Here is a 72,089-nt window from a genome sequence, read left to right on the forward strand (position 1 = left end):
CCTGATGCTAGGAAAGATTCAGGACAGGAGAAGAAGGGGATGACAAAGGATGAGATGGTTGAATGCCATCACTGACCCAATGGACATGAGTTTGAGTAAACTCCGGGAGGTGTTGACGGATAGGGAGGCTTGGCATGCTGCAGTCCATGGGGTTGCAGAGTCAGGCACAACTGAGTGACTAAACAACAACAAATCCTTCAAAAGAGGAGACATACTTTCATAGACAAATATTGAAGGAATTTATGGCCAGTAGACTTACCTTACTAGAAATGTTAAGAGAAATTCTTCAGAGAGAAGGAAAATTACATAGCATAAGTACATAGCATACACATTGGATATACACAAAGAGGAAGTACCTCAAAGAATAAGCAAAGGTGAATAAAACATGTTTTTTTTCTCATTTTTATTAACCTAATAGAAAAAAAAATAAGTGTTCAAAGTAACAATAGCAACAATGTACTGAGTGATTAAGAAATAATAAATACTAAATAAAATAAATGACAACACTGTTACAAAAGATGAATGTGTGTGCTAAGTCGCTTGTTATAATAGATAGGAGGGAAGAATTGGAAATAATCTGTCATAAATTAGTGCTACTCTCCATGTAATATGTTAGAGTGCTATTTGAAAGTGGATTTAAATTAGTTGTAAAGGTCTATTGCAAATCTAGGGTAACTACTAAAGACAATAAAATGAAAGTAAAATTAGCATGCTAAGAGGGGATAAAATGGAATCATATATAATGCCCACTTGCAATAAAAATATTAAGTTTTTATTAAAATTAAAAGCTCCTATGTGAAAGACTAAGATGTTAAGAGCATTGTGATAAATTACTTAATGGGAGAAAATATTTAAGAAACAAAGATGTGATAAAGGACTAGTAACTAAAATATACAAATAACCCTCAAAAAGCAAAAAGAAAAGAAAGAAATAAACAATTTAATTCAAAAATGAGCAAAATAAATAAGGAGACTTCATATCAAAGAAGATAAATTAGTGAAAATTAGCATATAAAGTGATGCACAACTTCATGGCATTAGGAAGTTGCAAAAATGAGATAACATTGTACACCTATTTGAACATCTTATATAGGAAAACCTGACAATATAAGGTGCTGGAGAGTATATCATGGAATTCCATTATGCCTTCGATGCTGGTAGAAATTCAAAATGATGCAGTTGTTTTGCAAGTGTTCAACAGTCTCTAAAAATCTAGACATAGTCTTACCATATGATCTAGCAAATCTCCTCTTAGGTATTTACCCAATTCTGTTGATAACTACACAAAAATCTCAGGCTTCCTTGGTGGGGTTCAGCAGTAGAAAAATCCACTTGCCAATGCAAGAGATGCAGGCTCAATTCCTGGGTCAGGAAGATCCCTGGAGAAGAAACTGACAACCCACTACAATATTCTCACCTGGGATATCTCACACAAAAGTGGGTCACGAAGAGCAGGACATGACTTAGCAACTAAACAACAACATACAAAAACTTACACACAGACATTTACGGCAGTTTTATTTATAATTGCCAACTAGAAGCAACCAAGCTACTCATCAATAGGTAAATAGATAAACTCTGGTATATTGTATGTATGAAAAATGAAATATTATTCAGCAATAAAAAGAAATAAGCCACGAAAAGCCATGAAAAGCAGAATTAAACACTCAAATGCTCAGTCCCACAGTCATGCCTGACTCTTTTCCAATCCCATTGATTGTAGCCTGCCAGGCTCTTTTGTCTATTGAGTTTTCCAGGCAAAAATGCTGGAGCGGGGTGCCATTTCCTTCTCCAGGGATCTCCCTGACCCAGGGGTTGAACCCATGTCTCTTGTGTGTCCTGCATTGGCAGGCGGGTTCTTTACCACTAGCGCCACCTGGGAACCCAGACACTCATGTGTACATTGCTAACTGAAACAAGCTAGTCTGACAAGGCCATCAACTGTGTGATTCCAGCTGTATGTATCACATTCTGGAAAGGAGAAAACTGTGAAGACAGTACAAATATCCATGATTACTAAGGGGTTGGGTTGAAGGAGGAAGGAGAGAGAATAGATAAAGAGGAAATGTTTAGATTATACAGAATTGTAAAACTATTCTGTATCACACTGTAATGATGTGTATATAACAGTATGCAGTTATCAAGACCTATCAGATCAGATCAGATCAGTCGCTCAGTCGTGTCCGACTCTTTGCGACCCCATGAATTGCAGCACGCCAGGCCTCCCTGTCCATCACCAACTCCCAGAGTTCACTGAGACTCACGTTCATCAAGTCAGTGATGCCATCCAGCCATCTCATCCTCTGTCATCCCCTTCTCCTCTTGCCCCCAATCCCTCCCAGCATCAGAGTCTTTTCCAATGAGTCAACTCTTCCCATGAGGTGGCCAAAGTACTGGAGTTTCAGCTTCAGCATCATTCATTCCAAAGAAATCCCAGGGTTGATCTCCTTCAGAATGGACTGGTTGGATCTCCTTGCAGTCCAAGGGACTCTCAAGAGTCTTCTCCAACACCACACTTCAAAAGCATCAATTCTTTGGCGCTCAGCCTTCTTCACAGTGCAACTCTCACATCCATACATGACCACAGGAAAAACCATAGCTTTGACTAGACGGACCTTTGTTTGCAAAGTAATGTCTCTGCTTTTGAATATGCTATCTAGGTTGGTCATAACTTTCCTTCTAAGGAGTAAGCGTCTTTTAATTTCATGGCTGCAGTCACCATCTGCAGTGATTTTGGAGCCCAAAAAAATAAAGTCTGACACTGTTTCCACTGTTTCCCCATCTATTTCCCATGAAGCGATGGGACCGGATGCCATGATCTTCGTTTTCTGAATGTTGAGCTTTAAGCCAACTTTTGCACTCTCCTCTTTCACTTTCATCAAGAGGCTTTTGAGTTCCTCTTCACTTTCTGCCATAAGGGTGGTGTCATCTGCATATCTGAGGTTATTGATATTTATCCTGGCAATCTTGATTCCAGCTTGTGTTTCTTCTAGTCCAGCATTTCTCATGATGTACTCTGCATAGAAGTTAAATAAGCAGGGTGACGATATACAGCCTTGACGTACTCCTTTTCCTATTTGGAACCAGTTTCTTGTTCCATGTCCAGTTCTAACTGTTGCTTCCTGACCTGCATACAAATTTCTCAAGAGGCAGATCAAACAGAGTGAAACAATGTAAATTATATACTTTAGTTACTCTTAATTTCCAATATTCATTAATCCATTTTAACAAGTTATATTACTTCTAGATATTAATAATTGGGGAAACAAGGTGTGAAAATGGGAGATGAGGTGTATGGGAACTTTGTGTACTATCTTCTTAGTTTTTCATTAAATTTTAAAAATAAAATGTCTAAAAATAAAACAAGTAACAAATCAAGCTTGTTATCTATAAAGAAATGGTCAATGGGCATAAAATAACTTTTTTAAAAAGAAATGAAAATTCTTATAATAAGAATGACCAATGATTTCATTTTATGAAAAGATAAAATTCAATTTTAAGGATTATTTCTGCCATGAACCTTTTCCAGATTTTTAACAACTTTTATTTTCCTTCTGTCTGACCCTAGATCTTGGTGGCTGTGACTTCCTTACAGTCTAGTACATCAGGGTTGATAATCTGTATACTTGCATGAGTTGAATACTATTCTTTACATTTGGATGTACGTATTCTATGTTTCTAATTTATACTCCACAAAATTGGAAGCTGTTAGTAAGACTGTGTCTTTACCACCTCAGTAATGTCAACTATTGCTGAAATAATGCCTTTGGTTAATTGGCTGTCTCTTCATTGATCAGTTATTGTAATGTTTGGGTCATCCTTTCCTGAGGAAATTATGACTTGTAGATCCCTATCATTCACTTCCATAAGAGGGAGTTTCATACATCAAAGGGAAGTTATCAGTATAGTAGTGAGGAGTACAGGTTTTGGAACCAGACCATCTGCTTTACCTCTTGCTCCCACTGGTTTTATATGTGGGACTTTGAACAAGGAACTGCATTCCTCCAAGCGTATCTGTGTCATCTGAGGATAAGAATTAGTGATAGACAAGGCAATATTATTGTGTACTGATGTCCACCATAGTATACCCTGCTAACACCTCCGTCTCTCTAGGTGTCATTTCCTTTGATAAAGGAAATATTATATTTTTACATTTAAAATATAATGAGCACTTCTTAAATTAGATTAACTCTTAGATGAGATATGCCTTACTATTTTTGAAAGTTCTCATAAGTTCATACACTCGTTCAAAGTAAAATCTGTTGATATTAATTTCCATGCCCTATTTAAAAAATAATAAATTAGGATTATATTTTTACATATTCATTAAATTTCTTCATTTTATATCTTAGAGTTTTAAAGCATCATCATTTAAAACTCTCACATAGCAAATAAAAATATAAGGTTTAATTATAAAAATAATAATCCTCAATTCCTATTACAATCTATAGATAATTAACACTTCAATGCCTATTGTCTGTATAATTTTTAACAAAGGGTTATTAAGATAAGATGGAAAATTGAACAGTTTATTCTAGAAAATGAAACTCTTAAAAATGCCTTTTTATTATTAATTATTTCATAGTAACAAGAGACATTTTTACCTTTTAGTTTATAAGAATAAAGAGAAAGTGGAGATGCCACAAAAATTATTTGTGTTTTCACTAAAATGAGAAATCATATCAAATTTTGAAACACTTATCTCAAGTAAAATATGGAAAGCTACAAGAGATAATGAATAGTAAGAGTAGTATAAATCATTTATGCCCCAAAGTAGTATAAAACCTAAAAATATACTGCAATGATTTTGTCTGGAACATTATATTTATATAGTTTTCAGTTTATTTTATGCATAATATTAAATATTTTCTTCAAAGGTAAAGAAGAATAAAAAGAGTAATCATGATTTTTGTGAAATAAATAATAAAGCATTATTAAAAACTAAAGTTATTGTGAATTATGTCTTAACTTATAAAATGTATTACTTTGCTAATAATGACATTATTTAAGAATAACAGAGCTGATAATTTTGAGGGATGGAGTGTGAATATGTTTTCACTAAAATTAAAGAGATTTTCAATATATAAATACAAATTAAGACTTTTCCTGTTTGCAGTATTTGAATTTAGACATATGTAGGTTTTTAATTCTAGTTATTTTAATCTAGCAAGAGATATTCACAGTATATATGAAATGTTCAATCCTTTCCAAGTGACATAAATTCATAAGAGAAATACACACACATATCAATTAAAGGTTTATTATACACTAGAATCTACATCCACTGATTCTCCATCCAGAAGTATAAAGAAAATGTAACATATTTTTTTCCATAATCAACTGTAGTCCTTTTGAGGTTCTCATCTTATTTATTAGTATCGAACTAAAATGCTAAATTGAGATCAATCCAGTAATCACATTTCAATTTTAATAATCTCTTCTCCTTGAGTAATCCAGTTTCATTTATTTAAATCTCCAGGCTTTCCGGCATCCTCCCCTTTCTCTTTCTTCCTGACAATGATATATGTGGAAGGAGGGCTTGCACAACGTCCAAGGTGGGGTGGTGGCAAAAAAGTGACTATCATTTTAGATTTCACATTGGGTGTTAGCATTGTCTTTCAATTCCTGTGGTATCTGCAGCAATAGTCTTTTCACCTGCTACTGCTCATTCTCCTGAAATTGATGGTTTAGAACAGGGGCCAACCCCTGAGCCATGGACAGGTACTGGTCTATGGCCTGTTCAGAGCCAGGCCACACAGGAGAAGGTGAGAGGCAGGCAAGTGAACAAAGCTTCATCTGTATTTGCAGCTGCTCCCCATTGCTCTCATCACCACTTAAACTTCTCCTCCTGACAGATCAATGTGGCGTTAGATTTTCAGAGGAGCATGAACCCTACTATGAACTGCACATGCAAGGGATCTAGAATCTAATGCCTGCTGATCTGAGATGAAACTGAGATGGTGATGTTAACACTTGGAAGCTTCTGCAAATACAGATTATCATTAGCAAAGAGGTTTGACTGCACAGAGACCATAATTAATCAATTGCTTGCGTACTCATCTTAAAAGATTATCAGTGAGTGACATGTGACAATAAAGGGGCATCTGGTGGCAGGTTTTAAATCAGAATCCAGCACTTAATTTAGTCTGAGAGTGGCCTACACGTTATTTTATTTACCACTTTCATACATGGCTCATTCTCAAACTATGCACTTCTTGCAGTCACAGTTTTGGTAGGCTCTCAAGCTAACCCTAGCTAAAATGAGTAAAAAATAAATATCATTAGAGAGCTTCTTTGAAAAAGGGGAAAGACCAAAGGATAAGACATTGGAAAAAAAGTTGCATTTAAAAGAAAATACCAAAGACCTACCTAAATTATGGGTTCATTGCAACAAGTGAGTCACATTCTCCAAGCCTGCTTTGTATAATATAAGACAACTATTTGTGGGTATCCAACAAAGCCATGTAAGCTTCAAAACTGTTTTGCCATGTGAGGACCAAGCATCCTGCATTAAAAGACAAGCCTTTGGAATTTTCCAGAAGAATAAATGTGAACAAGGAGAACAGAAGCAATTTTGGGGCTCCAAAATCACTGCAGATGGTGACTGCAGCCATGAAATTAAAAGATGCATGCTCCTTGGAAGAAAAGTTATGACCAACCTAGATAGTATATTAAAAAACAGAGACATTACTTTGCCGACAAAGGTCCGTTTAGTCAAAGATATGGGTTTTTTTTGTCGTCATTTATGGGTGTGAGTGTTGGACCATTTACAAAGCTGAGCACCAAAGAATTGATGACGCTTTTGAACTGTGGTGTTGGAGAAGACTCCTGAGAGTCCCTTGGATTGATTGGGCCAGTCAATCCTAAAGGAAATCAGTCCTGAATATTCACTGGAAGGACTGATGTTGAAGATGAAACTTCAATACTTTGGCCACCTGATATGAAGAACTGAGTCATTGGGAGAGATTGAAAGCAGGAGGAGAAGGGGACGACAGAGGATGAGATGGCCGGATGGCATCACTGACTCAATGGACATGAGTTTGAGTAAGCTCCTGGAGTTGGTGATGGACAGGAAGCATGGTGTGCTGCAGTTTATGGGGTAGCAAAGAGTCAGACACGACTGAGTGACTGAACTGAACTGAACGGAACCACTTTTATCAGATGTGTCTGTACTGAGAGCATCATTCTTAGTGACTAACAAAAAGCACTCAATATGCCAGCAAATTTGGAAAACTCAGCAGTGGCCAGAGGACTGGAAAAGGTCAGTTTTCATTCCAAATGCTCAAACTACCGCACAATTGCACTCATCTCACATGCTAGTAAAGTAATGCTCAAAATTCTCCAAGCCAGGCTTCAGTAATACGTGAAGTGTGAATTTCCTGATGTTCAAGCTGGTTTTAGAAAAGGCAGAGGAACCAGAGATCAAATTGCATACATCCATTGGATCATAGAAAAAGCAGGAGAGTTCCAGAAAAACATCTATTTCTGCTTTATTGACTATGCTAAAGCCTTTGACTGTGTGGATCACAATAAACTGTGGAAAACTCTGAAAGAGATGCGAATACCAGACCACCAGACCTGCCTCTTGAGAAATCTGTATGCAGGTCAGGAAGCAGCAGCTAGAACTGGACATGGAACAACAGACTGGTTCCAAATAGGAAAAGAAGTACATCAAGGCTGTGTATCGTCACCCTGCTTATATAATTTCTATGCAGAGTACATCATGAGAAACGCTGGACTGGAAGAAACACAAGCTGTAATCAAGATTGCCGGGACAAATATCATTAACCTCAGATATGCAGATGACACCACCCTTATGGCAGAAAGTGAAGAGGAACTCAAAAGCCTCTTGATGAAAGTGAAAGAGGAGAGTGAAAAAGTTGGCTTAAAGCTCAACATTCAGAAAAGGAAGATCATGGCATCCGGTCTCATCACTTCATGGGAAATAGATGGGGGAACAGTGGAAACAGTGTCAGACTTTATTTTTGGGGGCTCCAAAATCACTGCAGATGGTGACTGCAGCCATGAAATTAAAAGACGCTTACTCCTTGCAAGGAAAGTTATGACCAACCTAGACAGCATATTCAAAAGCAGAGACATTACTTTGCCAACAAAGGTCCGTCTAGTCAAGGCTATGGTTTTTCCAGTGATCATGTATGGATGTGAGAGTTGGACTGTGAAGAAGGCTGAGCACAGAAGAATTGATGCTTTTGAACTGTGGTGTTGGAGAAGACTCTTGAGAGTCCCTTGGACTGCAAGGAGATCCAACCCCATTCTGAAGGAGATCAGCCCTGGGATTTCTTTGGAAGGAATGATGCTAAAGCTGAAACTCCAGTCCTTTGGCCACCTGATGCGAAGAGTTGACTCATTGGAAAAGACTCTGATGCTGGGAGGGATTGGGGGCAGGAGGAGAAGGGGACGACAGAGGGTGAGATGGCTGGATGGCATCACTGACTCGATGGATATGAGTTTGAGTGAACTCCGGGAGTTGGTGATGGACAGGGAGGCCTGGCGTGTTGTGATTCATGGGGTCGCAAAGAGTCGGACATGACTGAGTGACTGAACTGAACTGAACTGAACCACAGTGCTAAAGCTAAGAATCCCTTTACACTCAGTGATGTATAGCTGACTGCTGCTAATGACATTCATCATAAATTTGTAGGAGTAGGAGAGGCTACGGTTGAAAAGGTGGCATGAGTTCCTCTTTTGATTAGCACCATAATTAGTCAAATTGATTAAATAACAGAGGATACTGAGCCACAATTATTAGACAGGATTAATGAGTTACCGTGGTCTGCACTCCAGGTTGACAAGTGTACGGATGTTGACAACAAGGAAACAATGCTTATTTTTGTGAGATATATTTTTCAGGAAGATGTGCTTGAGGGTATGTTATGTGCACTCTTGTTAACCAACACCACAGCTGCCGAACCGTGTAAGCCTGTGAATGATTACATACCAGGAAAATGAGACTGGTCATTTTGTGGCAGTGTATGTATAGACAGAGCAGCTGCCACGACTGGATGGCTTTCTGGTGTCCCTGCTTGGGTAGAAGAGGAAGCTTCTGAATGTGAGTCTATGCACTGTTATCCATAGAGAAATGCTGGCTAGCCTAAAAATGTCACCTGAATTTAACAGTGTTTTGAAGGATATGATTGATTAAAATTGTTGTGGGGAAGAGTCAATTCTGACTCAATATTGAGTCTATTTGTTTAACTTTAACCTTTCTTTCCCACTGCTTTTGTTTACTAAAAGAATACCGTTTATACATAAAGGCCTGCCTCAGGGAACTCTGACCCTTTGTCAGAGTATTAAACTGAAGTGTCTTTATTCAGAACCCTATCCACCTGTGGATGGCAGGAAGGAAGAAATTAACACTTCCCCTTCCCAAGGTTTGCTATTTTTTATTTGTTTTGTTTTACTTCCTTACCTCTCCCCATCTTTGTTCTGTAAAAGAACCTGACATCCAGAGACCCAGGTAAGATTATTATTTTGAGACATTTGTCTGTCATCTTCTTGGTCAGCTGGCTTTCTGAATAAAGTTATATTCCTTGCCTCAACAGCTCATTCCTCAGATTTATTGGCCTGTCATGCAGCAAGCAGGACAAGTTTGGACTTGGTAACAAAATGATCAACCATATTAAAGTACCTATCCTTAACTCAAGTCTGTTTGTGCAACTTTGTGAGGAGACAGATGCAGAGCACACATATGTTCTCTTATACATGGAAATGAGACGGTTTTCTAAATGTAGGTCACTGGCCAGAGTTTTTGAGTTACAAGGGATGCTCCAGAGATTTCTTAAAAAAAAAAAAAAGTCACCACTAGCAGGGCATTTCAGACACATAGAATGAGTTGCAAAACTTTGTTACTGTTACTTGCAACAAACTCAATCTGTCACTTCAGGAAAGAATAACAACTGTGTTCAAGTCAGTGGATGAAGTCCCTGCATTAAAGTCAAATTGGAATTATGGGGATGATGAGTGAACACTTGGATTTTTGGCATGTTTTAAACATTAGCAGGGGTTTGAAAGATACTGATCCAGGGCCTACTTTCTCCTAGCTGGTGCATAATCATCTATCTCAGCTTTCAAAAGAGTTTGAGCATTACTTCTTAACTACAAAAGGCACCCAAACTGGGAAGCAAGGGATTCTTGAGACATTTGTGAATAAGCGAGGTGAATCCACTTTTAACTGTGCTAGAATGGGATCAATTACTTGAGATGACAAGTGATGGTGGCCTTAAAAGTGTATTTGAGACAGCTCCAAATCTCCACATATTCTGGATTAAAATAAAAGCTGAATATCCTGAGACTGTCACAAAATCACTGAAAAGCCCACTTCCATTTCCAACATCCTATATTTGTGAAGCAGGGTTTTCTGCAGTGACAGCAACCAAAACAAGATTATGGAGTCGACTGGACACAAGCAACATAGTTTGTGTGTCAGTGTCTCCCATCACTCCCAGATGGGACTGTCTAGTTGCAAGAAAACAAGTTCAGGGCTCCCACTGATTCTGCACTGTGGTGAGTTGTGTAATTATTTCATTATGTATCACAATGTACTCTTAATAAAATAAAGCACACAATAAATGTAATACATTTGGGTCACCCCCAAACCATCCCTGGTTTGTGGAAAAAGTGTCTTCCACAAACCCAGGCCCTGGTGCCAAAAAGTTTGGGGACTGTTGGTTTAGAAGTTCTGGATGGCTGGTTTTATGTTGGCTCTATTCCCCCTCAACTCAGTTGGGTCAAATTATTTTCCCTGAGACTCCACTGGAGCTATTGTTGGAGTTTCTACAGCTTGGAAATATAAATCACATTTTTCTACTCCTTCTCATTTTCCTGGCTTGCCCTGAATACTGTGACTACTTCACCACTTTGATACCCACTGGAATGGTCCTCAGCAACCAACTGTCACATAACCTCCTTGAGAGCAGATGGCAATTCTGGATTCTAGTTGTTTGCTGCATACCCCACTGGACTGTTACCAACAACAATTAAATGTGTGCCCTCCTTTCATGTGTGAACTAGAACATATTCAGGTATTCTGGGATTTTACAGCATCAGTATTATCTGTTATATGAACCCAAGCTTTCTTGTTGTCTTCTCTTGTTAAGAAATGTAAATATGCTTGGCTCTAATGAAGCTATTTTCATCAAGAGCAATTTTGGGCCTGTTCAGGAGTGAATTTATTTGGGGAGCAAAAGGATGGGAAGCCTTCTGCAATCAACTTGGGAACTTAGGTAAGGCTTCCTGGAAGAGGTGGTTCTTGAGTTTTCTGAAAGTTGAAAGAAAATTAGCCAAGTGAAGAGGAGGGGAGAAGTTTTCCAGAAGAGAACAAAACTAGTGAAGTTGAAAAATTAAAGGCGCAATTAGAAGAGGCATGAGAGCCACAAACTTCAATGTTTGGAATGATTAAATGGGTGCCATGACATGGTGGGAAGGGAAATAGACAGACCACTATTCTGAGTTTCCTATCCAGGAAAAGGGAGTTGAAATCTATCCTTGAAGGTAATACAGAGACACTCATGAGTTCTAAGCAACAAGGTGACATAGCCAGATTCCTGATGTCCTTTATAATATGAACATGGTGGGCTGTTAATAAGGCACCTTATCATACTGGCACTCCCTGTACCTGTCTCAATGTTAGAAAACAGAAGAATAAAGATAGCCTTATCCCACAGAATTGTAGAATAAAGTTCCTACCTACATTGGAAAGTCCATGCTGTGTATGATACAAAACCAGAAGCCAAGAGTTGCCAGCTAGAGGTAAATTCAGACCATAAATATTCTCTTCTACTGAATTTATTCTCATCCCAAACTTATTTTTATACATTTCTTAAGATCTTACACTTTTTTGCCTAGAATCACTCTCAACATTTTAACCACTTCTCTCCAGAAAGTATACAGAATGAGAGGATCGCAAACCATATCTGAACATGGTACCATCTGTTTCTGTTTTCCTAAAGCATTCCATAATAGGCTGGATCAGAAAGGACAGATACTTGGCAGAGCCTATGACATGAACTTTCACTAAGTGATTTTGTCTATTTCTGCTGAACTAATGTTAAAGCCAAAGCTTTTCTAGTGATTGGACAAAATGGCATCATAAGCAGTAGAACATTATGCCACAAAGACAGTTACACTAACAAATCAGGACTTTAAAGCTGTACAGTTGCACTGTTTTTAAATGCCATATCTATTGTTGATTCTACCACAGAAGAAAAAGACATTTTTCTATAGAAAAGATGTTTTCTATAGAAGAAAAGACATTGTATAAGCTATTTTTAAAATGATATGATCAAGTACACCAGACTTATTTACTATATTTTCACTGACATTCAAGGAAATATAAAATTTAGGAAATAATTATCTTTCTCAGGAAACGTGGGTTAAAACTCTGATCTCAATGTAAAAATTAAAATTAGTCTTTAAAATACAAATGTTTAACTTCTGCTATACCTATCTTTCCACTTTTCACATCCTCAGCATCACAGATGTCTTAAGATGTCCAAAAAGGTAACACTTCCTGGGAAAATCTAAGAAAAAAGAGAGAAAAATAAATCATAATCACATATTTTAAAAAATATTACCCTATGAAAATTTCAAACTATTTTGTTATTAAATTCCTTATGTACTGATATTTGTCTACATTTTAAATGTATAGCTAACAAATGGAATTAGTATAATAGCAAATGAAACAATCATTGCTAAAATCACTTAAAGCTTGAATCTAAAAATTGTACTTTATTTTACGCATCTGTTGCTTCAGAATAAGAATGAAACTAAATTAAAGTATTTATATACTGAGCATTTTTCAAAATTAAGCTGAAATATTACTATTTATAATAGAATTAGTACTCAAAAAGAACTAAAATTGCTTCTAAATATAACTGTATTGTTCTATAAATATCTACTACTGTTCACTTCTTACTGATTGATTGATTCCCTGTAATATATACAAAAGTTTTTGGTTAGGTATAAGAAAAAAATTTGAATCTCTAGGGAAAGACAGCAAAAAGAGATTGAATTTAAACCCTACAATAAAAATACAGAGTTTTATGTGACATAATAAAGGCAGGCATTATTTCATCAAGAATAGAAAATTATTCTTATAATTGAGCTATCATCTAAACATTTGCTTTCACAAATATGCAATATCACACACATATGCACAAGTACACACAAACACAAAAGTTTATTTCTATGATTATTTGTCTATATAATTGTTAAAACTTAGAACAGTCTTCCCCTTAACTAAAGCTCAACATTCAGAAAACGAAGATCATGGCATCCCGTCCCAACTTCATGGGAAATAGATGCGGAAACAGTGTCAGACTTTATTTTTCTGGGCTCCAAAATCACTCCAGATGGTGACTGCAGCCGTGAAATTAAAAGACGCTTACTCCTTGGAAGGAAAGTTATGACCAACCTAGATAGCATATTCAAAAGCAGAGACATCACTTGGCCAACAAAGGTTCGTCTAGTCAAGGCTATGGTTTTTCCTGTGGTCATGTATGGATGTGAGAGTTGGACTGTGAAGAAGGCTGAGCGCTGAAGAATTGATACTTTTGAACTATGGTGTTGGAGAAGACTCTTGAGAGTCCCTTGGACTGCAAGAAGATCCAACCAGTCCATTCTGAAGGAGATCAGCCCTGAGATTTCTTTGGAAGGAATGACGCTAAAGCTGAAACTCCAGTCCTTTGGCCACCTCATGCAAAGAGTTGACTCATTGGAAAAGACTCTGATGCTGGGAGGGATTGGGGGCAGGAGGAGAAGGGGACGACAGAGGATGAGATGGCTGGATGGCATCACTGACTCGATGGACATGAGTCTCAGTGAACTCCGGGAGTTGGTGATGGACAGGGAGGCCTGGCGTGCTGCAATTCATGGAGTCGCAAGGAGTCGGACACGACTGAGCGACTGATCTGATCTGATCTGATCTGATACATTTTCCTTTCCTTCAAATTTCTAAAATGTTATAATACATAATCTTTTAACATGTATAATACAAATAACCCCAAAGTACTTAAATTGCTCTCTTATGTGTGTATATTCTCAATAAATACTAAGATTTTTGTAGTCAGTTGCTCAGTCATGTCCAACTTTTTGTGACCCCATGAACTGCAGCATGCCAGGCTTCCCTATTCTTCATTATTTCCCAGAGTTTGCTCAAATGCATATCCATTGAGCCGATGATACCATCCAACCATCTCATCCTCTGTCGCTCCCTTCTGCTTCTGCCCTCAATCTTTTCCAGCATCAGGGTCTTTTCTAATTAGTTGGCTTTTCTCATCAGGTGGCCAAAGTATTGGAGCTTCATCTTCAGCATCAGTTGTTCCAATGAATATTCAGGGTTAATTTTCTAGAAGATTGACTGGTTTGATCTCTTTGCTGTCCAAGGGACTCTCAAGAGTCTTCTCAAGCACCAAAGGTCAAAGCATCAATTCTTTGGTGCTCAGCCTTCTTTACGGTCCAACTCTCACACCCCTACCTACTGAAAAAACAAGTACTACTGGATAAACCATGACTTGGACTATATATGGACCTTTGTTGATAAGATATTAAAAACAATATAATATAATTTGATGGAAAGCAATATCATATAATACAAAGATTTATAAAATAACATTTAGGTCATAAATCTATTCAGTATGTTTTGTTTATTTTTACATTTATTCTCATTCTAAATTCATGTTTGCTCAGGCTTAATCTTTATTTTCAAATTCTTGGAGGATATGATATTGGGGGAAGGGGGCAACAGAGGATGAGATGGTTGGATGGCATCACCAACTCAATGAACATGAGTTTTAGCAGACTCTGGGAAATGTTGAAGGACAGGGAAGCCTGGCCTGCTGCAGTCCATGGGGTTGCAAAAAGTCAGACACAACTGAGCAACTGAATAAAAACAATGGTATTGTCCATGTAGTAATAACACCTTTTATTTAAAGCATTAAACTAAGAAGATAAATCAAGATCATACTTTAAGTTCTTGAAATTGTTAAATGGCAGTGGAGGGGGAAGAAAAGAGCTCAATAGAAGGAACATACATGGGAAAAATCTTAACTGTTAAGTATACACGAGAATTATAGGTGTTTTTAAAGCAGGAAAAACATAATAGAGACTACATTCTTAGAAACAGAAGAGTAAACATTTAAAAGAAAAGTATTAAATTAAAAATATTAAAAGTATTAATAGTATACTCAGCAACAGATATTTCATAGCAGTTAAACATACTTGTCTAATCCAGTGTTTCTAAAAGCAAGAATTACATCTGTCACCAAAGAACCTAGACATGAACATTTCTTGTCTTAGATCAAACCAATAAACAGAAATCTTTTAGTATTAGACTTGATGATATGCCACCTAAACACTGTAGGTTATCATAACACATATTAAACTTAGAGATTTCTTGGGATTGTATACTTAGAAGTTATTTCAGGAACACTTAAGTATTGGATACCTATTATATCTGTGACAGGCATTGTTGCTGGGACATATGAATGGAAAACACAAGTGCATTCATACATACACACACACCTATGTCCTAGTGAAGCTTACATTTTAGAAGAAAAGAATCATATACAGAAAGAAGATAGATAAAGCCATGGTGTGTTTGAGATCATCAAGACAGAATCAAATTAGATAGGCAAGATGCTGGACAAGAGAAACCATGGAAACACTGTGTGTAGTGTGATGTAATAAAAGACACTGAACAAGATAGAAGAGGTAATCAGAGAGCAAGAGGAAATAAAAAAGACGGCCATGCCATAAGATTAAAAGGAGGAAAAGTTCAGACAAAAATGTGATATACTGGTCAATCTTACCAAAAGCTGTAGTTAGGTCAAAGTAGACAAAGACTGAAAAAGATCATTGATAATAGCAGAATATGAGAGATAGGGAATGATAATGCAGGCTAATGAGGAATTTATTTTTCCTAGAATCTTGATAGCAAGTCATTCTACACGAGAGAAGCAAATTATACTTGAATGATGATAAGCACAGGTATGTTACAAAACTGGATCATCGTATGGGGAAAATGAGTAAATACATGAATCAGATATTACCCTAAAGAATACATTTAAAAAGCTCAGTCAGTCAGTTCAGTCACTCAGTACTATCTGAATATTTGTGACCATATTGACTGCAAACATCAGGCTTCCTTGTCCATCACCAACTCCTGGAGCTTACACAAACTCATGTTCATCAAGTCAGTGATACCATCCAACCATCTCATCCTCTGCCCTTCCCTTCTCTTCCTGCCTTCAAATTTCCCAGCATTGAGGTATTTTCCAATGAGTCAGTTGTTAGCATCAGGTGGTCAAAGTATTGGAGTTTCAGCATCAGTCCTTCCAGTGAATATTGAGGACTGATTTCCTTTGGGGCTGATTGGTTTGATCTCTTGGCAGTCCAAGGGACTCTCAAGAGTCTTCTCCAACACCACAGTTCAAAAACATCAATTCTTTGCACTCAGCTTTCTTTATAGTCCAACCCTCACAACCATACATGACTACTGGGAAAATATAGCTTTGATCAGATGGACCATTTTTGGCAAAGTATTGTCTCTGCTTTTTAATATGCCATCTAGGCTCTCATAGCTTTTCTTTCAAGGAGCAAGCATCTTTTAATTTCATGGCTGCAGTCACCATCTGCAGTGATTATGGAGCCCAAGAAAATAAAATCTTACACTGTTTCCATTGTTTCCCCATCCATTTGCCATGAAATGATGGGACCAGATGCCATTTTACTTTTGTGAATGTTGAGTTTTAAGGCAGCTTTTCACTCTCCACTTTCACTTTCATCAAGAGGTTCTTTAGTTCTTCACTTTCTACCATAATGGTGCTGTCATTTGCATATCTGAGGTTATTGATATTTCTCTGGACAATCTTGATTCCAGCTTCTGCTTCATCCAGCATGGCATTTTGCATGATGTAGTCTTTTTTTTTTTTTTTTAATTTAAATTTATTTAATTGGGGGCTAATTACTTTACAATATCATATTGGTTTTGCCATACATCAACATGAATCTGCCACGGGTGTACACGTGCTCCCCATCCTGAACACCTCTCCCACCTCCCTCCCCGTACCATACCTCTGGGTCATCCCAGTGCACAAGCCCCAAGCATCCTGTGATGTAGTCTTTATATAAGTTACATAAGCAGGGTGACAATATACAGCCTTGGCTACTTCTTTTCCAATTTGGAAACAGTCTGTTGTTTCATGTCCAGCTCTAGCTGTTGCTTCTTGACCTGCATACAGATTTCTCAGGAGGCAAGTCAGGTGGTCTGATATTCCCATTCCTAAGAATTTTCCACAGTTTGTTGTGATCCACAAAGTCAAAGGCTTTGGCATAGTCAATAAAGCAGAAGTAGATGTTTTCTTTGATATTTGGCAAACTAATACAATTATGTAAAGTTTAAAAATAAAATTAAAAAAAAAAAACTCTCTTGCTTTTTCGATTATCCAATGGATGTTGGCAATTTAATCTCTGGTTCCTCTGCCTTTTCTAAATATAGTTTGAACATCTGAGAGTTCACAGTTCACATACTATTGAAGACTGGCTTGGAGAATTTTGAGCTTGAGATGAGTGCAATTGTGAGGTAATTTGAACATTCTTTGGCATTGCCTTTCTTTGGGATTGGAATGAAATCTGACCTTTTCCAGTCCTGAGGCCACTACTGAGCTTTCTAAATTTCCCGGCATACTGAGTGCACTTTCACAGCATCATCTTTGAAGATTTGAAATAGCTCAGCTAGAATTCCATCACCTTCACTAGCTTTGTTAGTAGTGATGCTTCCTATGGCCCACTTGACTTAATATTCCAGGATGCCTGACTCTAGGTGAGTGATCACACCATCGTGATTATATGGGTCATGAAGATTTTTTTTATATAGTGCTTCTTGGGTATTCTTGCCAGTTCTTCTTAATATCTTATGCTTCTGTTAGGTCCATACCATTTCTGTCCTTTATCGAGCCCATCTTTGTATGAAATTTCCCCTTGGTATCTCTCATTTTCTTGAAGCGATCTTTAGTCTTTTCCATTCTATTATTTTCCTCTATTTCTTTGCATTGATCACTGATGGAGGCTTTCTTATCTCTCCTTGCTGTTCTTTGGGACTCTGCATTCAGATGGGTGTATCTTTCCTTTTCTAATTTGCCTTTCCCTTCTCTTCTTTTTTCAGCTATTTGTAAAGCCTCCTCAGACTACCATTTTGCCTTTTTGCACTTCTTTTCATTGGGGATGTTCTTGATCACTGCCTCCTGTACAATTTCAGGAACCTCTGTCCATAATTCTTCAAGCGTTCTGTCTATCAGAACTAACCCTTGAATCTATTTGTCACATCCACTGTATAATAACAAGGGATTTCATTTAGGTCATACCTGAATGGTCTAGTGGTTTTCCTATTTTTTCATTTAAGTCTGAATATTGGAAAAATAAGTTCAAGATCTAAGCCACTGTAAGTTCCTGGTCTTGTTTTTGCTGACTGTATAGAGTCAGCAAATGTATTGCTCCATCTCTGGTTGCAAAGAATAATATCAATCTGATTTCAGTGTTGACCATCTGGTGATGTCCATGTGTAGAATCTCCTCCTGTGTTGTTGGAAAAGGATGCTTGCTATGACCAATGCATTCTCTTGGCAAAACTCTGTTAGCCTTTTCTCTGATTCATTTTGTACTCCAAGGCCAAATTTGCCTGTTACTTCAGGTATCTCTTGACTTCCTACTTTTGCATTCCAGTCTCCTATAATGAAAAGGACATCTTTTTTTTTTTCAGTGTTAGTTGTAGAAGGTCTTGTAGGTCTTCAGAGAACTGTTCAACTTCAGCTTCACTAGCATTAATGGTTGGGGCATAGACTTGGATTGCTGTGATACTGGATGGTTTGCCTTGAAAACGAACAGATCATTCTGTCCTTTTTGAGACTTCACCTAAGAACTGCATTTTGGAGTTTTTTGTTAACTATGAGGACTACTCCATTTCTTCTAAGGGATTCTTGCCCACAGTAGTAGATATAATAGTCATCTGAGTTAAATTTACCCATTCCAATCTCTTTTAGTTCACTGATTCATAAAACGATGTTCACTCTTGCCATCTCCTGCTTAACCACTTCCAATTTACCTTGATTCATGGACCTAACATTTCAGGTTCCTATGCAATATTGTTCCTTACAGCAGACTTACTTCCATGACCTGTCACATCAACAACTGGGTGTTGTTTTTGCTTTGACTCTGTCTCTTCATTTTTTCTGGAGTTATTTCTCCACTCTTCTCCAGTAGCGTACTGGGCACCCACTGACCTGGAGAGTTCATCTTTCAGTGTCATACCTTTTTGCCTTTTCATACTGTTCTTGGGGTTCTCAAGGCAAGAATACTGAAGTGGTTTGCCATTCCCTTCTCCAGTGGACCACATTTTGTCAGAAATCTCCACCATGACCCATCCTTCTTGAGTGGCTCCACATGGCATGGCTCATGGTTTCATTGAATTAGACATGGCTGTGGTCCATGTGATCAGTTTGATTAGTTTTCTGTGATTTTTATTTTCATTCTGTCTGCCCTCTGAAGGATAAGGATTATAGGCTTATGGAGGCTACCTGATGGGAGAGACTTACTGTGGGAAAAACTGGGTTTTATTCTGATGGGCAGACCCATGCTCAGTTCAGTTAGGTCACTCAGTTGTGTCTGACTCTTTGCAACCCCATGCACTGCAGCACCTGTGGCTTCCCTGTCCATCACCAACTCCCAGAGTTTACCCAAAATCATGTCCACTGAGTCAGTGATGCCATCCAACCATCTCATCCTCTGCCGTTCCCTTCTCTTCCCACTTTCAATCTTTCCCAGCATGAGGATCTTTTCCAATGAGTCACTTCTTCACATCAGTTGGTTAAAGTATTGGAGTTTCAGCTTCAGCATCAGCCTTCCAATGAATATTCAGGACTGATTTCCTTTAGGATGGACTGGTTGGATCTCCTTCTGTCCAAGAGACTCTCAAGAGTCTTCTCCAACACCACAGTTCAAAAGCATCAATTCTTTGACCCTCGGCTTTCTTTATAGTCCACCTCTCACATTCTACATGACTACTGGAAAAACCATAGCTTTGGCTAGATGGAACTTTGTTGGCAAGATAATGTCTCTGCTTTTTAATAAGCTGTCTAGATTGGTCATAGCTTTTCTTCCAACGAGCAAGCCTCTTTTAATTTCATGGCTGCAGTCACCATGCTCATATTCAATAAATCTTTAATCCAATTTTCTGTTGATTGGCCAGCCTGTGTTCCCTCCTGTTTTTTGACCTGAGACCAAACTATGGTGGAGGTAATAAAGATAATGGCAACCTCCTTCAAAAAATTCTATGCATGCACTGCTGCACTCAGTGCCCCTGACCTTGCAGCAGGCCACCTCCAATCCATGCCTCCACTGGAGACTCTCGGACACTAACGGGCAAGTTTGGATCAGTCTCTTGTAGGGTCACTGCCCTTTTCTTCCGGGTCCTGGTGTGCACAAGGTTTTGTTTGTGCCCTCCAAGAGTCTGTTTCCCAAGTTCTTTGTAAATTCTGGTGGTTCTATGTTGGGGTTGATGGAGAACTCCTCCAAGTGGGCTTATGCCACAGCCAGGTCTGCTGCACCCAGAGCCCCTGCCCCTGTGGCAGTGCACTGCTGACCCATACCTCCTCAGGAGACACTCAAACACTCAAAGGCAGGTCTGGCTGAGTCTCTCTCTCTCTCTCTTTTGCAGCTTTTTAATGGCTGCTGCTGCTAAGTCGATTCAGTTATGTCCGCTTCAGTCATGTCCGACTCTGTGCAACCCCAGAGACGGCAGCCCACCAGGCTCCCCGTCCCTGGGATTCTCCAGGCAAGAACACTGGAGTGGGTTGCCATTTCCTTCTCCAATGAATGAAAGTGAAAGTGAACGGGAAGTCGCTCAGTGGTGTCTGACTCCTAGCGACCCCATGGACTGCAGCAGCTTTACCTAATCAGAGACTATGCCATGGGCAGAGACTCATCTGCACACCAGATTCCTTCTCTCAACACTATCATAACATCATTAAGCCAAAAATCTGGTAGGAAACTATGATTTGGATTTTAAAGCACACCTGAAAGTACTGTGAAACAGAGGGGAATAAGTATAATGTTTATTGAAAAATATCATATCAAATTGTTATCTTGTTCAATGCTAGTTTTCAGAGAAAGAAGCATTCTATTAGAATTGAAATTAAATGGTAGATCTGCTTTGCCTTCTAATATAATTATGAAATAAAATAAGCTATAATAAACATGAAAAACAAAATGAGATGAATAGACACTAGATACAGGACTTCTGTCTGTCTCAGTAGATTACTCATCTCATCTCCTCCTCAAAATTATTGCATTTTTCAACACATTCCCAATATTCTTAGATGCCTGATAGTTTTCTCCCACTCTCTCAGGATTCAACTGAAATAGCCCCTTCTATGAGGAGATTACTGTCACTAATTTATCTAAATTTTATGTCTCTCCAAGTTTTTTCTAAGTTCACCTTGTTTTATTTTACTCTTCCATATTTTATTATTGTGTTCATTATCCCCCACCCTCAAGTAGAATGTTGACTTTTGGAGAGCAATTGATTGAGAGCTCCTGTTGCTTCACATTCTCAACAGCATTTGGTTTTGTCAGTGTTCTGGATTTTGGCTTTTCTAATAGTTGGAGGTCACCATTAACCCAACCATAGAGCTGCCAGAGCTTAAACAGGCCTGGAGAAACAGACTCTTGGTGGGCACAAATAAAACCTTGTGTGCACCAGGACCTAGGAGAAAGGGGCAGTGATCCCACAAGAGACTGACCCAGATTTGCCCATGAATGTCCAGGAAAGGTGTGGGTCGGCAGTGGCCTGGTGCAGGGTTGAGGGCCCTGAGTACAGCAATGCATGCACAGAACCTTTTGAAAGAGGTTGCCATTATCTTCCTTACCTTCACCAGAGTATTGACTCAGGTCAAATAACCCCACCCATCAAAAGAAAATTGGATTAAAGATTTACTGAGCATGGTCCCATCCATCAGAACAAAACTCAGTTTCCCCCACAGTCAGGCTCTCTCATCAAGAAGCTTCCATAAACCTCTTATCCTTATCCATCAAAAGGCACAGAGAATGAAAACCACAATCACAGAAACCTAATCAAACTGATCACATGGACCACAGCCTTGTTTAGTTCAATGAAATCATGAGCTGTGTAGGGCCACCCTAGACGGACAGGTAATGGTGGAGAGTTCTGACAAAATGTGGTCCCCTGGATAAGGGAATGGGACTGCTACTGCTGCTGCTAAGTCGCTTCAGTTGTGTCCGACTCTGTGTGACCCCATAGACGGCAGCCCACCAGGCTCCCCCATCCCTGGGATTCTCGAGGCAAGAACACTGGAATGGGTTGCCATGTCCTTCTCCAATGCATGAAAGTGAAAAGTCAAAGTGAAGTCACTCAGTCGTGTCCGACTTGTAGTGACCCCATGGACTGCAGCCTACCAGGCTCCTCCATCCATGGGATTTTCCAGGCAAGAGTACTAGAGTCGGGTGCCATTGCCTTAAACCATTTCAGTATTCTTGCCTTGAGAACCACATGAACAGTAAGAAAAGGCAAAAAGATAGGACACTAGAAGTTAAATTCCCCAGGTCGGTAGGTGCGCAATATGTCACTGGAGAAGAATGGAGTAATAACTCCAGAAAGAATGAAGAGATGGATCCAAAGCAAAACCAACACCCAGTTGTGGGTGTGACTGGTAATGGATGTAAGGCCAATGCTGTAAAGAACAATATTGCATAGGAACCTGGAATGTTAGGTTCATGAATCAAGGTATATTGAATGTGGTCAAACAGGAGACGGCAAGAGTGAGTATTAACATTTTAGGAATCAGTGAAATAAAATGGACTGGATTGGGAAATCTGACTCAGATGACCATTATATCTACTACTGTGGGCAAGAGTTGCTTAGAAGAAATGGAGTAGCCCTCATAGTCAACAAAAGAATCTGAAATGCAGTACTTGCATGCAGTCTCAAAAACAACAGAATGATCTCTGTTCATTTCCTATCACAGTAATCCAAACCTTTCACTATCACAGTAACCCAAATCTAGGCTCCAACCAGTAAAGCTGAAGAAGCTGAAGTTGAACTGTTCTATGAAGACCTTCTAGGACTAATACTGAAAAAAGATATCCTTTTCATTATAGGGGACTAGAATTCAAAAGTAGGAAGTCAAAAAATACCTGGAGTAACAGGCAAATTTAGAATTGGAGTACAGAAAGAAGCAGGTCAAAAGCTAACAGATTTTATCCAAGAGAATGCATTGGTCATAGCACACACTCTCTTCCAAAAACACAAGAGAAGACTACACATGGACATGAGCAGATGGTCACCAAGGAAATCAGATTTTTTATATCCTTTGCAGCCAAAGATGGAGAAGCACTATACAGTCAGCAAAAATAAGACCAGGAGCTGACTTTGGCTCAGATCATGAACTCCAAATTGCCAAATTCAGACTTAAATTGAAAAAAGTAGGGAAAACCACTAGACTATTCAGGTATGACCTAAATCAAATCCCTTATGATTATAGAGTGGAAGTGACAAATACATTCAAGGGATTAGATCTGATAGAGTGTGCATGAGAAACTATGGACAGTGGTTTCTAACATTGTACAGGATGCAGTGATCAAGACCATCCTCAATAAAAAGAAGTGCATAATGGAAAAATGGTTTCCTGAGGAGGCCTTACAAATAGCTGAAAAAACAAGAGAAGGAAAAGGCAAATTAGAAAAGAAAAGATACACCCATCTGAATGCAGAGTTCCAAAGAATAGCAAGGAGAGAGAAGACAGCCTTCTTCAGTGATCAATGCAAAGAAATAGAGGAAAACAATAGAATGGAAAACACTAGAGATCTCTTCAAGACAATTAGAGATACCAAGGGAACATTTCATGCAAAGATGGACCCAATAAAGGACAGAAGTGGTATGGGCCTAACAGAAACAAAGATATTAAGAAGAACTGGCAAGAATACCCAGAAGCACTATACAAAAAAGATCTTCACAACCCAGACAACCATGATGGTGTGATCACTCCCCTAGAGCCAGACATCTTTTAATGTGAAGTAGAGGGCCTTAGGAAGCATCATTATGAACAAAGCTAGTGGAGGTAATGGAATTCCAGCTGAGCTATTTCAAATCCGCTAAGATGATGCTGTCCAAGTGCTTCACTCGATATGTCAGCATATTTGGAAAACTTAGCACTGGCTACAGGACTGGAAAAGGTCAGTTTCCATTCCAATCCCAAAGAAAGGCAATAACAAATAATGTTCATACTACCACACAATTGCACTCATCTCACACATTAGCAAAGAAATACTCAAAATCCTCCAAGATGGGCTTCAATGATCATGAACCTCCAAATGTTCAAGCTGGATTTAGAAAAGGCAGAGGAACCAGAGATCAAATTGACAACATCCACTGGAACATCCACTTCTGCTTACCGACTACGCCTATGCCTTTGACTGTGTGGGTCATAAAAAACTGTGGAAAATGTTTAAGGAGATGGGAATACCAGAACACATTGCCTGCCTCGTGGGAAATCTGTATGCAAGTCAATAAGCAACAGTTAAAGCTGGACATGGAACAACAGACTGGTCCAAATTGGGAAAGGAGTAGTCAAGGCTGTATATTGTCAACCTGCTTATGTAACTTATATGAAGACTACATCATGTGAAATGCCATGCTGGATGAAGCACAAGTTGGAATCAAGATTTTCGGGAGAAATATCGATAACCTCCCATATGCAGGTGACACCACCCTTATGGAAGAAAGCAAAGAAGAACTAAAGAGCCTCTTGATGAAAGTGAAAGAGGAGAGTGAAACAGTTAGCTTAAACTCAACATTCAGAAAACTAAGATCATGGCATCCTTTCCCATCACTTCATGGCAAATAGATGGGGAAGCAATGGAAACAGTGACAGACTTTATTTTTTGGGGGTGGGGGCTCCAAAATCACTGAAGATGGTGACTGCAGCCCTGTAATTAAAAGGCTCCTTAGAAGAAAAGCTATGCCCAACCTAGATAGCATATTAAAAAGCAGAGACCTTACTTTACCAACAAATGTCTCTAGCCAAAGCAAAGTTCTGCTTTTTCCAGTATTCATGTATGGATGTGAGAGTTGGACTATAAAGAAAGCTGAGCGCTGAAGAATTGATCCTTTTGAACTGTGGTGTTGGAGAAGACTCTTGAGAGGCCCTTGGACTGCAAGGAGACCAAACCAGTCAATCCTAAAGGAATTCAGTCCTTGAATATTCATTGGAAGGACTGATGCTGAAGCTGAAGCTCCAATACTTTGGCAACCTGATGCAAAGAACTGACTCATTGGAAAAGACCCTGATGCTGGGAAAGACTGAAGGTGGGAGCAGAAAGGGACGACAGAGGATGAGATGGTTGAAATGTATCACCTACTCGATAGACGTGAGTTTGAGCAAGCCCTGGAAGTTGCTGATGGACAGGAAAGCCTGGCATAGTGCAGTAGGTGGGGTCACAAAGAGTCAGACACAAGTGAGTGACTGAAGTGAACTGAACTGAAGAATTTGACAGTTATTTTATTCTGTATTCCCCTAACACATAATGTAGAACACTTTTTCATACATAAATATTTTTAAATGTACTTTTTATATAATTGGTTTGAATAAGTCAAGAATTCTCCTTTTGTACCTGAGCTTCTTGATCTTCATAAGCTGACTTGATCACATTATTATCAATTGATAAAATCTTTAATTCTAAATTTATCTTCCTCATTACAATCTTATAGATAAGAGCCATTTTCTCTAATGCTTTAATATTTTATCGCAATTTATTAGGAAAAGTTTTTTAAACACGGACTTGATCAGATAGATCTTTTTTTTTTTTTTTCAGATTGTCTTTCTAACTCTTAAGAAGAAGTGATGTTTGTAAAAGTTAAGTGGAAAGAAATATTTTAATGCTTATATAATTTCTGACATGGAATGTGTGACCATTGAGTGGGAACTTTTATACTTAGGATAGCTGTCATATCCCTCATCATCATGACTTCCCACATTTCCATCATTACAATGGGGGTTTTTACAGTTCCTAATTTTAACTTGCTAAAAAGTTTCCTACCACAGTCTGGCCCCACTTCTTATATCATTGAGCTAAGGGTTTCATCTTTATTAATAATACATGTCATATGTCTTCTGATTCTGTGCCTTGTTCTCACATGAGTCAGAATTCTGTCACGGTGTCCAATGTGATAAGTCTTGACAGCCTCTGTGTTGCTCCTGATTCTTCTGATAGAGAAAGATGGCCCTCATACCTATTAGCCATTCCAGCTATCCATCTAACCTTCACAAAGCTACAGGCTACTTAAAACTGTCACTCATTCTTTGAGTGTTAAAGATTTTCCACTGCTGCCTGGGAATCCTTGTAGTGTCCATCTGTTTCAGAAATTTCAGATTTATGTCCCACTGATGGAGCCTGGGCTTCCCTGCAAGCTTAGCTGGTAAAGAATCAGCCCGCAATGCAGGAGACCCAAGTTTGATTCCTGGATCAGGAAACTCTCTTGGAGAAAGGATAAGCTACCCACTCCAGTATTCTTGGGCTTCCTTGGTGGCTCAGACTGTAAAGAATCTGACTGAAAAGCTGGTGACCTGGGTACGATCCATGAGTTGGAAAGATCTGCTGCAGGAGGGCATAGCAAGCCACTCCAGCATTATTGCCTGAAGAATCCCCATGGGAAGAGGAGATTGGTGGTCTGCAGTCCATAGGGTTGCAAAGAGTTGTACATGACTGAGCGACTAAGCACACACAGAGATGGAGCCTTATACCTATTTCAGAAAGAGTTACTTAGCTGTTCTGTTTTTTCAACTCTATAACCCAATCCATGTTTCAAAGCAAACTTAGAAGGACACAGAATAATGTTCCCTACATTTCTCCTTAATTTAGGCTCAAATCACATTTTCATAATTTATTAGCTGTACAATTTTGAGCATTTACTCTCTTCTACTTTTCTCTGATATCTGTAAAAAGCAGATATGATGTTTTCTATCTTCAAAGTTTGTGGCAAGGATTAAATGAATTTTTAGTGTTAAATTGCCCCAGTTGTGTCTGACTCTTTGCCTCCCCATGGACTGTAGCCCAACCAGGCTCCTTTGTTCATGTCATTCTCCAGGCAATACTGGAGTGTGTTGCCATGCCCTCCTCCAGTGGATTTTTCTGACACAAGGATCCAACCCACATCTCTTATGTCTCCTGAATTGTTAAGTGAGTTCTTTACCACTAGAGCTACCTGGGAAGCCCAATAGATTTGAAAGATCTTGTCAAATAATTAGAACAGGAAAGAAGAAACAAGCATATCTTCTCTGGACTCTGGCTGGAACCAGGAAATACTTGCAACAACTTTTCACCTTTTAACTTTACTTCCTCACCTCCCCCTTTGTTGCATGAAAGAAACTAGCATCCAAACCCAGGAAAGATGGTCCACTGTCTTGTCAATCTGGTGGCTTTCCCACTAAAATACCTATTCCTTCCCCCCAACAACTTGTCTTTCAATTTACTGGCCTGTTGTGCAGTGAGCAGAACAAGCTTGGACTCAGTAACACTTTCTCACTTTCTCTCAGCCTGTAGCAATTTGTCAGCAGTATTAGTGTTCTTAGCAGTTAATTGCCTCATTGTCTCCTGCTCCAGGTAATTTGATCTCTGACTGTAATTCTCTGGATTTGCCTGTCTCTCCAAATTTTAGGGTGCAGCTTCCCTGAAATTTCAATTTTCATATTGATCCAAGAAAAGTCACTGATTTTCAGGTTATTTTACTATTTATTCTTGAAAAAATGGAGTGATAACATATAAGCTCTTTAAATATTGGAGCTGAAACTGGAAGTTCTCTGTCATCTTTGTAAGTGGTATTTAAACATTATCTGGAAGTGATTTTTAAAAAGACAATTTTTTTAGAAGCAGTTTTAGGTTTACAGCAAAATTCAAAGGAAGTTACAGAAATTTTGTCTATATCCTCTCTTCCCTCAGAACAAGTACAGTCTCAACTATTATCAACATCCCCCACCAGGGTAGGACATTTGCTTAAATTGATAAACCTACATTGATACATCATAATCACCAAAATTTTGATGGTTAGTGTTTACTCTTGTATAGTCTTTGGATTTTTGAGAGATATAAAATGAAAAGTATCCAGCCTTGTGATATCATACAGAATATTTTCACTGCCCTTAAAATCCCCATGCTCTAACTATTTATCACTCTTCCCATTACTTGCAAGTATTTTATAAATAAATTTTCATACTGTGGTCCTATAATTCAGCTATCATCATAAAAACAGGCACTAAAATATTCCATTTCTGAAATGCTTCAAATTATGCATCAATTTATTTGCTGATTTATAACTTATTTAAATTCATTCTACTTAAAAAATAATGCTCCAGCGATTAGTTTTCTGATGAATATTTTCATAAAGCATTTGTCCATTCTCATTATACAGTCATCAGAAAAGTATATTTGTCATCCTGAGGCAATTTTTTTTAACTTAATAAAAGTAAATTAAAAAAAAAAGTCAGTCAGTCCCACAAATATCCTTCTAGAAAGGGTTACACATATTTGTCTTGTTCAGATATTTTTCAAATAAAATGAAACAATTGAGGAAAACATGTTTGGGTAACAGATGCTTTCTTCAACTTGTATAGTTTGAAACAAATTGTGTGCTAGAGTATTTCCCATTAATTATTCCCATTGTGTGTGAATTATTCTGAATACCCAAAGCATTTTATTCTACACTCTCTCATTAAAATCAAGCAGCTAAAGTTTGTGGGCCATCATTTTCTATACTACATTTAATATGCAAACTGATTTTGAAAGGCATGAGACACCTGCACTACAGATTTCAAAAGAATTTGCATAATAAATATAGTACAGACTCAAAGCTTGCCTTGTAGAGGACAATGATAGATGTGTAAGCAGTTTTGTGTGAGAGTCCTGCATAACAAAATTTGTTTTAGAGTTGAATTTCAGGGTCGAGGTAGGACAAGCAATCTATTATAAGATAAACATTTTATGTAAGCAAACATCTTATATTAAAGCACCCAAGGCTTATTCTCAATGCAAACAGGGAACCACTTTTCTTCTATCAACAAATCTTTAGATTCTCTATTTGAATATGTGTCGGGCTCAAGCTTGAAGATAAGAGCATGTAGCCTCTGTTCAACATGGCAAGAGAAAGATCATTAAATTCTGATATAGTACTTTTTTTCCCATTTAGTTTGTTGATCGTGTCTGCTGTTATTAATCTCCCTGAAAATTGTATCAAATGGTTTTGTGTGTATATAATTGTGATGGACATAAATATTAATAAACAAATAACAAAATATAACTTTATCAATAGGAAAATAATCCAGTCTATAAGCTTAAACAAACCTAACTTTCTGGAATAGTTCAGAAGACAACTTTCTCTCAAAAGAGATTTGTAAAGTGATTGGCTTGTAATTCAGAGATATATTAACTCCATTTCTATAAGCACTGAATACCTGAAATAAATTATAAATAATGCCCTACATCTGACTAATGGTAATCTTAGACAAATTATAAGCCAGAAAAACTCTGGAGAAAATATTTTACTTTCCAGAATAATGCCTGCATATAATATAATTTATTGATGTATTACAGTTGGAGAGTCATCACAAAACAGAAGTCTATTTCCACTAGTTATCTCCTAGAATCTCCAAAAATAAAATGCCCAACAACAATACCACAATGGTCAGAAGAAGGAAAATGATATTATTTTATGGTTCTTACTTGATGGCAGATTGTGATGAGTTAAAGTTCCATACTCCCAGTTCTAAAGAAAAAAAGAGCAAAGAGTTTGTATGATTTCTTTTTAGAATACACATATAAGCAATATAATACCATATTTCTCTATCTCTGTCTGATTTACTTCACTCAGTATGACAATAATCAGGTTCATCCATGTTGCTGCAAATGACATTATTTTATTCCTTTTAATGGCTGTGTAATATCGATTGTATAAATGTATCACATCTTCTTTATCCATTTCACTGTCTATAGACATTGAGGTTGCTTACATGCTTTGGTTACTGTAAACAGCACTGCAGTAAAATATCTTTTTGAATTATAGTTTTCTCTGGATATATGCCAAGGATTGGGATTGTTGGATCACGTGGTAGTTCTATTTTTATTTTTTCAAGGAACTTCCATCCTGTTTTCTATAATGACAGTATTAATTTACTTTCCCAACAGCAGTGTAGGAGGGTTCCCTTCTCTCCACACCCTCTCCAGTATTTATTTGTGGATTTTTAATCATTCTGACTGGTGTGTGGAGATATCTTATGGTAATTTTGATTTGCATTCCTCTAATAATTAGCCATGTTGAACATCTTTTCATGTACTTCATGGCCAAATGAACTTACTTACAGAATGGAAACAGACTCATAGACTTAGAGAAGGAACTTATGGTTATCAGGAGAGAATGGTGGGGGGGTGGGATTGTTAGGGAATGTGGGATTAACATGTACACACTACTATACCTAAAATTGATGACAAAGACCTACTGTATAGCACTGGGAACTCTGCTCACTATTATATAATAATCTAAATTGAAAAGAATCTAAAAAGGATACATGTATATGTATATCTGAATCACTTTGCTGTAAACCTGAAGCTATTGATACCACAACATTGCTAATCAAATATATATCAAATAGATTCCAATACAAAATAAAAGGTTTTTAAAAAGAGCTATGCAGACCTAGAGAAGAGATTTGTGGTTGCCAAGTGGAAGGGATGTGGGGGAGATATGGACTGCAAGTTTGGAGCTATCACATGCAGACTATTATACATAGAATGGATATAAATGAGGTCCACTGTACAGCACAAGGAAGTATATTTAATGACCTGTGATAAACCATAATGGAAAATAATATATTAAAAAATGTGTATATATGTATACCTAAGTCATTTTTTTGTTCAGTAGAAACTAACAGAAGTTATAAATCCACTCTACAGAAAAAAAGAAAGAAAAGAAAGTGAAGTTGCTCAGTTGTGCCCGACTCTTTGAGACCCCATGGATAGTAGCCTGAACCAAGTTTTTCAAGGCAAGAGTACTGGAGTGGGTTGCCATTCCTTCTCCAGGGAATCTTCCAAACCCAGGGATCGAACACAGGTATCTCACATTGTAGACAGATGCTTTACCATCTGAGCCACCAGGGAAGTCCAAAAACATCAGTTTTTAAAAAAGCAAAGGGTTATATCTAATGTCAAAAAAGGAAATAAACTAAATTATTTTAAAGTAGTTAATAAAAAAAAAGGCAGAGAAAGAAGAAAAGAGAAAGAAAGAGACAGAAAAAATAAATCAAGCTAATAGTTTAAAATTTGACCATATCAGTAATTACATTAAATGTGAATTATTGAAAAATAAACAGAAAGTTTAGGTTGTCTTTGCAAGCAGGGCAGCAAAGAGTTGACTTTCACTTAGCTAATTAACCAGAGCAGTACTTGCCTTAAAAATTCCATAATAACTGAACTCTTAGATTTAGGGTATGCTGGTTAGACTAATTCTTTAATTAATATTTTTCTTTTGGTATTTTCTTTTTCCCATGTAAATAAAAGCACTAGTAAGAAATGTAGCAACCAAACAGTAAGTAAATAACTTAAAGATCTAAATAATTTTTCTACAGCAAGTTGCAAATATTGAAACGATGATGATGCAAGAGCATTTCATGTCTGCTATTAATATTTAATCATTTCAGAATCTTTGTTTTTGTCCAACAGTCATCAAATGAGGAAATGAACACTATCTGTAAGATCAAGACACGATATTGGAGCCAACTTTTATTGTACCTTCATGACTACACAGTATAGCAAAAGATTATGCTGCTGCTGCTGCTACTGCTGCTAAGTCGTTTCAGTCGTGTCCAACTCTGTGCGACCCCATAGACGGCAGCCCAACAGGCTCCCCGGTCCCTGGGACTCTCCTTGCAAGAACACTGGGGTCGGTTGCCATTTCCTTCTCCAATGCATGAAAGTGAAAAGTGAAAGTGAAGTCGTTAAGTAAGGTAAAAAATATGGACCGACACAATAAATATAATATTCATTTTAAATAAAGATATTCTATTGAAAAAGTGATAAATATCAAATCATTTCAGATCAGTTCAGTTGCTCACTCATGCCTGACTATTTGTGACCCCATGGACTGTAGCACTCCGGCTTCCTTGTCTATCAAGTAGCAGAGATTGCTCAAACTCAAGTCCATCAAGTAGGTGATACATTTCAACCATCTCATCCTCTATCATCCCCTTCTCCTTCTGCCTTCAATCTTTCCCAGCGTCAGGGCCTTTTCCAATGAGTCCATTATTCACATCAGGTGGCCAAAGTATTGGAGTTTCAGTTTCAGCATCAGTCCTTCCAATGAATATTCAAGGACTGATTTCCTTTAGGATTGACTGGTTTGGTCTCCTTGCAGTCCAAGGGCCTCTCAAGAGTCTTCTCCAAAACCAGAGTTCAAAATCATCAATTTTTCAGCTCTCAGCTTTCTTTATAGTTTAACTGTCACACCCATACATGCTACTGGAAAAACCATAGATTTGACTAGATGGACCATTGTTGGCAAAGCAATGTCTCTGCTTTTTGATATGCTGTGTAGGTTCGGCATAGCTTTTCTTCCAAGGAGCAAGCATATTTGGATATCATGACTGTACTCACCATCTGGAGTGATATTGGAGTCCAAGAAAATAAAATCTGTCACTGTTTCCAAAGATTCCCCATCTTTTGCCATGAACTTGATGGGACCAGATGCCATGATCTTAATTTTCTAAATGCTGAGTTTTAGACCAGCATTTTCACTCTCCTCTTTCACTTTCATGAAGAGGCTCTTTAGTTTCTCTTCACTTTTTGCCATAAGGTGTTGTCATCTGAGTATGTGAGACTGTTTATCTTTCTCCTGGCAATCTTGATTCCAGCTAATGCTTCATCCAGCTGAGAATTTCGCATGATGTATTCTGCATATAAGTTCAATAAGCAGGGTGACAATATATATATAGCCTTGACTACTCCTTTTCTGATACAGAACCAGTCTATTGCCATGTATCCAGTTCTAACTGTTGCTTCTTGAGCTGCATACAGATTTTTCATGAGGCAGGTAAGGTGTTATTCCCATCTCATTAAGAATTTTCCACAGTTTATTCTGATCCACACAGTAAAAGGAATAGGTGTTGTCAATAAAGAAGAAGTAGACGTTTTTCTGTAATTCTCGTGCTTTTTTGATGATCCAGTGGATGTTGGAAATTTGATCTCTGGTTCCTCTGCCTTTTCTAAATCCAACTTGAACATCTGGAAGTTCTCAGTTCACCTACTGTTGAAGCCTGGCTTGAATTTTGAGCATTGCTTTGCTAGCATGTGAGATGAGTGCAATTGTGCAGTAGTTCAAACATTTTTTGGCATTGCCTTTCTTTGGCATTGGAATGAAAACTGACCTTTACCAGGCCTGTGGCCACTGCTGAGTTTTCCAAATTTGCTGGCATATTGAATGCAACACTTTTACAGCATCATCTTTTAGGATTAGAAGTAGCTAAGCTGGAATTCCATCATCTCCACTAGCTTTGGTTGCAGTGATGCTTTCTAAGGCCTGCTTGACTTCACATTCCAGTATGTCTAGCTCTACGTGAGTGATCACATCATCGTGATTATCTGGGTCATGAAAATCTTTTTTGTACAGTTCTTCTGTTTATTCTCACCACCTTTTCTTAACATCTTCTGCTTCTGTTAGGTCCATAAAATTTCTGTCCTTTATTGTCCCATTTTGGCATGAAATGTTCCCTTGGAATCTCTAATTTCCTTGAGGAGATTTCAATTCTTTCCCATCCTATCATTTTCCTCTATTTCTTTGCATTTTTAACTAAGGGAGTCTTTCTTATCTCTCCTTTCTCTTCTTTGGAGCTCTGCAATCAGATGGGTATATCTTTCCTTTTCTCCTTTGCCTTTCACTTCTCTTCTTTTCTCAGCTATCTTTACAGACTTGTCAGACAACCATTTTGCCTTTTTGCATTTCTTTTTCTTGGGGATGGTCTTGATCACTGCCTCCTGTACAATGTCACAAAGCTCCATCCATAGTTGTTCAGGCACTCTGTCTATTACATCTAATCCCTTGAATCTGTTTGTCACTTCCGCTGTATAATCATAAGAGATTTCATTATTGACCATCTGGTGATGTTCATGTGTAGAGTTGTGTCTTATGTTGTTGGGATAGGGTGTTTGCTGTGTCCAGTGTATTCTCTTGGCAAAACGTTCTTAGCCTTTGCCCTACTTCATTTTAACAGAAGATAATATGGGAATATAGTTATTTTCAAACTTATTTGTATGTCTGAGCAACTGTAGTTGGAGAAGGAAATGGCAACCCATTCCAGTGTTCTTGCCTGGAGAATCCCATGGATGGAGAAGCCTGGTACGCTGCAGTCCATGGGGTCACACAGAGTCGGACATGACTGAAGGTACTTAGCAGCAGCAGCAGAGCAACTGTAGTAGAATATCAAGTTACTCTACTGTAGTTTGGCACTGAATCTAATAGTTTGTAAATTTGGGTTAGTGAGTGGCAACTCTCATGGTAGCTGTTGCATCAAATAATCATTATCCTATCACCTAGGATATCCTGTTACTATTTGCATAAAATTGAAATGCCATGCCCTTTTGCACAAGAGAGAGCTTGCATCATATTGTCCTATATTTCCCAAAGCATCCAATACAACTACTCTCATGCGCCCTGTATATTGGCTTTTTTTCTTTTTTTTGTACTATCTTATCACATCTTTAACATCTTGAACTTTGTAGAATTTCTATCTAAAAATGGCCAACTCTTTGTGACCCCGTAGACTGCAGTGTGCCAGTCCTTCACTATCTCCTGGAGTTTCCTCAAATTCATATCTATTGAGTCAGTGATGCTTCTTACATTACCTTATTCTATTTTATCTACATCACTCATCTCCACTTGAATAGCATTTTTTAAGAAAGATATTTTTACTCACCAGAGAGAAAGCAGCCAAAGAATGAGGTTTCACATAGCTTTACCATGCATGTCAAAATGGTGCTTAGTATATAGTAGATATTCAGTAAATGTTTGGTTAAGTAATTCTTAGCTATAATCTCTAACATTTTAAGATTTTGGAAGTTTATAAGAATTTGTTAAATTTTGTAATATTAATTCAATTGTTAAAGTTTGGGATTTTTTTTTTAACCATGGAAATATATATAAAAATATGTATTAAAAATATATCAAAAAGGACCATTTCACTCATAGATGGACCACTATGCTTGAAATATTCTGGTATCTTTCTGGAAAAAATAATCATCATGTAGTCATGCCCACATACTTCACAGTTTAAAGTAGACCAAAAAAAGATTCCCTACCTTGAAGCATCTACAAAGCAACTTAGGATATATTAATTATGCCTATAATATATTATGTACAAATAGGCTGAAAGCCAGTTGACTTTTAGTCTAATTGAAAAGTAGTCCCAAGTCTATGAAAATCAGTTATAAAGATGACTATCACTAAAATTCTTGAAGATAGTTATTAGCTAGGAAACTTTAGAAAATAGAATAAAAACTCACTTTAAAATTTCAGCTAAAGAATATTAGTAATAAAAAATGTGGACGACATTTATGTTCAAAAAGTTCTAATCCAAACATGTCAGGTAAAACTTGCATACATAAAACATAAATATGTTTGCATACATGGCCATTCTTTAAAAAATCTGAGTGCAACACACAGTGTTTTGCTATGTCATGTTCATATACTCAACATGTAAAATAATTTTCAATATATTGCAGTGAAGTAATTTATTGAACCTGAAAGTATATCTGTATCAGAAATAATGGAATTTTAAACAGAAACTAGGAGGCTTGGATGTGTAATATGATAAAACAAACCCTATTCCGTGGCAGATATAGTTCTTTCACTTTAACCCGTGTGCTCTTCTGTTGCCAGTGCTTAGCTATACTACCTCTTCATCTTCTGTTAAAGAATGCTCCTATAGCTTGAAACACACAAGGTAGACCATTTTCTAGACTCTGACCTGTATAGGTATAACACTCTTCCATTCATATAGAGACAAAGAATTGCAGAACAGAATAGCATTTAACTTGTTGGAAGTTTGCAGGAACATCATGACCTGAACTAAGTGGACAGATGCAAGAACAAAGGATTCTGACACCAAGAAATTTACAGCAATCAAACACATCTCCTTCCCGTTTAGGATAAAAGAAGCTGATTTTTAAGTTGGTAATGATGGTTCTTTACCATGTATGGATGTGAGAGTTGGACTATAAAGAAGGCTGAGCGCTGAAGAATTGATGCTTTTGAACTGTGGTGTCGGAGAAGTCTCTTGAGAGTCCCTTGGACTGCAAGGAGATCCAACCAGTCCATCCTAAAGGAGACCAGTCCTGAGTGTTCATTGGAAGGACTGATGCTGAAACTGAAACTCCAGTACTTTGGCCACCTGATGTGAAGAACTGACTCACTGGCAAAGACTGTGATGCTGGGAAAGATTGAAGGTGAGGGGAGAATGGGACAACACAGATTGAGATGGTTGGAATGCATCACCGACTCAATAGACTTGGGTTTGCGTGGACTCTGGGAATTGGTGATGGACAGGGAGGCCTGGCGTGTTGCCCTCCATGGAGTCGCAAAGAGTTGGATGCAACTGAGAGACTGAACTGAACTGAAAGATCGTTCTCTAAGACGTTAGTCTGTCTTTCTGGCTGCTGGTTTTTCTGAATATAGACGTTATTCCTTGCTCCAACAACCCTTCTCCCAATTTATTGGCCTGTCCTGTAGTAAGCAGAATGAGTTTGGACTCAGTAACAGATGTGCTGAAGATCTATGTGTGTGTGCATACTAAGTCATTTCAGTCATGTCCAACTCTTTGCAAACCCATGGACTATAGCCCACAAGGGTCCTCTGTCCTTGGGATTCTCCAGACAAGAATACTAAAGTGGGTTGCCCTGCCCTCCTCCAAGGGATCTTCCCAATCCAAAGATTGAACCTGCCACTCAGATCAGCATTTGCAGGTGAGTTCGTTTTATTTATTTATTTTAATTGGAGGCTAATTACTTTACAATATTGTAGTGGTTTTTGCCATACATTGACATGAATCAGCCATGGATGTACATGTGTTCCCCATCCTGAACCCCCCTCCCACCACCCTCCCCATTCCATCCCTCTGGATCATCCCAGTGCACCAGCCCTGAGCACCCTGTCTCGCATCCAGCCTAGACTGGCAATACATTGCACATATGATAATATACATGTTTCAGTGCTATTCTTTTAGGTCATCCCACCCTTGCCCTCTCCCACAGAGTCCAATAGACTGTTCTATGCATCTGTGTTTCCTTCACTGTCCCACATATAGGGTTATCATTACCATCTTTCTAAATTCCACATATATGTGTTAGTATGCTGTGTTGGTATTTTTCTTTCTGACTTACTTCACTCTGTATAATAGGCTACAGTTTCATCCACCTCATTAGAAATGATTCAAATGTATTCTTATTAATGACTGAGTAATATTCCATTATGTATATGTAACACAGCTTTCTTATCCATTCATCTGCTGATGGACATCTAGGTTGCTTCCACATCCTGGCTATTGTAAACAATGCTCTGATGAACATTGGGGTACATGTGTCTCTTTCAATTCTGGTTTCCTCTGTGTGTATGCCCAGCAGTGGGATTGCTGTGTCATGTGGCAGTTCTATTTCCAGTTTTTTAAAGGAATCTTCACATTGTTCTCCATAGTGGCTGTACTAGTTTTCATTCCCACCAACACTGTAAGAGGGTTCCCTTTTCTCCACATCCTTTCCAGCAGTTATTGCTTGTAGATTTTTGGATAGCAGCCATTCTGACCAATGTGAGATGGTGACTCACCGTGGTTTTGATTTGCATTTCTCTGATAATGAGTGATGTTGAGCATCTTTTCATGTGTCTGTTAGCCATCTGTATGACTCCCTTGGAAAAATGTCTATTTAGTTCTTTGGCCCATTTTTTGATTGGGTCATTTATTTTTCTGGAGTAGAGCTGCAGGAGTTGCTTGTGTATTTTTGAGATTAATTCTTGGTCAGTTGCTTCATTTGATGTAATTTTCTCCCATTCTGAAGGCTGTCTTTTCACCTTGCTTATAGTTTCCTTCGTTGTGCAAAAGCTTTTAAGTTTAATTAGTTCCCATTTGTTTATCTTTGTTTTTATTTCCAATATTCTGGGAGGTGGGTCATAGAGGATCCTGCTGCGATTTATGTCGGAGAGTGTTTTGCCTATGTTCTCCTCTAGGAGTCTTATAGTTTCTGGTCTCAGATTTAGATCTTTAATTCATTTTGAGTTTATTTTTGTGTATGGTGTTATAAAGTGTTCTAGTTTCATTCTTTTACAAGTGGTTGACCAGTTTTCCCAGCACCACTTGTTAAAGAGATTGTCCTTCCCCCATTGTATATTCTTGCCTCCTTTGTCAAAGATAAGGTATCCATACGTGCATGGATTTATCTCTTGGCTTTCTATTTTGTTCCATTGATCTATATTTCTGTCTTTGTGCCAGTACCATACTGTCTTGATGACTGTAGCTTTGTAGTATAACCTAAAGGCGGGCAGGTTGATTCCTCCAGTTCCATTCTTCTTTCTCAAGACTGCTTTGGCTATTTGAGTTTTTTTTGTACTTCCATACAAATTGTGAAATTATTTGTTCTAGTTCTGTGAAAAACACCATTGGTAGCTTGATAGGGATTGCATTGAATCTATAGATTGGATAGTATACTCATTTTCATTATATTGATTCTTTCAATCCATGAACATGGTATATTTCTCCATCTATTAGTGTCCTCTCATTTCTTTCACCAGTGTTATATAGTTTTCTATATATAGGTCTTTGTTTCTTTAGGTAGATATATTCCTAAGTGTTTTATTCTTTTCGTTGCAACAGTGAATGGAATTGTTTCCTTAATTTCTCTTTCTATTTTCTCATTAGTAGTGTATAAGAATGCAAGGGATTTCTGTGTGTTGATTTTGTATCCTGAATCTTTACTATATTCATTGATTAGCTCTAGTAATTTTCTGGTGGAGTCTTTAGGGTTTTCTACGTAGAGGATCATGTCACCTGCAAAAAGTGAGAGCTTTACTTCTTCTTTTCAAATATGGATTCCTTTTATTTCTTTTTCTGCTCTGATTGCTGTGGCCAAAACTTCCAAAACTTGTTGAATATTAGTGGTGAGAGTGGGCATCCTTGTCTTGTTCCTGACTTTAGGGGAAATGCTTTCAATTTTTCACCACTGAGGATAATGTTTGCTCTGGGTTTGTCATATATAGCTTTTATTATGTTGAGGTATGTTCCTTCTATTCCTGTTTCTGAAGAGTTTTTATCATAAATGGATGTAAAATTTTGTCAAAGGCTTTCTATGTATCTATTGAGATAATCATATGGCTTTTATCTTTCAGTTTGTTAATGTGGTGTATTACATTGATTGATTTGTGGATATTGAAGAATCCTTGCATTCTTGGGATAAAGCCTGCTTGGTCATGATGTATGATCTTTTTAATATGTTGTTGGATTCTGTTTGCTAGAATTTTGTTAAGGATTTTTTCATCTATGTTCATCAGTGATATTAGTCTGTAGTTTTCTTTCTTTGTGGCATCTTTGTCTGGTTTTGGTATTAGGGTAATGGTGGCCTCATTGAATGAGTTTGGAAGTTTACCTTCCTCTGCAATTTTCTGGAAGAGTCTGTAAGATAGGTGTTAGCTCTTCTCTAAATTTTTGGTAGAATTCAGCTGTGAAGCCATCTGGTCCTGGGCTTTTGTTTGCTGGCAGATATCTGATTATAGTTTTGATTTCTGTGCTTGTGATGGGCCTGTTAAGATTTTCTATTTCTTCCTGGTTCAATTTTGGAAAGTTATACTTTCTAAGAATTTGTCCGTTTCTTCCAAGTTGTCCATTTTATTGGCATAAAGTTGCTGATAGTAGTTGCTTATGATCTTTTGTATTTCTGTGTTATGTTTTCTCAATTTTCATTTCTAATTTTTTTTTATTTGATTCTTCTTCCTTTCTTTCTTGATGAGTCTGGCTAATGGTTTGTCAATTTTATTTATCTTCTCAAAGAACAAACTTTTAGCTTTGTTGATTTTTGCTATGGTCTCTTTTGTTTCTTTTGCATTTATTTCTGCCATAATTTTTAAGATTTCTTTCTTTCTACTAACCCTAGGGTTATTCATTTCTTCCTTTTCTAGTTGCTTTAGGTGTAGAGTTAGGTTATTTATTTGACATTTTTTCTTGTTTCTTGAGGTATGCCTTTATTGCTATGAACCTTCCCCTTAGCACTGCTTTTACGGAGTCCCATAGGCTTTGGGTTGTTGTGTTTTCATTTTCATTTGTTTCTATGAATATTTTTATTTCTTTTTTTTAATTTCTTCTGTGATTTGTGGGTTATTCAGAAGCGTGTTGTTTAGCCTCCATATGTTGGAACTTTTAATAGTTTGTCCCCCCCCCCCCCCCGTAATTGACATCTAATCTTACTGTATTGTGGTCAGAAAAGATGGTTGAAATGATTTCAATTTTTTTGAATCTACCAAGGCTAGATTTATGGCCCAGGATGTGATCTATCCTGGAGAAGGTTCTGTGTGCGCTTGAGAAAAAGGTGAAGTTCATTGTTTTGGGGTGAAATGTCCTAGAGATATCAATTGGGTCTAGCTGGTCTACTGTATCATTTAAAGTTTGTGCTTCCTTGTTAATTTTCTGTTTAACTGATCTATCTATAGGTGTGAATGGGGTATTAAAGTCTCCCACTATTATTGTGTTATTGTTAATTTCCCCTTTCATTCTTGTTAGCATTTCCCTTATATATTCTGGTGCTTCTATGTTGGGTGCATATATATTTATAATTGTTATATCTTCTTCTTGGGTTGATCCTTTGATCTTTATGTAGTGTCCTTCTTTGTCTCTTTTCAAAGACTTTATTTTAAAGTCTATTTTATCTGATATGAGTACTGCTACCTCTGCTTTTTTTTTTTTTTTTTGGTCTCCATTTCCATGAAATATCTTTTTCCAGCCCTTCACTTTCAGTCTGTATGTATCCCTTGTTTTGAGGTGTGTCTCTTGTAGACAGCATATATAGGGGTCTTGCTATTTTTTTTTTTTTTTTTTTTTTTTATCCATTCAGCCAGTCTTTTGGCTGGGGCATTCAACCCATTTACATTTAAGGTAATTATTAATAAGTATGATCCCTTTGCCATTTACTTTGTTGTTTTGGGCTCAAGTTTATACACCCTTTCTGTGTTTCCTATCTAAAGGAGATCCTTTAGCATTTGTTGAAGAGCTGCTTTGGTGGTGCTGAATTCTCTCAGCTTTTGCTTGTCTATAAAGCCTCTGATTTCTCCTTCATATTTGAATGAGATCCTTGCTGGGTATAGTAATCCGGGTTGTATGTTTTTCTCTTTCATCACTTTAAGTATGTCCTGCCATTCCCTTCTGGCCTGAAGAGTTTCTATTGAAAGATCAGTTGTTATCTTTATGGGAATCCCCTTGTGTGTTATTTCTTGTTTTCCCCTTGCTGTTTTTAATATTTGTTCTTTGTGCTTGATCTTTGTTAGCTTGATTAATATGTGTCTTGGGGTGTTTCGCCTTGGATTTATCTTGTTTGGGACTCTCTGGGTTTCTTGGACTTGGGTGACTATTTCCTTTCCTATTTTAGGAAATTTTTCAGCTATTGTCTCCTCAAGTATTTTCTCATGGCCTTTCTTTTTGTCTTCTTCTTCTGGGACATCATGTTGGGGCATTTAACATTGTCCCAGAAGTCCCTGAGGTTGTCCTCATTTCTTTTAATTATTTTTTCTTATTTCCTCTCTACCTAATTTATTTCTACCATTCTATCTTCTACCTCACTTATCCTATCTTCTGCCTTGATTATTCTACTGTTGGTTCCCTCCAGAGTGTTTTTGATCTTATTTATTGCATTATTCATTATTGATTCACTCTTTTTTATTTCTTCTAAGTCCTTGTTAAACATTTCTTGCATCTTCTCAATCTTTGTCTCCAGGCTATTTATCTGTAACTCCATTTTGTTTTCAAGATTTTGTATCATTTTTACAATCATTATTCTGAATTCTTTCTCAAGCAGACTCCCTATCTCCTCCTCTTTTGTTTGGTTTGGTGGGCATTTATCATGTTCCTTTACCTGATGAGTATTTCTCTGCCTTTTCATCTTGTTTACATTGCTGTGTTTAGTGAAAGGTTGTTGTTGAATCATGCGAATACACCGGGATTCTTGGCCCCTGGAGGAGAAGAATTCAATCCGGGGCCAGAGACGAGGCTTGATCACTCGGAGCTTTTGTGTAATAAAGTTTTATTAAAGTATAAAGGAGATAGAGAAAGCTTCTGACATAGGCATCAGAAGGAGTACCCGCTTGCTAGTGTTAACAATGAGGTTATACAATCCAAAGAATGTCTGGAGGTTGTAAAGACCTCATCAGACCTACTCCCATAATTTACATTTTAAGGTAACACTGTCCTCAGGCAAGATACATCCTTGTAAAGACCAGGTCTACTCCTATAATTAACATTTTAAGATCACAGAAGGTTGAATCCAAAGACTGTCCTTAGGCAGGATACATTATTGTTATATAATCTTAAGAAATGTGGAGAAAGAAAAAAAGTTTGTCATTTCTTCCTCTTCCTTGAGAATTCCCGACCCCTCTCTCCTTGGGGACCCCTAGACTCCCTATCAACCTGCCTAGGAAATGACTCTCTCATTCCCCCCTTTTCTTTTAGGAGAATTATGTTGCCTAGGGAAAAGGGGCATCGTTCTCATTCCATAACTGCTTCCGAGCTGACAAGGGGTGTTGTCCCTAAATTGGTGAGGCAACATATTCTCCTAATCCTCATATTGAGGATATCTGATCCAGGGGCCCCAAATAGTAGTTGGAGGAAGCTACAGCAGTAGCAGGAGTTTGAGCAACCATTTGTAACTTAAAAGCTTTCATGCAGCTAGAAACAAATTACAGATGCAGGGGGCAAACAGCAAAAACAAAACAATCAGAATCAAAATTAAAAGTCACATATGTCCATAGTTAAAGTGCAAAGTGTTTCACCAGTCCATTTTAGGGTTGGTAAATGTCATCAGATGAAGAAGAGGCGTCGCATGTGATTGTTGTCGAAGGTATTCACAGACTTAGAGAAAGTCTTTTCCTGGAAGTGGGGATGTCCACCACTGGAAGCCTTCCACTGATGAAGAGGGGAGTGCCCCGCAGACCCAGCAGTTAGACCGATTGTGGAATGCAGCGTAGGAGTGAGCCCAGGACAGGAAGGCATTGTCTTGAGGATCAAACAGTAGACTCAGGATTTTTGGAGTCAGCAGAAGTAGACTCACATAGATTATCAGGCCCATCCGCTGCCCTTTGCTTAACTCTAGAGCTCAGGTCAGAGCCACAAGCTCTGTTAACTGAGCACTGGTTCCCTGGGGGAGAGATTTTGCTTCCAAAACCTGTTCAGCAGTCACCACGGCGTAACCTGCTTTATGCTTTCCATCCTGAGCAAAAGAACTGCCGTCTGTAAATACTTCCATGTCAGGATTGTCTAATGGGGTATCCTTTAGATCCTCCCGAGCTGCACAGTTTAAAGTTAGGAATTGAGAACAATCGTGATCAGGTGTTTCATTTTCCTTCTCAGGAAGGAAAGTGGCAGGATTTAAATTTTCACAAACTTTAAGCTTAGTTACTGGTCCTTCTAACAACAATGACTGATACTTAAGAAACCTACAGTCTGTCATCCAAATATTAACCTTAGAATTTAAGATTCCACTCACATCATGAGAAGTCAGTACAGTAAGGTTTCGTCCATTAATTATTTTTAAAGCTTCAGGTGCTAATAAAGCCGCTGCCCCAATTACTCTTAGGCAGTGGGCCACCCACATGAACCTACATCTAATTCTCTGCTTAGATAAGCAATAGGTTGCTGGTGAGGCCCTCGGGGTTGTGTCAAAACTCCCAATGCCACACCTTTTCATTCAGTGACAAACAAATTAAATTCTGACCCTGTGGGAAGCTCAGAGCTGGAGCTTGCAGGAGAGCAGTCTGAAGAACCTTAAAAGCTTTTTGAGTTTCTGGAGACTAAACCAGTTTGTCGGTTTGGGCCTGCTGAGTTTCAGCTATAAGTTTATATAAAGGCCGGGCAAGTTCCCCGTAACCCGGAATCCAAATGCGACAGTAACCTGTGATTCCCAAAAATCCTCTCAGTTGTCTTAAAGTCATAGGTAGGGGGTGATTTAGTATAGGTTTAATTCTCTCAGGGCCTATGGCCATAGTCCCTTTTGATATGATTAGGCCCAGATATCTTTGTTGACAAAGCTGAGCCTTTTCTCTTGATGCCTTGTAACCACAGTCTGCCAGAAAGTTTAAGAAATCTTCTGAGGCTCACGAACAAGCTTCCTCTGTCTCAGCACAGAGCAAAATATCATCTACATATTGTAACACCACTGCTTCAGAGCTATTAAAGTTTTGTAGATCCCGTGACAAACTGTCCGAATAAGTGAGGACTGTCACAAAATCTCTGGGGCAAAACTGTTCAGGTTAACTGAGAAGCTGGCTGCGTAGGGTCTTCAAAGGCAAATAGAAATTGACTTTCTTCCACCAAAGGCACTGAATAGAAAACATCCTTTAAATCAATTACTGAGAAATATTTGGCCCATTCAGGAATTTCAGACAATAGAGTATAAGAATTAGGCACCACGGGGTGTAAAGGAACTACAGCCTCATTTATTATTTGTAAATCTTGAACTAGTCTCCATTTACCATTCGATTTCTTTATACCCAAAATAGGAGTGTTGCAAGGACTGTTACAGGGAATTAATAGTCCCTGCTCCTTTAAATTTTCAGTGATGGGTTTTAATCCTTCCTTAACTAGGTTTCAGTGGATACTGCTTCTTATGTGGAAATACGTGTGGGTCTTTGAGCTAAACAACTACAGGAATAGCATTTTGTGCTCGACCCACAGATTTTCCATCTAGGATTTACATTTTGTTCAACTAAAGGGAGAGAAAGGAAGGGCTCCGTATTCATGAAAACAGAAGCATGGACCTTGCTCAGTATATCCCTTCCCAAAAAGGGTGAGGGAGATTCTGACACAATCAGAAACTCGTGTGAAAACAGCACAGAATCCCAGTTGCAAGATAAAGAATAATTGAAATAATACCTTTTGGCTCGTCCAGACAGTCCCATTATGAAAGCGGATCAGGAAGAAAGTGAGCCAGGGGCTTCAGTAAGCACAGAATAAGTTGCCCCAGTATCTAAAAGGAAATCGAAGGATTGGCCCCCCACAATTATTAATACCTGGGGTTCCTCAGGTGTAATTAGGACGGGAGCTTGTGTGGGGACCCCTGGGCACCTTCAGTCCTGATTGTCTTGAGAGTCCGACCCCAGAGACCTACACCTCTGGGGGCAGTCTCTCTTCCAGTGTGGTCCTTTGCAGACCAGACATGGAGCAGGGGGTGGCTTAGATGCCTGAGGGCAATCCCACTTGAGGTGCCCCTCCTTTCCACAGTAATAGCAAGCCCATCCCTTTTCACCTGGGTCCCTCTGGGCATTTTTCTCAGGCTGTTTAAGAAAGTTTTTCATAGCCATGGCGAAGGCTTCCACCTTTTCCTTTCTCTTTTTTTGCCTTTCTTTCTTTTCCTCATATTCCCTACCATAGTAGACTGTCTGAGCCAGTTGTAACAGAGTATCTGAAGACTGATTTGTTCCATACGTCTGTTTTAATAGCTTACAGCGGGTATCTGGAGCCAACTGAGTGAGAAATCTATCCTTTAAGATCACTTTTCACACTTCACTTTCGGGATCAATCTCAGTGAATCTGCGAAGGCCTTCTCTCAGTCTATCTAGGAATTTACCAGGAGCTTCCTTCTCCTCCTGTTCTATGTCTGCCAATTTGCCATAGTTTAAAGGCTTAGAACGCGCCTGCCTAAGTCCTTCAAGAATACATCTAACAAAATGACTCTGATCCCATCTTCCTTTAGCTGTGTTGTAGTCCCAGTCTGGTTCTATAGTTGGGACCGCCTGATTCCCAGTGGGGAGGGCCGCTATCTCATTCTCCCTCTTCCCTACTGCTTCATTACCAAGCCATTCATCTCCATAAGCAACCGCTTTTCCCAAAACTCGAGTCTTTGACTCGGGAGTCAGCGTTTGTCCCAAGATATACATCACAAGTGATGGTCATAAAGTGAGGTCATAAAGCAGAGTAACACCTTTAAAAGCTATAATATCTTTTTCTGGGTCCTCTAAATAGTCTCCCAGATCCTCCTTGATTCTTTGTATTTCTTGATAAGAGAAAGGCTTATTAACTCTCACAGACTGATTATTTCTCCTGGTGGGTGTTTCATAAAGAGGCAACAGCTTGTGTGGCTGTTCCTCAGTCTCTTTGGCTGCTCTGTGCTTATGATCCCAGGGATAGATTGGAGAAACCTGTTTTTTCTCTTCTCTTTGTCTCCTGTCCTCCATCTCATCTCTTACTTCGATGGTCTGAGTTTCTACTGAAACCAGAGTAGTCTGAGGTCGTACTGAGACAGGAGTTGTTTGGACCTCCATGTGGGCAGTTTGAATCCCAGTTTGGAGTCCCCGGTACAGGGGCAAAGTGAGAGGACAGGAGGGACCTGAAGGTTTCACGCCCAAATCTATACCCTTAGGACACAAGTCTGGCATATTTCGCAGAGAGAAAAAGGGCAACACATACGCTACTTCTACCCATTTCCCTTGTTCCTTACAGAACCGGTCTAATTGTAGAACAGTATTATACTTAAGAGACCCTCCAACTGGCCACTGTTTGCCATCCTCCAATAGATACCGTGGCCATGCAGTATCACATAGGAAGACCAGGTGTGTCTTCTTTAAGCCCTGGGGATCAAATCTATCCCAGTTTTTCAGGATACAGTTCAAAGGAGTGAGGCTGGAATTGTTAGCTCCCATTTGTAAGAGAGAAAAAAAGCGACCAAGGCCATTTTTCTACCGGAGGCGTCCCTCCCTGCTCTACATGGGGGTGTAGACAGACCTTACACCAAAAGCTTTTCCTTCCTGGTCGGACTTAGTCTGTCCCTTACCGACGCAGGTGCCGTACTCGTCCCTCCCGGTTCTACCACCGAGATGGGGTGGGGATGTACCGGGGTAGACTTGATAGCATCCCTATTTGACGTCCAGCTCTTCACCTTTAACCTTGCTTGCCTCTGATGTCACCCAGGGTGAGTCAGAGTAACCTTCCGGAATGCCTCCCAAGCTAAGACCTCTGTGGGAAACATTCATCACCTGAGTGCCTGTGCATGACCCTGAGTATTTCCTGACTACAATAAGACCGACACGAACATAAAACTGATATGTTCTTTCCAAGTATCACCACACCAGTATAACAGCCTCCTCTGATCTACTAAGAGCTGGCGTTACCAAAGGAAAAAACCCATTGCAGTCCCAATCTGAGTAACCTTTAACCTCAGAGATGTTCTTGGAGCTAGAGCTCCATCTAGCTTCTGAACTTTCGATTCCTAGCGAGGCTAGGCACTTTATTGGCTACCAATCTAAGTCTGGGACCTAAGCCACAGTACACAATAACAGTATAGATCACAAGTCCCTTGAAAGTCTATGATCCGATAGACTAGGTTAGTACTTCTAATTCCCAAGGAGTTATGAAATGGTCAAAGAGACCGAAAAGTTTGACCAAGAAAGGAGAGTTCCGTCCACACGCTTTGCCCATTTCTGGTCGGTTCCCAAAGGAGACATTGGGTGCCTCTTGGCATTGGCAGGTCGGTATAACGCCCCGACAGGTTTCTGCCATAAGCCCTGTGAGATCACCGTGGACCGCAGAGCAGGGCTCCTTACTTGCTTCACACAGGGCATGCCATTCATTCACACAAGCACACGGTAGAGTTAGTAAAGCACAGCAGAAAACATGTTGGCTAAGAGAACAAAGAACTAAAGCTCCAAGCATCCTTACCTTGTCCTGAAGGATCCTGGATGAGCCCCCAAGATGAAAGGTTGTTGTTGAATCACGTGAATACATCAGGATTCTTGGCCCCCGGAGGAGAAGAATTCAAGCCAGGGCCAGAGACGAGGCTTGATCACTCGGAGCTTTTGTGTAATAAAGTTTTATTAAAGTATAAAGGAGATAGAGAAAGCTTCTGACATAGGCATCAGAAGGGAGCAGAAAGAGTACCCGCTTGCTAGTGTTAACAATGAGGTTATACAATCCAAAGAATGTCTGGAGGTTGTAAAGACCTCATCAGACCTACTCCCATAATTTACATTTTAAGCTAACACTGTCCTCAGGCAAGATACATCCTTATAAAGACCAGGTCTACTCCTATAATTAACATTTTAAGATCACAGACGGTTGAATCCAAAGACTGTCCTTAGGCAGGATACATTATTGTTATATAATCCTAAGGAATGTGGAGAAAGAAAAAAAGTTTGTCCTTTCTTCCTCCTTAAGAATTCCCGACCCCTCTCTCCTTGGGGACCCCTAGACTCCCTATCAACCTGCCTAGGAAATAACTCTCTCATTAGGATGGCCTTTCTCTATTCTGGCAGTTTGTGGTTCCTCTTTATTGTGGAGGTTCCTCCCTGTGGGTGGAGTTGGACGAGTGGCTTGTCAAGGTTTCCTGGTTAGGGAAGCTTGTGTCGGTGTCCTGGTGGGTGGAGCTGGATTTCTTCTCTCTGGGGTACAATAAAGTGTCCAGTAGTGAGTTTTGAGATGTCTATGGGTTTGGTGTGACTTTGGGCGGCCTTTATTTTGAAGCTCAGGGCTATGATCCTGTGTTGCTGGAGAATTTGTGTGGTATGTCTTGCTCTGGAACTCGTTGGCTCTTTGGTGGTGCTTCGTTTGAGTGTAGGTATGGAGGCTTTTGGATGATCTCTTATCAATTAATGTTCTCTGTAGTCAGGAGTTCTCTGGTGTCTCACATTTTGGGTTTAATCCTCCCGCCTCTGGTTTTCAGCCTTATTCTTATGGAAGCCTCAAAACTTCTCCATCCATACAGCACCGATAATAAAACATCTAGGTTAATGGTGAAAAGATTCTCCACAGTGAGGGACACCCAGAGAGGTTCACAGAGTTACATGGAGAAGAGAAGAGGGAAGAGGGAGATAGAGGTGACCAGGAGGAGAAGAGGGGGAATCAAAAGGGGAGAGACAGATCTAGGCAGTAATCAGTTGCCTGTGTTCTCCACAGCCCGGAAAACACATAGAGATTCACAGGGTTGGGAAGAGTAGAGAAGGGGCAGGAAGGAGATAGAGGTGATCTGGGGAAGAAAAAGGAGAGTCAAAAGGGAGAGAGAGCAATCAAGCCAGTAATCACACTCTTAAGTAAAAATGGATACTGAAGATTGGATTCTTAATGGTACAAATTTGATAACAAATACCAAAGCAAGGATTAAAAATCTAAAGTAGATGTTACACTCTCAAAAATACAGTATTAAAAAAACAAGACAAAATCACAAAAATTATAAAAAATATATATGAAGTTTGCTTTAAAAATAGGGTCTTTTTTTTGCAAGGTAATAGTAGGTTATAAAAATGAAAATTAAAGGAGTAATAGAAAATTTAAAAATAAAAAAAAATTAAATTAAAAAAATGATAATAGTAAAAATATATCTAGAAATTTCTCTGGAACTGTTGTGGGCAGTGGAGTCAGTTCAGTTTCAGATAGTTCCTTGTTCCAGTTTATACTTCTCAAGATCTATAGGTCCTTTCCAATGTAGTCAGTGTTTCCTACAGGGTTTTAATCTGTTGCAATTGTCACTTCCAAGGTGGTTCCCTCTGTTTATTTTGGCTTCTTCTGTTTGCAGATCTCTTCAGTGTCTAATTTCTGCCCTGACACAAGGAGGTGAAGGTGGTCACTTATTTAGGCTCACTTGTTCAGTGGTGCTGTGGGTAGTGAGGAACACTGCAAACAAATATCACAGGCATGTGTGAGGAGTGCTTGCAGTGTCTTGGCCACACTGGGTTTGTGCTCATTCGAGGCGTGTATGCTTTTCTAGTCTACACTGCTCAGGCTTCAGGTTGCTCTGCAGGGAGCAGGCCCTGAGTTGCGTGCTCTTCCCAGGTCTAAGCCACTAAAGTTCAGGTTCTTGGGTACTCCACAAAGGCACAGACTCAGTTCAGCCTACATTTTGTGTTCTTCCCAGGTCCGAGCAGCTCAGGCAACCAGGTGCTTGGCGAGCACACTCTCCTTAGGTGTGGTGCATCTTATCACCTCCCTGCCAGCCACTTGAATTCCTGCGTGGCAGCAGGCGTGCCCTCTCAGGTGTGCTGTGTGTCTTCTGGGGAGCTGATCTCTGGCAGCAACCCTCCCAGTGGATGTCAACCGTCAGGGAATCCCAGGAAGTCTTGGTTAGCTACTAGAAGCCTGCTTGCAGTTTGGTAGAGGATGCCATCTCTAAGGCCAAGTTTGCCCCTTTCCAGCTCTGGCTACTGCCTGTCTCCCTGCCTCTGCGGATGGAAAAGTCCCCAGCCAGCTAGGTCTCCTCTGGTATTCACTCAGTCCTTTGTTCTGTGAGCGGGCCCTGCAGTGCCTTAATTTAGGGCTTTTCAGGGGTAATTCTCTCTCTTTTTTTTTATTCCCTGTCTCTGGCTATCCCAGTCTGGATTGCTATCTCACGTTAGCTCCCTCAGATTGCCCTCAGGGCATTCAGGCCTAGTCCTTGCCCTAAGCAATGCAGCCCGCACCTCCCTGTTCAGTGCCCCTCTTGCTGGTGGTGGATGCGAATGTCTGGGCTACTTCTCCGCTGGGAGTTGCCATTAAGCAAGAAATCTGTGGGTTTTATTTATTTATTTATTTTTCCCCCTGGTTATGTTGCCCTCTGAGATTCCAAAACTCCCCACAAACCTGCCAGTGAGAGGGCTTCCTGGTGTTTGGAAACTTCTCTTTTAAGACTCCCTCCCCAGGATGGGTCTCTATCCCTAACTCTTTTATCCTTTTATCTTTTATATTTTGTTCTACCTCCTTTCCAAGACAATGGGCTGCCTTTCTTGGTGTCTGGTGTCCTCTGCCAGGGTTCAGAGGTTGTTTTGTGGGATTTGCTCAGCATTCCAGTGATCTTTTGATGAATTTGTCGGGGAGAAAGTGGTCTCCCCATTCTATTCTTCCACCATCTTAGGACTGCCTCTCCTGCAGGTGGGTTCTTTACCACTAGCACCACCTGGGAAGTCCTGCTGAAGATCTTTATATAATTTCTATTTTGTATATATTGGTGATTCAAATTTAAAAATGTAAAGTTTTCATTAAAATTATTTTACATGTATATATGTGTACACATTTCTATAAACTATTCTTTTATCTTTTTTATTGAATGTCATTAAATATTGTTTGAATTTAAAGGCCAAGTAAAATAGTTATGTATTTTTGCCAGGATGTACATATTTAGATAATTTTCATGATCAAAACTATTTGAATGATACAATTCAAAGCCATAGAGTGATAGTATAATTCTACAACAAATATTTGACTTTTCCTAGAGAGGGAAGCAGAGTAATATACCTGGGCAAAATGGTGAAACAAAGTATTTGTCAATACAAGTATTTTTTAATTGAAACCAAAATTTAATTAAAAGGATGCTAAAACAGTTACCAAATTCTCAATGAAAATTCTGGAGATTTTAAGCATAATCAAATGAAAAGGGAAAAATTAAAATTGACTTTACTTCTATATAAAAGTTACACCTTAGGCATGCAAATTGAGCTTAGTCACTTGGGTTGCTTTTGAATCAAAAATAACTTGTAAAATTAACTGCTTCAAACTTTTGTGTTTCTTTCACTTAAGTAAAAGTTCGAATTGGATTCTAACTCAGTACAAAGTAAAGTTTAGCCAGAGTAAACAAATAGTACAATAAGGTCTTTGAGGCAAGAGGAAATTTGGAAATAGGACCCAAAATTTTCAAGGTATTGAAATAAAAGACAAGATAATTTAGATGAATATCTGACTAAAAACGTTGAGCTTTGGGGGTTGTATAGAATACTTGGCTATTAACAATAGGAAAAAACAAGAAGTTTAAGCATCAATAAACAACTATAATTAGTATTGCTAGTTTTGTGAAAACCTAATTTATTATGCTGAGAAAAAACCATCTCTAAAATATTTATCCATATTTATCTTTCTTTTTCAGTGCTAAACTAATTTATTCTGAGTAAATGAATTTCAATTGTTCAAATATAATAATATTTTTATAAAATAGTTATATAGAATGGTGATAGATTAAAGGCAGGAAATAACATAGGCTTGGACAAATAAAAGATGGTTAAAAATACCAGTAAAAGAAGAAGTAAGAGCTAAACGTAAGAAGGAGTGATATTTATTCTACCTAAAGTGATATTAAATAATATTCTAGAATTATGAAAGTGCCTCCAAAACTACAGAATTTCCTGGACACAAATTTCTTGAAATTATGCAATCTGTTTTATGGGCAATGTTTATGTAAGAGAATGAGTAATAGAAGAGAGGACTTCCCTCATAGCTTAGTCGGTAAGGAACCTGCCTGCAATCCAGGAGACCTGGGTTCAAATCCTGGGTAAGAGAAAGTAACAGAAAAACATGAAAGCAATTGTTCACAATAGATATTTTAAAACAGATGAAAATAATAATGATAAAGCATGAGAATTTCATTATCTAATATTCGTTGAAGGAAAAAAGTGAAGTGTAGAAAATACAAAGTTCTTCTTTTGAAAAATTTTTGCAGAGGTATTTAAATTCCTTCAGAAAAGTTAATTGTGTCTGTCTAATAGGTAAGTGGAGATTATTGTATTTTAGACAGGGACATTTGGTGATTTGTAGAAAGAAAATTACTTTGTGCTTATAAGTTACTGGTGGTGGTGTGAGTGCTCCGTTGTGTCTGACTCTTTGCGACCCCATGGACTGTGAACCATCAGGCTCCTCTGTCCATGGTGGTTCCCAGACAGGAATACTGGAGTGGGTTACCATTTCCTTTTCCAGGGAATCTTCCTGACCCAGGGATAAAATCAGCATATCTTGTATCTCCTGCAATGGCAGGCAGGGTCTTTAACTGTGCCACATGGTAACACTTTATAAGTTATTACTGAGAACCATTTGAATGCAGAGTTTCAAAGAATAGCAAAGAGAGATAAGAAAGCCTTCCTCAGTGATCAATGCAAATACATAGAGGAAAACAATAGAATGGGAAAGACTAGAGCCCTCTTCAAGAAAATTAGAGATACCAAGGGAATTTTCATGCAAAGATGGGCACAATAAAGGACAGAAATAGTATGGACCTAACAGAAGATATTAAGAAAAGATAGCTAGAATAAAAAGAACTATACAAAAAATCTCCATGACCCAGATAACCACGATGGTGTGATGACTCACCTAGAGTCAGATATCCTGGAATGCAGAATCAAGTGGGCCTTAGGAAACATCACGATGAACAAAGCTAGTGCAGGCGATAAAATTGCAGTTGAGTTATTTCAAATCCTAAAAGATGATGCTGTGAAAGTGCTGCACTCAATATGCCAGCAAATTTGGAAAGCTCATCAGTGGCCACAGGACTGGAAAAGGTCAGTTTTCATACCAGTGCCAAAGAAAAGCAATGCCAAAGAATGCTCAAACTACCGCACAATTGTACTCATCTCACACACCAGTAAAGTAATGCTCAAAATTCTCCAAGCCAGGCTTCAGCAGTATGTGAACCATGAAATTCCAGACATTCAAGCTGGATTTAGAAAAGGCAGAGGTACCAGAGATCAAATTTCCAACATCTGTTGGATCATCAAAAAAGCCAAAGAGCTCCAGAAAAACATCTACTTCTGTTTTATTGACTATGCCAAAGCCTTTGACTATGTGGATCACAACAAACTGTGGAAAATTATTCAAGAGATGGGAATACCAGACCACCTGACCTGCCTTCTGAGAAACATGTATGCAGGTCAAGAAGCAGCAGTTAGAACTGGACATGGAACAAAAGTCTGGTTCCAAATCAGGAAAGGAGTAGTCAAGGCTGTATATTGTTACCCTGCTTATTTAACTTGTTATATGCAGAGTACATCATGAGAAATACTGGACTGGATGAAGCACAAGCTGAAATCAAGATTGCCAGAAGAAATATCAATAACCTCAGAGATGCAGATGACACCACCCTTATGGCAGAAACTGAAGAACTAAAGAGCCTCTTGTTGAAAGTGAAAGAAGAGAGTGAAAAAGTTGGCTTAAAACTCAAATTCGGTAAACTAAGATCATGGCATCTGGTCCCATCACTTCATGGCAAATAGATGGGGAAACAATGGCAACAGTGACAGACTTTATTTCTTTGGGCTCCAAAATCACTGCAGATGGTGACTGCAACCATGAAATTAAAAGACTCTTGCTCCTTGGAAGAAAAGTTATGACCAAACCAGACAGCATATTAAAAAGCAGAGACATTACTTTGCCAACAAAGGTCCGCCTAGTCAAAACTATGGTTTTTCCAGTTGTCATGTATGGATATGAGATTTGGACTATAAAGAAAGCTGAGCACTGAAGGATTGATGCTTTTGAACTGTGGAGTTGGAGAAGACTCTTGAGTCCCTTGGACTGCAAGGAGATCCAACAAGTCCATCCTAAAGGAAATCAGTCCTGAATAATCATTGAAAGGACTGATACCTAAACTCCAATACTTTGACCACCTGATGCAAAGAACTGACTCATTTGAAAAGAGCCTGATGCTGGGAAATATTGAAGGTGGGTGGAACAGGGAACAATAGAGGTTGAAATGGTTGGATGACATCGCTGACTCAATGGACATGAGTTTGAGTAAACTCTGGGAGTTGATGGACAGGGAGGGCTGGTGTGCTGAAGTCCATGGGGTCACAAAGAGTCGGGCATGACTGAGTGACTGAGTTGAACTGAACTGATTGAGAACTAAGACTAATTGAGAATTTTGTCACATACAAATGAAGCTGAGTTAAAAGCTTTTGTTTTGAACAACCAGTGTTGTCTCACTAGTGTATTATGAGGATAAATAGGGCAGTATGGAGAAAAATCTTTATAAACCAGTAGAACTAATCTTCACCTCTGTGGAAGGTTTCCAGCAATGATACTTGGCCATGTCTGTGAGTTGAAGAAATTGAAAATACTTCTGGTACATTTTTCAACTATTCCATTTCTATTAATAACCCTTGTATTTCTATTGAGATGATGTGACAAAATATTAAAATACGTGGAAGAGAAATAAGAAGGAATGGAACATTTTGGATGAGAATTTTAATATGTAATGTATCATATTTAAACTAATAGTTATATGTAAATAGTATATCATAACACTAGTTTTTCCCAAGGAAGGATTTGATGAATTTAAAGTTTAGGGAAATTTCCAAGACTAGAATCCACCTATGGACATCTACTAACTTATTGATAATTTTCATCAATTTTAGAGTGCCTCACATTTTGTGTTACTTAAAAAGAATAATCTGATTTTTGTTATAATAATACAAATTCATCTTCTAAAATATATTATAATTATTTTAAAATACATTCATTATTTAAACCAAAATCACATAGAAATGAATTTTGTGCAATAAGAAGTAAAATGCCCTATTTTCCCCTCATCATGAAATACATTTTAGAGAAATTTTTGACATGCTATCTACACATATTTGATAATAATTTTCATACTCACCCAGATACTTCTTATTTTTAAAACACAAGTAAATTATATTCTATACATACTTTGTTTTCTTAATGTAACAATACATAAAGCATATACTTCTATGGCATTGAATGAAAAAACAAGTCATTCTTTCTCATTTTTAGTGATTTGATTGTTTGACAACAGTAACTGAATTAAACTGCCACTTTCTGCTTCTTGGTTTTTGGTCATTTGGTTTTATTTATGTATCAAATATATCAAATGTAAGTGCAAAATACATCAGTTTTTTTTTTTAATACCATCCTGTACCAACTATGGAAATAATGAGACAAAATATTGTTACCATTCATAAAATTCCCTTTTGCTTGTTGGAATTTAGTTCTTCCCCATACCACCTGGCCTGTGATAATACTGATGTTATCTATCATTATTATTTTGCCTTTCCTAGAATGTCTAATATGTTGTTTTATATGCATATGGTCTGTTGTTAAGTGACTTCTTTCACTTAGTATAATGCTTTTGAGGTTTACTCATGTTTCTGTGTGCCTTGTTAGTGTATTCTTAAATTTCTGAGTAATCCATTGCAGGGACAGTACACAAATTATTTATAGGTTCAGCAGTTGGTAGACATTGGTTCTTTACAATTTTAATAATATTTCTATGAGCACTTGTGTAGGTCTGCTTGCAATGAGGGAGACCCGGTTTTGATCCCTGGGTTGGGAAGATCCCATGGAGGAGGACATGATAATACACTCCAGTGTTTTTGCCTGGAGAATCCCCAAGAACAGAGGAGCCTGGAAGGCTTCAGTCCATGTGGTTGCAGAGTCAGACACTACTGGATGACTAAGCACACAGCACACACAAATATTTAGGAGTACAATTATTGGATCACGTGGTGAGTGTGTGATTTTGTTGTTGTTTAGCTGTGTCTGACTCTTTGCAACCCTGACTCTTTGCAACCCCATGGACTGTAGCCTACCAGGCTCCTTTGTTTATGAGATTTCCCAGGCAAGGATACTCGAGTGGGTTGCTATTTCCTTCTCCAGGGGATCGTCCTGATCCAGGGATTGAACCCAAGTATCTTGCATTGCCAGGTGGATTCTTTACCACTGAGTCACCAGGGAAGGTCAGTGTGTGCTTAACTTTATAAAAAAAATGTGAAAACATTTTTTTACAATGTGCTTATACTTTTTTTTTTTTGGACCAGCAATGTTCAAGAATTCCAGGTGCTTCACAACCTTAAACTTACCAGAATTTGATATTGTTAGTGTTTGTAAGTTTAGCCATTCAGGTGAGAGTAATGGTATTTCATTATAGCTTTAATTTTCATTTTCTTAATGACTAACAGTTTTGAGCAGCTTTTTAGTGATTATACCTTTTGTATATCTTCCTTGGTGGATGTCTGGTCAAACCTTTCACCCATGTTTATTTATTGAGTTGTTTTTCTTCTTATTATTGATTAGTAAGAATTCTTTATATAATCTGGATATGATCCTCTATCAGTTATGTGATTTTCAAGTATAGTCTCCCAGTATATGGCTGGCTTTTTTGATGCTCAAAACATTGTCCTTTGAAGAGAAAGCAGTTTTTAATTTTGATGAATTTTCATTTGCTTATTTATTTTTCATTCAGTTACACTGGTTAGGTTTATAAGTATTGTGTGTGTCTGTGTTTCTCCTTTTCCCAGTCTTTGGGAGAAGGCATACATTCTTACACTATTAAAAATTATGCTAATTTAAAACTCTTTATAGATGCCTTTACCTTCTTGAGGAATTTCCTATTTTTACATAGCTATTTTTTTTTTTATCATGAAAGAGTGAATTTCTTTCAAATGCTCTTCCTGCATTCATTGCAATGATTGTTTTCTCTCTTTCTGTCTTTCATTTTTAGTGTCTTTTGTTTTTATAGCAGGGTAGCAGTGATTCTTGACTCATGGATTAAATTAGGTATTATTCTCTTGTTTTATATTTTGAAAGATTCTGCGTATAATTTTTTATGATTTCTTCCAAAATTTTGTAGAATTCCCAAGGGACGCTATCTAGACTGGGGTGTTGCAGGGGGTTGTTTCATTAATATGTAAAGACCATTCACTTCTTGAGTAAACTTTGATCATTTCTGTATTTCAAAGAAGTTTTCTCACACTGAGCAAATTAGCAGGTATAATTGTACCATATAAACTGCCATAAATATGAACACTGAAGGAATGAGGACAAAAACAAAAATCATTTTTTAGAGGAAGTAGAGAAAGATAGAATTTGCCTTTCTGCCTGTACATTGAGTAGCTGCATGTGTGCAGCCAAGAGAGAAGAGAAGACCACCTTCTGTCTAAAGCAGAGGTCAATTACAAACTCAGCTGAAATAAAGCTCATGTCATTCACAATTTTATTAAGGATCAGTGAGACTGCCTGAAAAGTTGAGTAGTCATCATTTTTATCCAAGTGCCACTGAAATTGTCAGGTCCTCTGAAGCACATATTGTTGTGTCACCTAAAGAATTAAAACTATTATTTTACATTTATTTCAACCTTCTCACAATATAAACCTCCAAATGATTAATAAGTAATTTTCATGTCTGGTAGAATCACTAAGCAATGATTCAAATGATCCAAACTGTAAATGATCCAAAACTCAGAATTATTTTAAAATGTTGAGCATAAACGTCATATATTTTAGCTACAAGTCATAGTGAACATCTTCACAATGAGGTTGCTCCTATAGGAGATCCACCATCTCACATCTCCTCAGTAATAGTCTGGTTACTTTGAAGCATTGTTTTATTTTATTAGATTTTTATTATTATTATTATTTACTATTTTACCTATGAAATAAAAGCAACTTGTAGCTTGTAGCACCTTGTAGCAACTGAAAAGTGCCTCAATTTAACTATAGTCTTAAACTTTGTATAGTTTTCCTTAGTATCTGAAATCTTTCAACACTATGGGATTGTTTCTGGAGTCTGTTGAGTGCACACCTTTGCTTATGAACCAGAAAAATTACAAGTCTAATAGCGTGGCACGTTTACTGCAGAGGAAAGCTTAGAGTCCTATGGTTTCAACTGGGAAATGCAGCCTTTCAGAGCGTGCTCTTAGTTTGCTGTTAGCAGTGTAGGCAGCAGCACTTTACCTCACAAGCCTCATGTCATTAGATACATAACTCTTAATTACAAAAAATCATCATGGAGTTGAAAACCTATAGGGAAATTAAAAGACCTGCAGCAAAAAACCCTGATAGGGAGATCTACTTTACACAAATTAAATTGACTTATGTTACCCAAACCGTCCTGATGATTTGGAAAGTCAGCCTTTTTAGCATTGCAGACTAGTTGTAACTATACAGTTCATTAGCTTAAAAGATATAGGCATATTCAAATTGAAAAAATGCAAATAGCACCTGATTAAGAGATTAAAAATAATGGTGGATCGACTTACTTTAATTAAACTTCGAATTCCTTGAGAAAAGCAAAACGTTTATGTACACACTGTCTCTTCCTTTTTTCAAGTTTTTCTTAACTAGTTTTTAAATCTTCAGAAATAAAAATTTCACCTTCAATTCAGAGAATAAAGTTACCATCAGGCATTAAAAATGTTCTGTAAATAATGTCTCATCTTAAAGTCACCAAAGAGAGTGGAAAGTTAATGGCATTGTAAAATGCATTTTGTTTATGCTACCAAGATTAATTTTGTGGGCATGGATACAATTGTAATACAATTCATGATTACTTGGCATACTGTGAATGATCTGTTAATATAAATTGAAGAAGTACATTAATCATAAAGAAAAAATATATACATATATATAGCATATTTATGTACAGTAAGAAGACTGAAATTCAAGGGAAAAAAAGAGAAAAAATAGCACTAGTTACAGGGCTTAGGACAAAGAAGGATGTAAATAAGTACTAAAAGGGTATCTAGGCAATATGGACAAATAAATGTGATTCAAAGTTTATGAAGAAAAGCATTAAATTGGTTTTATGGGACTTCATGAAATTTGTCACCAGGACACTGTTAATTGATTTGTGCATCAGTGGGACCATTAGGAAACTGTGTCCATAATGGAAAACTCAGCTCTGATATTAATAGGCATAAAAGTATATGGAAAAATACAAAAATAATGGAAACATAGGAGTGAGTTAGTTAAAATAAGTGGATTCAAATCATGGAAAGTTTTACATCGTGATCTTGAGAGACAGTCAGCTCCATCAAGCTACTCATAGAAACTTGACTTTGTGATGAGATTTAGCACTAAAAAAAGAATCCAGGATTAAGGAGTAGAGCAATGACTGGAAATCAAGTATTCTTAACCGTTGTGGGCTATGGTAGGGTTGGGTTGGAAGCAAATCGCCTGAAATGCTGTTCTTCACATCAATTCAGTATCATGATCAGCCTTAATGACACAGCATGGTGCTCAGCCATGTTTGACTGCTCTCAACCCCGTCGACTGTAGCCCACCAGGCTCCTCTGTCCAAGGGGTTCTTCAGGCAAGAATACTGCGGTGGGTTGCCATTTCCTACCCCAGGGGATCTTCACAATCCAAGGATTGAACCCACGTCTCCTACGCTGACAGGCAGATTCTTTATCAGTGAGCCACTTGGAGGCTACCTCTAATATTACCACAGGTGTGAAGACCGTTTCTTTCCCAGAGGTCACCCTTCTAGTATATGCACTACTGTTTTTCCCTTCAGGCTACCATCTATTCACATGTCTTTTTCTTGCACTGAACTCTGAGCTTTTTGAAGTGGAAATGTCTATCACTGTCCACACATAGTCACTAGCATTAAACCCAGGAAATACTAAGCCCTCATAGCATAGATATTTTTGAATGAACTTTTAAAATGTTTGAATAAATTAACATAAAAATAAGGTCAGATTTCAGGTTACTTATGTTCAATTTTTGTAGCATACATAATTGCTAGTTTTGAGGGAGTCTTTTTTTTTTTAATATTTCTGTCCAAATCCTTCAGACTATTATCTGCCAACCAATATAATAGTGAGATTAGTCTATCGTTATCCATGCTGTACATTTATGCCACTCACCAAAACTAAAGAATTTAGACAAATACTAAAGTTTGATGATTTCTGAGACTTCACTTGGCTACGCATAAATTTTCAGCAGCATTATAAATTACAAGAGATTACAAAATGTCTCATTTTATATAAGAACTAAAGCAGTAGCTGCTGCTGCTGCTGCTGCTAAGTCACTTCAGTCGTGTCCAACTCTGTGTGACCCCACTGACGGCAGCCCACCAGGCTCCACCGTCCCTGGGATTCTCCAGGCAAGAGCACTGGAATGGGTTGCCATTTCCTTCTCCAATGCATGAAAGTGAAGGGAAGTTGCTCAGTCACGTCTGACTCTTCGCGACCCCATGGACTGCAGCCCACCAGGCTCCTCCATCCATGGGATTTTCCAGGCAAGAGTACTGGAGTGGGGTGCCATCGCCTTCTCCGAACTAAAGCAGAGTCACACACAAATACTCCTCCAATTAGAGAAAAACCTTGTAACTATCAGTATGATCTCTCACTCATCTCTCTTAACTTCTTGCACTTTTGATACTATGTTATATAGCTATGTTTTTTCTCACAATACTGTAGTTCTTTAAATGCAGGTGATATAATTTACATGTGCAATAGCCACCTACATTAGCATTATATACCCTAAACATGCTTTTTTATTAAAATTGTGACCAGTTCTTTGCTCATGATTTCTAGTTGATTTGAAACAAAGTTTATAATGCCAAAGACCTCTTTGGAGCCAAATCACAGCCTTAATTTCTCTACATACATCAAAATAAACATTGAATCATGTTTCTCCTTTTTCTAATAAGTGTCTTTACCAATATATCCATTTTGACCATCATATAGTTCCCCTGCTGTTTCCTTTTGAAAGTTTCTCCCATTGATTTTATTTGCATTAAAATTCTATGCATTTTTATTATTTTCATTATAGAATGTATAACATAAATTTTATGATATGTTCCATTGGTTATCCTCTTCTTAGACCATATGAAATTTCATTTCTGCCCACAAAAAGCAGATAACAAAGTCATCATGGTACCCATAGGACCTAGATTGTCTGTGACAGCTGACAAGCTAACTCTGAGGAGGTTTCAGAGAGGAGGTTATATATCATATTAGTAAGATGGAATCATTGAGTGAGAAGGTTGATGCTAAAAATTAGCTGTGATGTGTCTGTCTTCTTTACTAGATCATAAGCACTTCAAGGACAAGGAGAAAAAAGGCTTTATCTTTTTTCATTTCCTATCATTCTTGAGTCAACACTTGAGATACAAAGGTGTATTAGCAAGTTTGTTACATGAAACTGTTGAACTAAGAATCAGCAGGAGGTTGTAACATGAAGAAATGTGCCTGACAAGTAAAGGAGTGTGATTGAGCATGGACTATAAGCCAGAAAAGAAAAGATTCATAAAGGAATGTGACCACATTATACAGTGCTGAAAAAAATTAAATAAAAGAATAAAAAGAGACAATGGAATTTATGATTACAGTTTAGACATCTTTCTGTATGTTAGCTGGTCATATGTGGTTCCCAGACTTTGAACTATCTGTTAGTATTATTTTTCTTCCCTATTTTTTTGTGATTTTTTATTGATTTTTGCAAATTATTTATGTAATCCTCATATGTATATTTTTCTTGGTTGTGCCTGTTTAAATCTTTCCCAGTTTGTAATCTATACAATTGTTAAGTGTGTTTTACTTCAATGAAGTCAAATTATGAAACTTTTCTTATACATTTTACTTTGAAATCCCTTCCATACCAGGTCCAAAAAATATTCACTTACACTTTCTATTGTTTTGGGTATTAAATTTTAAGGTATTGTTTTTGCCTTAATTCTATCAGAATTTGAATTTACATATTTTCCTATTTTTATTTATGTATCTATACATCTTGGGAGTAAAATGTTAAAGAAAAAACTGAAATATATTACTATTTAACACATAGTGCTTTAGAAATAAACTCCATCTGAGGTGAAAGAGGCTTGCATAATAAAATAAGAAGTGTGAAGGTCATATTAATACCAACTGGTTTTTATAATAGAAAGTAGACATTTGGTTCTTTCTATAATTTTGATCACAGAAACATATTTTCTGGACATTTGGAAGAGAATCAGCTAGCTTTAGGGTCATTACAAAGAAATAAATGCACAGGTTTCAAGGATGCAAGCTCCAAACTTGAGTTTAAATGCCATAAATGACATGTAAATAAAGAGCGGAAAAGCAAGTCTAATTTGGGAATGACTGTAGGCAGTTCTTTGACACAGATAGTTCCAGAAAGACAAGTCAAAAATGCAAACAGAGCCAAAAGATGGATTTGGGTTGTGTATAAATATGTATTTCTAGGCATAAGAGTTTTAATTTATTTACTTAGTTTTGTTTCTATAGAGCAATTAGTTTTCCTGTTGACTATAGATAAATCTGTAACATTAATAATTTGTATAACTATATATTACATTTGCTTTACCTATTTATCAGTTAGTCAGTATGGAAGTGTGAAGGAAACATGATGAGAAAAAAGCATTGTGTCCTGTTGCATTTTGGTATTTGAAGTAGCTGTTCATGCATGTGTGCTAAGTCGCTTCAGTCACATCCAACTCATTGCAACCCTATGCCTATGGATTGTAGCCAGCCAGGCTCCTCTGTCCATAGGATTCTCCAGGAAAGAATAGTGGAAAGTGTTTCCATGCCCTCCTCCAGGGGATCTTCCTGACCCAGGGATTGAACCTGCATCTTTTATGGTCTCCTGAATTGATAGTACCTGTATGGAAAAGAAAGAGCCCACAGTTGTAGCCTGTGGCTTAGCTGGTTCTGAAATTCCTTTAGGGTCTTGCCTGGTGAAGCCAGGAATTATTGAAAAGAGACAACTGTCCTTTCAACTCTTTCCAAATCCAAACTGTACAGCACAACTGTCAACCTGGGGTAATGCTGATGGTAAAATATAGAAACTGCTAGAAAGGAAAGTGCCATACAGACATATTTTTTTAATACTCAATTCTTTTTTCTTATTATTTATTTTTATTTGGCTATGCTGGGTCTTACTTGAAACTGGTGGGATCTTCTATTTTTCAATGCAGCATGCAAAACTTTTCGTTGGAGCATGTGGACTCAGTTGCAGCATGTGATTCTTAGTATTTATATTTCAATATAGGTTCAGATGGTAAAGCATCTGTCTACAATACGGGAGACCCAGGTTCAATCCCTGGGTTGGGAAGATCCCCTAGAGAAGGAAATGGCAACCCAATCCAGTACTATTGCCTGGAAAATCCCATGGAAGGAGGAGCCTGATAGGCTACAGTCCTTGGGGTTGCAAAGAGTCAGACACGACTGAGCAACTTCACATAATAGTAAATATAATTTCAAATTTTTTAATTTAAGGATAGCTACTAGCATAATAAGAATGCTTACAAATTTAGAAGCAATGTAAAACTGATGGAAAATAACCTTTGAAACCACCTTCCCTCACTTTTTTAATCATATATATATATATGTATGTATATATACATATACATATTCGTTTTTTAATAAAAATATAGTTGATTTTAAAAGTTGTGTTAGTTTCTACTGTACAGCAAAGTGATTCAGTAATACATATATATGTATTTTTAAATATGCTTTTCCAATATGGTTTATCACAGGATACTGAATATAGTTCCTTGTGCTATAGAGTAAGACCTCATCCCTCATTTATGACATAAGTCATTTGTGCACGTGAATTCAATGCCTTATGCCTTAGGTTCCCTGTCTATATAATGGGGGTAATGAAGAAGCTCAATTCATGGGGCTATTGTGAGCATCAGACAAGGTAAGAAAAGTGAAGAACTCATAGACGTGTCTGATATTAATTACTAATAATTTAAAATATATTACGATTGCAATTTGAATATCCAAATGTATAAGATTAAAACAAATAATGAAGATTTGATCAATCGAACTGAAGCCAGGAGAGGGGAAAGAAGAAAGATGGTCAAAGATAAGATAAGAAAAACAACAATGAATATAAATAGATTACATAGTACTATTATTTATTCATCTATTCATTTATTAACTCTACAAATACTTTATATACTTATCATTATATAAATGTAATATAAACAAATATTTTATATACATATACCATTATATATGTTATCATTAAGTATGAACATTCTAAGTACTATGTTATAAAGGTAGATGAGCCCTTATCACAGAAAAATTTCCTGTTATTCTGGAATTTTGCATTTAATGGAGGAGACAGAATTGTGCTGCCCAATATAGAATCCACCAGACACATGTGACTACATAATTTTAAATTTGAATGAACTGATATTTAATGAAATTAATCATTTAGTTCAACAGTCTCAATGGCTACATTCAAGTGCTCAATAGACACACATGGCTAGTGGCTACGGTACTGGACAATGCAGATAGAACACTTCAATTACTGTACAACTCTCTATTGAAAAGTATTAATATAGAAGTAACAAGACAGAGAGGAAATTTCAATGCTGAGGTGGCCTGTGAAAGAAATAAGGGATGGTAATTTGACAGAATGACTGGAATTAAAAAAAAAAAAAAAAAGCTGGTAGCATAACAGAAAGCAAAGTCACAGAATGCTATTGTGAAGAGAAACAATACAACCTGAAAATTTAAAGGTTAGACCTGGACAATTGAGTCACAAGCTGTAGAACTTCATTACAGCAAGAAGAAGCACTATACACAAATTCTAGGCAAAGAACTTGGAAAAACTGAGAATGAAAAGGAGGTCCTTCATGGGTATGGTGAGGGAGAAGATTGAGAAAAGTTATTAGATAGTAGGAAGTGGAGGAAAAATATAGGACACTGAAAGATGAACTCCCCAGCTCGGTAGGTGCCCAATACGCTACTGAAGAAGAGTGGAGAAATAACTCCAGAAAGAATGAAGAGACAGAGTCAAACAAAAACAACACTCAGTTGTGGGTGTGACTGGTGGTGGGAGTAAAGTCCAATGCTATAAACAACAATATTGCATAGGAACCTGAAATGTTAGGTCCATGAATCAAGGTAAATTGGAAGTGGTCAAACAGGAGATGGCAAGGGTGAACATCCACATTTTAGGAATCAGTGAAGTAAAATGGACTGCAATGGGTGAATTTAACTCAGATGACCATTATATCTACTACCGCACAATTGCACTCATCTCACATGCTAGTAAAGTAATGCTCAAAATTCTCCAACCAGCCTTCAGCAATATGTGAACCGTGAACTTCCTGATGTTCAAGCTGGTTTTAGAAAAGGCAGAGGAACCAGAGATCAAATTGCCAACATCTGCAGGATCATGGAAAAAGCAAAAGAGTTCCAGAAAAACATCTATTTCTGCTTTATTGACTATGCCAAAGCCTTTGACTATGTGGATCACAATAAACTGTGGAAAATTCTGAAAGAGATGGGAAAACCAGACTACCTGGCCTGGCTCTTGAGAAATTTGTATGCAGGTCAGGAAGCAACAGTTAGAACTGGACATAGAACAACAGACTGGTTCCAAATAGGAAAAGGAGTACATCAAGGCTATATAATGTCACCCTGTTTATTTAACTTCTATGCAGAGTACATCATGAGAAATGCTGGATTGGAAGAAACACAAGCTGGAATCAAGATTGCCGGGAGTAATATCAATAACCTCAGTTATGCAGATGACACCACTCTTATGACAAAAAGTGAAGAGGAACTAAAAAGCCTCTTGATGAAAGTGAAAGTGAAAAAGTTGGCTTAAAGCTCAACATTCAGAAAATGAAGATCATGGCATCCGGTCCCATCACTTCATGGGAAATAGATGGGAAAACAGTGGAAACAGTGTCAGACTTTATTTTTGGGGGCTCCAAAATCACTGCAGATGGTGATTGCAGCCATGAAATTAAAAGACGCTTACTCCTTGGAAGAAAAGTTATGACCAACCTAGATAGCATATTTAAAAGTAGAGACATTACTTTGCCAACAAAGGTTCGTCTAGTCAAGGGTATGGTTTTTCCAGTGGTCATGTTTGGATGTGAGAGTTGGAGTGTGAAGAAGGCTAAGCACCGAAGAGTTGATGCTTTTGAACTGTGGTGTTGGAGAATACTCTTGAGAGTCCCTTGGACTGCAAGGAGATTCAACCAGGCCATTCTGAAGGAGATCAGCCCTGGGATTTCTTTGGAAGGAATGATGCTAAAGCTGAAACTCCAGTACTTTGGCCACCTCATGCGAAGAGTTGACTCATTGGAAAAGACTCTGATGCTGGGAGGGATTGGGGGCAGAAGTAGAAGGAGATGACAGAGGATGAGATGGCTGGATGGCATCACTGACTAGATGGACGTGAGTCTGGGTGAACTCTGGGAGTTGGTGATGGACAGGGAGGCCTGGCGGGCTGCGACTCATGGGGTCACAAAGAGTCAGACATGACTGAGCGACTGAACTGAACTGAACTGTGGGCAAGAATCCCTTAAAAGAAATGGAGTAGCCCTCACAGTCAACAAATGATTCTGAAATGCAGTACTTGGATGCAATCTCAAAAATGACAGAATGATCTCTCTGTTCATTTCCAAGGCAAACAATTCAACATTACAGTAATCCAAGTCTATGCCCTGACCAGTAATGCTGAAGAAGCTTAAGTTGAACAGTTCTATGAAGACCTACAAGACCTTCTAGAACTAACATCAAAAAAAGATGTCCTTTTTGTTATAGGGGACTGGAATGCAAAAGTAGGAAGTCAAGAAACACCTGGAGTAACAGGCAAATTTGGCCTTGTAACACAAAATGAAGTAGGGCAAAGGCTAATAGAGTTTTGCCAAGAGAATGCACTGATCATAGAGATCTCCTTCTTCCAACAACACAAGAGATGACTCTACACATGGACATCACCAGATGGTCAATACTGAAATCAGATTGATTATATTCTTTGCAACCAAAGATGGAAAAGCTCTATACAGTTATCAAAAACAAGATGGGGAGCTGACTGTGGCTCAGATCATGAACTCTTTATTGCCAAATTCAGACTTAGATTGAATAAAGTAAGGAAAATCACTAGATCATTCAGGTAAGACCTAAATCAAATCCATTATGATTATACAATGGAAGTGACGAAGTGCCTGAAGAACTATGGATGGAGGTTCATGACACTGCACAGGAGACAGTGATCAAGACCATCTCCCCCCAAAATAAATTCAAAACAGCAAAATGGTTGTCTGTGAAGGCCTTATGTGTAGCTAGAAAAGAAGAGATTCTAAGGCAAAGAGGAAAAGGAAAGATATACACATCTGAATGAGAGTTGCAAAGAAGATCAAGGAGAGATAAGAAAGAATTTCTCAGTGAACAATGCAAAGAAATAGAGGAAAACAATAGAATGGGAAAGACTCGAGATCTCCTCAAGGAAATTAGAGACACCAAGGGAACATTTCATGCAAAGATGGGCTCAATAAAGGACAGAAATTGTATGGAACTAATAGAAGATATTAAGAAGAGGTGGCAAGAAGAGCTATACAAAAAAGATCTTCATGACCCACATAACCATGATGGTGTGATCACTCACCTAGGGCCAGACATCCTGGAATGTGAAGTCAAGTAGGCCTTAGGAAGCATCACTATGAATAAAGCTAATGGAGGTGATGGAACTCCAGTCAATCTATTTAAATCTTAAAAGATGATGCTGTGAAAACGCTGCAGTCAATATGCCAGCAAATTTGGAAAACTCAGCAGTGGCTACAGGACTGAAAAAGGTCAGTTTTCATTCCAATCTCAAAGAAAGGCAGTGCCAAAGAATGTTCAAACTACCTCACAATTACACTCATCTTACACACAACAAAGTAATGCTCAAAAATTCTCCAAGCCATCCTTCAGCAGTATGTGAACCATGACTTCCAGATGTTCAAGTTGGATTTACAAAAGGCAAAGGAACCAGAGATCAAATTGCCAACAGCCACTGGATTATTGAAAAAGCAAGAGAGGTCCAGAATGACAACTATTTCTGCTTTATTAACTATGTCAAAGCCTTTGACTGTGTAGATCACAACAAACTGTGGAAAATTCTGAAAGAGATGGGAATACCAGACCACCTGACCTGCCTCCTGAGAAATCTGTATGAAAGTCAAGTAGTAACAGTTAGAGCTGGACATGGAACACCAGACTGGTCCAAATAGGGAGAGGAGTAGTCAAAGCTGTGTATTGTCACCCTGTTTATTTAACTTATATGCAGAATACATCATGAGAAATGCTGGGGTGGATGAAGCATAAGCTGGAATCAAGATTTCTGGGAGAGATATCAATAACCTAGAAATGCAGATGGCACCACCCTTATGGCAGAAAGTGAAGAAGAACTGAAGAGCCTCTTGATGAAAGTAAAAGAGGTGAGTGAAAACGTTGGCTTAAAACTCAACATTCAGAAAACAAAAATCATGGCATCTGGTCCCATCACTCCATGGCAAATAGATGGGGAAACAGTGGAAACAGTGAGAAATTTTATTTGGGGGGGCTCCAAAATCACTGCAGATGGTGCTTGCAGCCATGAAATTAAAAGATGCTTACTCCTTGGAAGAAAAGCTATGCCAAACCTAGACAGCATATTAAAAATCAGAGACATTACTCTGCCAATAAAGGTCCATATAGTCAAAGCTATGGTTTTTCCAGTAATCATGTATGGATGTGAGAGTTGGATTATGAAGAAATCTGAGCTCCAAAGAATTGCTGCCTTTAAACTGTGGCTTTGGAGAAGACTCTTGAGAGCCCCTTGGACTGCAAGGAGATCAAACCAGTCAATCCAAAAGGAAAACAGTCCTGGGTATTCATTGGAAGGACTGATGCTGAAGCTGAAATTCCAGTCCTTTGGCCACCTGATGAGAAGAACTGACTCATTTGAAAAGATCCTGATTCTGGGTAAGATTGAAGGTGGAAGGAAAAGGGGAAAACAGAGGATGAGATGGTTGGATGGCATCACCACCTTGGTGGACATGAGCTTGAGTATGCTCTGGGAGTTGATGATGGACAGAGGGGCCTGGCTTACTGCATTCCCTGGTTACAAGTAGTTGGATACGACTGAGAGACTGAACTGGACTGAACTGAGTAGGAATTGACTATATCAGATGTCTCTGGGTCGGGCTAAGTATGGGTCTTTTCTAATGGATTGGCTCTTCGAATCAGGTGGCCAGCGTATTAGAGCTTCATCTTCAGTATCAAGTCTTCCAACGAATATTCAGGAAAAGACCCTGATGCTGTGAAAGACTGAAGGTGGGAGGAGAAGAGGGAAGCAGAGCATGAGATGGATGGATGGCATCATCAGCTTGGTAGACATGAGTTTGAGCAAACTCTGGGAGATAGTGAAGGGTAGGAAAGCCTGGCATGTTGCAGTCCATGGAGTTATAAAGATTCAGACATGACTGAGCAACTGAACAACAGCAACAAGAAAAGAATAACACAGCATCACTGAATGTCATGTAACGGTAAAGTAGCAGGCAAATGAATATAAACTACAAAAAAAAGCATTGATAGCAATAGTCTTCAGTTTAATTGAAGATCAAGATATTAGAAAAGGATAAAATCAATATTTCATAATGATTAATACACAAATCTTCAAGTGTGTCCTATGCTGTCTCATGTACAATATTGTTGAGTATTGCAAAGACAATTTCTTTGTAAGGCAAAAAAAAAAGAACATACTGGGTTTCCCTTGTAGCTTAGTGGTAAATAATTTGCCTGCCAATGCAGGGGACATTGGTTCAAGCCCTATTTCAGGAAGATTCCATATGCCTAGGGAAAACTAAGTGAATGCTCCACAGCTAGAGTCTATGCTCTAGAGTGCATGCACTGCAACAAGGAAACCACTGCAGTGAGAAGCCCACACATCACAACTAAAGAGTATCCCCACCCCGTGCAGGAATGAAGAAGACCCAATGCAATCAGAAATAAATAAATTTTGAAAAATACAACACATTTATAATCATAGTGAGGCATATGCTATGGGATAAATCATGCCTCCCTCGCCAATTCATAGGCTGAAGTCTAGTCCCCCAGTAGTTCAGAAAGTGACTGTATTTGGATCAAGGGTCTTTAAGGAGACAATTACATGATGTCATATGGGGGGACCTTAATTCAATCTGACTAGCATTCTTATAAGAAGAGATTGGACACAGACAAGCACAGTGAGACTTAGAGAAGTAGGGAGAAGACTCAGGGAGAAGATGGACATATACAAGCCAAAGAGAAAGGCTTTAAAATAAATTAAACCCTGCTTCTACCTTGATCCTGGGATTTCATGTTTCTAGAATTGTGAGGAGATAAATTTCTGCTGTTTAAACCAGTTAGCTTGTGGCATTTCATATGGCAACACCAGCAAATTAAGGCACTACTTGGATATATGTGAATTTTAAAGAAAATCAATTCCTAATTTCCCCCAGTCATCCCTGAAATAACAGAGGCTATATATATTACAAATAAATTTTAAAAAAAGGTATTTGAAAAATATTTACCTTCACAAAAAAGCAACAGTTATAAAAATCTATAGATTGATTTAATTAATAGTAGAACTTATTTTTCAATGAATAAAATATGATTTTTGAGTGGGTCCTTTCCATTATTTCTTTGAGTATACAAGCGCTCAAAATAAAAATTGGTTATTATTCAACTGTTACACTAGATTTTTTAGTATAATCCTGAGGAATTCTCCCCTATTCTTCTCACATTATTTAGTTCTTGATCTTCTCAAATCTATTTTAGAAAAGAGGGTCATAATCTGTATTCATTTTAAGCACCAAATTCACAAAATGATATATGTGATGTCAGATATTTGAACCTGCATTTCAGTAACCCTATGTATACATTCATATAGTCATTTTTATAAATCAAACTCGAAAACATTGGATCTTTTAAGTAAACCCTGGTTGTAATTGATAAGGTGCAAAAACAAAGTCTGTATTTCCCCACAGTTCTGGTTTTATAGAATTTTAATACTGCCCCCTCACCTTTGAACACATTTAACTAATACTCACACGATACTATTGAATTTTCTTAATTAGTGTATCTTTTAGTGTTAGAAGACTGCATGCAGATGGAATTGATGTCGAAAGGTCATGTAATTCATCCTTCAGCCCTTGGACAGGAATCTATACAAAACAATCCTAAAAGAGATTCGGTAGGAGAGAGGGGTGTCACCTTGCATAGGAGATACACACGGGCTGCTTTCAACCATTCATCTCTGTAAAGGAGACACACACACACACACACAAGTGTTTCAAGTCATTGCAGACTGAATCTAAACTAATATAATCTAATTCGATATCTACACTTTAGGCAAAGTACATAAACAGATTAGCAAAAATGAAAGTATCTCTACAATGATTCAGAACAAAAAAGAAAAGAAAGTCACTGAGAGGTCTATCTTTACCATTCACCAACATTTTAATTAAGACATGTATCCTAACTTGAACAATGCTCATTCATAGCTCAAATGTCAAT

General features: G+C 38.0%; 1 long non-coding RNA gene across 1 annotated transcript; it reads right to left on the reverse strand.

Moving 5' to 3' along the window:
- Positions 1–12,305: 12,305 nt before the first annotated feature.
- On the reverse strand, positions 12,306–52,307 carry LOC147361346 (uncharacterized). Its single transcript, XR_015137579.1, has 3 exons — positions 48,010–52,307; positions 29,798–29,840; positions 12,306–12,538 (listed from the first exon to the last, which is right to left on the reverse strand). It is a non-coding gene; the product is annotated as an uncharacterized LOC147361346 (long non-coding RNA).
- Positions 52,308–72,089: the final 19,782 nt, after the last annotated feature.

The sequence above is a fragment of the Bos grunniens genome, chromosome 12 (genome assembly GCF_055505025.1).
Source record: "Bos grunniens cultivar Pamir isolate PY7600 chromosome 12, Bosgru_T2T1.0, whole genome shotgun sequence".
Taxonomy (NCBI): Eukaryota; Metazoa; Chordata; class Mammalia; order Artiodactyla; family Bovidae; genus Bos; species Bos grunniens.